Raw genomic sequence first — 72,089 nt, 5'->3', positions numbered from 1 at the left:
GAATTCTCAGCCATATAGAAACTGAAAATCATATTGCGAAAACTGTTTTGTAAAAGTGCCGAGTGATGGGTCTTATATTTTAAAAATATGAATATCTGGAAGATATTTCTGTTTCCATGAGAAATTGATGACAGTTGAATTCTCCAATGTTAGGTGAAATATTGGTCATAGTAACCACTCAATTTTATCCTGGACTGATCATGCAAAAATACTTTCATTTTTTATTATACTACAGAAACTGATAATACAGACAGAGAGCGGGCAGACTCAAACCTTAAGCCATTTTATTTTCCTACATTCCTCTGTGAAGCTCAGACCTATGTGTTTGTCTGTTCTCTAAAGAAAAAAATATTAAAAAAGATCGGTGCCAGAAACCCAGCACTCACGCAGCCCTTTGCTACCAACTTGGTGCCAATGAGTGGCCGGTGGGACTGCTGACACACTTCCTTTCTGAGCACTGACAATACAGAATTTGAATAGTGCATTGCATAACCTGAAGATTTGCATTCCAAAAAATAGAGTAAGAGTTGCAGTGATGAGCAAACTGAAATCCAAACACCCAGAGTATGAAATCAGCTATTCTCATAGGCCACTACATTTTGAAAATATTGTCAGTCTTGCTGTCCCACTCACATTCCCAAAATATGAGAAGCAAAGACTATCTTGGGCAGAGCTCCACTGTCCCATTCTCAATTGGCTACACACTGTTACAGCTCCAGAAGTAAAGTGAACACAGCCAGACATGTTCTGTGCAACTTTATCTATCTATCTCTCTCTCTCTCTCTCTCTCTCTAAAAACATACAGGGTTACAATGTAATGTGATATAATCCCTTTATGGGAAATGAATGCTATAGAACAGTTTTCAGATTCCCCTCTTAACTATCCATAATACACATATGAATCCATCTGTGAATGCAAAATTCATTTACACATGCAAATTGCATAACTGATTGAACAGTTACCGGACTTGTGTGCTCAGGTGGGGGATTAGTTTAACATCTACCTCAAATTGTGTGGATGCAGTGTAGGCGTTCTGCTGAGTTTATGACTAATATCCCTCAGGGGAGAGCTATGAAAAGGAGAAAATAATCTGTCAAGAACATACTTAACTTGATTAGTTTGAGCCTAAACATTTGAGCAGCCTTTGAACCTGAGCCGAGATGGTTCCAGGAACCTTCTCTAAGACAAGCAACTCTGACTACAGGTTCAGGATTGGCGTCTCTTCCTTATTAAAGGAACATATTGTACAAGTAAAAGGATATTATGCTGGATCTGGAAAATATTTTACAAGTAGTAAAATAGTGTATTACAAGTAGTGTAGTATGTGTGTGTTTAGATACTTAAATACTACATGCACTATTTTCAGAGAGTATTGTGTATTTAGGGCATGACCCTGACTCAGGAGGCTACATATAGCAGGGTTTGTTTGTTTTTCAGTTCCATTGCTTTTTATGTTTCTGCTCACCACTGTCAGTGTTTAATTGTTCCTCTTGCTTTACACATCCACTGACTGCAATGCTTCTTCTAAGAGAGTGTAGACAGTCCACATCTACACAAAGAAGGAATAAATACTTTTGTTTTTCTTTTAAAAAATCATTGTTTCTCTTCATATACTGGACCTTGAGAGGGGAATGTACCTTCAGAAGTGACCAGTGCCCTTCAAATTCTTATCTAAAGGAATCCCACAGGAAACCTTGGAGCTCTTACAAAAATTTGGACTGTCTGTTATTTATCAGATTTACAAGGACACTAGTCTTTGGCTATCAAGCCCTCTGGGAGCCACCAACTGTCCTCTCCCCTTCTCCTTTCTTTTAACAGTAGAGGTAAGCATTGACTTAAGTTTGCTTTGTGCTATCAACCTGTAGTACAAACAGGTCAACTATAAATGCTGGCAAGATCTTAGCTCAGTATTAACTGGGAAGCCCTGACATCAGCGCCTGATTATGTCAAGTAACAGGCTCTCTAGCAACTGACAACAAATATTAGGACCCAGCCTTTACTGGGTGGGGAAACTGTAAGAGCATCTTTCTCACAGTAACCAGTGGTCTGCTATCATTTCCCTGATTTGTTAGTCAGTCTTTAATGGTTGCACATCTCGCAACATCATCTTAGTTACAATGTTCCCGGTATTAATTTTTCTCCCATATGAAAAGACCCATACATTTCCTATGAGGCTGGTTCTTGTGACAAGCCAGAAACTCAAGTAACTTCTCTTGAGTAACAACCCAGAGGCTTATTATAAAACTACCTTTTAAAGCATATTTCAATTGTGTCATTGTAATTATATGCATGTAAAGCACTGCACAGACATCCAGTGCTTGGGAAAGTTAAAAGGGATGGCTTGACAGACACAGCATATTCTAATATGTAAAAGCAACTGAGTTCAGAAACTATTCCTAAAGTATGATAATGCAGTTTGGGCTTCTCTGAGGGGAGACATTAGTATCCCTCCCTGGGTGAACTTGGTAAGCATCCAAAAAGAAGGCAAATAAAAAAATTCAAAAATAACATTATGTAGAGCCATGACAATGTGTAACCTACCATGTTGGTCAGGTAAATTAGTGAGAATAATGGTGACAGAGAATATTGCCCAGCAGGAATAGGAGGCTAACCTCTCATGTTCCAGCCCGGATTGATTCCCTGGCCCTGTTCTTGCAGTTCTTTTCTTGCTTCCCTTTCCTTGCCTGCTTTTGTTTTACTGTTTTTCTGTTCTTTTTTTGTTTGTTTGTTTGTTTTGTTTTGTGACCTAGGGTAATTCACACAATTGTATCAGAGCTGCCTGGGAAAACACATTCCCTAGTGTAGTTAGCACTAATAATACTTATAAACCAATTTGGGGCCATTAGACAAAAGGTATAAAATCACTGTATTTCTATTATTACAATAATTCAAAGAGCTTCTAATGGTATATTTTTGGGCCAAATCCTGCTCTGTTTGCAACTCAGAGCAGGGTAAAATCTTTTTCAGCCCATGATCACGTTGTACTACTTCCAGCTTGCTGAAATATGTTCTGTCCGCAGTTGAAGAGTTCCTGATGAATCCAGCCTGTTTTAACTTAAGAGTGCTTGAGTTTTTGACGTGGTTATCTGTGCAAATGTGCAGATCTACGTCGTTAAAGTTCACTGTTTTAAACAGTATATCTTCACACGTATTTGTTCCCAGCTTTCTTAAGCATATTATTTAAAGCATTTTAAACAATGAAATTATTATGGCCACCCACGACTTATTTTTTTACATTTTACCTTGAGTGATATCTTGCGCACACTACTCTATAATAAATAGTCCATGACAACAGAGGTTAAGTGAGTTGACAACAGAAATGGGTCTGCTCCAAAACTCCAGTTCTGAATGTAGCTGAACTTCAGCACGTCCAAAGCAAAGTGCAGGGCAATGAAACTCAGCCCTTTCTCAGCTTTTCTTTTCCTGACTTCATGGGTTCCTTTCATTTTCTGTTACACAAATTAGTCCTCACCTGGGGCATTTGCATTTATTCCTCTGAAACGCAAGTTTAAATTCAAGCTGGGACTGGGAGGATCATCCTGCTAGCACAGAAAAGAGAGCTGGTGGTTCCTCTTTTTCTTGCTGGTTGAAGGGGCACTGTTCATCTCACTGCCTCTCCTTCCTCCAGCTGGCGCCACGAGATTTCCTCTCCTCTTTCACACTTCTGCAATTGCTGACACCCTTCTGAGAGCACAGAGTCGCCATTTCTGTGTTTGAATAGAAGTGCTTTTCAGTACTTTGGCTCTGAAACACAGGAACCCAAACAACTTGTGTATTCTCTGAACTCCTTGGTATATTTTTTTTTTTTTTAATTCTTTAACGTATGCTAATCCCTTGACAATTTCAATGTTTTTCTAGGGAAAAGGGAACAATATTTGCTTTGTGAGGAAGCTACAAGGAGCTTAGTAACCTGTATGGTAACAGATTTTCATGAAAAGAGCCTCTCTAGCCTAGCATGAACAAACTAATCTTTCAGCAATAAGATACCAGACACAGCATTTTTAGGAGATTAGAGAAGGCCTTGGGCTGATCTGGTAAAAAGAGACTGAAGGCTGACAGGTTACAGCCATTTGGCAAGCCAAATAACTTCCAAGAAATACGTGGTTCACGGTACGAAAATTCTTCATTTTTAAAAAGAAAAGTCAATCTTGGTCATTATTTCGGCAGTTGTGATGGCACTGATGTGATCCATTGGCAGATGCCAAGAGGAACCCTGCTGAGCCTGGAGTGAGATTCACTCTGCTGCTGCTCCTCCGCTGTGCCCATCCCTCCCAGTAGCCTCCAAGGTAAGAGCTGTTGCCAGCGCTGGGGCTGCAGAGAGGAAGTGCTCCAGCCTGGAGCTGGAGCAGGTGGAGGAGACCCCACAGGGCCCCGCATTCAAAGCAACCTTGTTAAGCAGCACGCGTCTTGCCGGCAGCAGCATGCCCTGTGCATCTCCTCCATGCATGATCTGACGCGCCCAGTGTCAGAGCCCGTCTAGGAGCTGGGATGTGGGCATGCATTCTCAAGTGATGATTCCTCCGACCTCCTCCCCTCTCACGTGATGCAATTACCCGGGAGCCTCACTGTTCCAGACTTTTGACAGTTCAGAGGTCTGCAAAGGGTTGAGCCAGACTCATTTTGTATTAAGGATAAAATAAGTCTGGGAAGATGGTTATAATAAGACCTGTCTGTCTATAAGACCTGGAGGATTTTGGACGTATGGGAGACTTGTATCCAATCCCTGCATAAACAGAATTTCTTTCAACTGATAAAACACGTTCCTGTCTGGACCAACAGGAGAGGGAAAATCTGAAAGAATTAACGAGCTGTTTGTTTTTCAAGGAGATGCTTGTTGGTTTTTGGTTGTCCTATTCTGAGACACTATTTTTGGAGAAATATGTTTGCTTCAGCAAGTGTGCTTGCGAGCCTTGACCTCTGTCACCACAACCACTGTACTCAGATGAGCCCTTTTGCAGCAGGTTGGAAAGGCAGAGCAATGCTCCGTGCCAGGCACCGAATATGACACAATGTTCTGTAAACTAATGCTGCATGTAGCAAACACTCAAGTGGGAACATTTCTGAATAGAAACTGCACTGTCCAAGCAAGAACAATGTATGAAGATGGACCACTCAAACAGGACAGTTTGGTGTAAAAGCTTTCCCCTGCTGCAGTAGTTGCAACCTTCATTCTTTGGGTTCATAGTTCAGTGGGCACAAGGGCTTCAGTGCTCTTTTGCAGACTGAGAAGAAGAAAAAATAAAGATCCTGACTGCTCCCAAATAATCAAAATTCTCCTATGTGCAGAAGTGTCACACGAGTTATATCCCACTTACAGCCAACCTGAGGATTACGTAGAGCTCAGGTGCTGTATAAACCATACCTTGGCCCTGCACAGACAGAGGGCTGAAATTCACTCAGTATTGTGCTGTGCACAGTCCTTCAGTGAGAAGGTCAACACAAAGAATACACCAGTATTACCATTCTTATCCTACACATGTATCTGGTTCCACTGTCTTCCCTGTTGGCCCAACAAATGTTGATACTACAGCAGAGGCAGCTCATCCAGCTAGAAGATGAGCTGGCTGCAGGACTGTCCATAGAGAAGATACTGTGAGAAGAAGCAGAATGCGAGAAACTGTCAGAGCTCAATGGAAATAAGTTGTGTACCTAAAACTCCCCCCAGAAGAACAATAAAACTTTCTAGTTTGGAGGACTTTTTAGTATAGAGGACTTTATAGCTCAGCTTTGTGAATGTGACTGTTTCAGCTGAGGGCTTTGCATGTCGCAGGTGGCCTGTGTTGGTTTCTGTGGTTTTTCACAGGTGCCTAAAAGACGATTTGTGAGCTCTGATATATTGCCTGGAAGTGGCCTCCCGTATGTGAGATAATACTTAGTGTTACAGAAAGATAGGACTTTTTGTGCCCTGCATTCCAGTTCATGTGTAACCTCCCACTCTCGTTTTTACTTAATTTACCAACATATCATTTGGATAGTTTAAGGAAATATAAATGTGCTGGGAGCAGGCAAAGCTCTACTGACTTTTTCCTCTACAAGCGTGTAATGTCTGCCTTTCTGTGGATCTGAGTTTAAAAGTTGGATCAGGTGTGCTGGAGTCTCTTCTCCTACCCAGTCAGTTTAAAAACAGGCATAAATGGTGTAAAGAGACTGACCAAAAAAGGCAGAGAACTGGATATGCAGCTTTGAAGTTAGTTCAGGAGAATATCAGAGTCATTCTTTCCATTGTTATTTGAACTCTCTCATTACTGCATGGTACGGTGTATTCTTTGGAAAAGAAGAGGAGTGTCTATGGGGGAACAGATTGGACAGTGTTATAGTCTAAAGTTATTTGCTATTCACTCTGCAAGGTACAATTGAAAACATAATTCACTGCAGTGACTAACTGAAAGGTGCATATTGCTTCTGTATGCATTGGCAGACTGTCAGGCTGCTAGTGTGAGCTCTTCCTTGCCCCTGCACCCTGGCCCTGATGTGGGGTACTCAACTATTGTGAAAAGCCTGTGTGGAACTGCAAAAGTCACACATAGAAAAGACCGAGAGGTTCTTAAATCTGTCTCCTCTGCAGTGCCAGACTGCTCCTTTCATATTATTCGGGGCATTTTTATTCTCCTTTTTTTTTATTCTCTCTGCCACTGTTTGAAGGTATTAAAACCTGCTACCCACACAGGACTGAATTCAGGCTTTATGTCTAAACCACGATCAATGTAACAATAGTAGATTTCTGATATGGAAGACTGCTGGACTCAGAGGCATTCTCCACCAAGCGGACACCAGAAGGAAAGAAAAGGTTCAGATTTCAACAGGATCCTAAAACGTGGTGTCTGTGTTCAGAAAAAGTTATGAATTTGCATCAAGATTAAATGGAGAAAAGACATTTTAGTTTAATCACCCCAGATATGAAAGCGAACTTTTTTTCTGGAAAATAAAAATGATAGCTGTAGTATCTGTTCGTTGTGTGGCCTGGTTGCCCACAACGTGTTCAGTGAAGGCCTGTAATGGCAGCCAGCCTGCACAGCCCTTCGTGGAGGCTCCAGTGACAACTTACTGCAGTAAGCCACTTTTCTTACTGCCACCTTTTCCTAGGGTGCTCAACTTATTGCAGTAGCAGCCTCCCCACCGTGTCTTGCCAGTGAAGGACCACACCGGCTTTTCCTGCTCTTCTGTACTGGTGACATTAGGTATCAATATCCCCTCTCTGCTTTACCTATGAGCCCCAGTAATGTCCTTCCCACACTGCTCTGTTAACGGGCGCCAGATTTCCACACATTATCATGATAATGGATATTCCAATTGTAATCTTTCCACATTGCTCTCCAAGCAGATTTAGATGCCAGCATTGCAGCATGTCCTACAAGCAGTCCAACTATAAAGAAGGGCAAAGGAATTTAATCTCTCTAGATTTCACACAAGGCATCCGAACACTCCAATAGAGAGCTGCAAAATAACTCACTTCCCACTGCTGAGAATAATTATTTGTTAGTTAACCTATAATTGTGCAACTAGGGCCTTTCCCGGCATTAGGAGGAAATCTGAGAGGCAGGTCTTCAGCTGATACATGCAGGTTTAATGATCTTGTCCCAAGTGCTTGTAAAAGACTAGTGTTGAGACAAGCCCAGAACTAAATGAAACCTTGTTTATTAAGCAAGGCTGCTGTATCTGCACTAGACAGCACAGCAGAAGAAAGACGCTTCTGACAGTTCTTTTATTCAGCTGGCTTAGACATTGCTTATTTGTCACATTTTAATAGCTCTGTGTCAATTACCAGTTCCTTTGGTCAAAATGAAAGTTGCATTGTCATCTGTTTAGAATAGACACACATCGAAATAACATACGACACAGTTGACATCCACTGGCAGGGTCTGGCCACTTCTGTTTAGAGAAAGCAGCACAGTTTCTTCAACCCAGCTAAGGAAAATGATGTTTTTGGTACATCAGAGGCAGCTATTGTGTGGTCTGTTGTGCACGTAGAACGGTAACTTCAGCAAGGCAACCCAAGTCTGTCCACGTGCTTGTGACACAGTGGCAGTAGTGCAAAACTCTACACTCCAGATCACTCTTAGACTTATCTTGGAAGTCAGGGGGTGGAGGGATGGGCGAGTGTAGTTTCTGCAGGACACGTTTCTGGACTCAAATTTGGGCTGCAGCAATCAGACCTCTCTCATGAAAATTAAGGGCTTCAGGCTTCTTGGTATATTGCCAGGGCAACCTTAACTTGGGCAAAATGTTGCTGCTCCTCCTTCCCCTGTGAAAATTTCATCACAAAAGATGATGATGCAAATTGCTTTACAGGATCACAGACACACCTTTTATTAACTCTGATTGTCACTGAATTGCAAAATATTGGGGGTGAGAGTAGGGAGTGAAGCAAGGATAGAAGATGAGGCAGACCTAAGAGCCAGGCTCCCCATCCTGGGGAATCTTTATTGTTACAACTATGCCCAATCAGTGAGAGTTCTTGAGCAAAGGCTGCTGATCTGAGTGTTCGCTGATTGGTCCCATTATTTGCATACATTTCCTTGTTCCAAAGAAATATTAAACACATGCAAGGAAAGCATTGAATTTTGTGTCCTGAATGCAGCAATGCAATCTGCAGAGTTCACCCATCTCCTTACTGACTCAATCTTTTAAAATAAATTAACTACCCCATGTAGATTTTATTTCCTCCTCCTCCCTTTTTCTGCTTCTCTCTTTGGCAAAAGAAATAACTAATATTCAAAGGAAATGAGTTGTGAAACCTCTAACAGCCTGCTAACCATTAGTTTCTATAACCCACGTTGGCAATGCAATATTCACTGGGGACATCTGGCTGGTTCAGATGGTCCTCTTGAGTGAAAGAAACAGCTAGGGATACTCACCTCTGTTTGGATGCCCTTAGAAAGCACCACATCACTTCCTCTTGATGGGGTCTTGATGGCGTTCCCTTCCCCATCCCTCTTTTCTCCCTCTCCCTACCAACTTCTCCAGAGATTTTTGCAGATGTACCAGATCCCCAGGGATAGTTAGGGGTTGTCTATTCTTATGCTCTCTGCCTTCCCTCAACTCTGATTCCTGCCAGGCCTCTCCCACAGCTCATTGTTGGCACCATTGTGAGTCCAACCTGAGTTACCAGGACTTCTCCATGAGCTCCCAAAGGAGAGCAGCAACATGGGCAAATTGAATCTGCTCCCACTCACTCCCTGCTTCCTCAGTTTCCCTGGACTTTGTTCCAATTCTGAGACCAACAGGCCATTGGAGAGAATGAAGAACAGAGCACTGCTGAGGTGCTACTCAATACGAGGAAGATCTCCAGCATCTGACTTGCTTTATCGCCTCAGTTATCTTGCAATTTACTGTGACCCTCCACACACAACACTGAAAAGCCATTGAGAGCCAAGAGCATGGTGCTCACTGTGAGACCAGGACCAGTGTAAGTTATAACTTGGAGGCAGCTTTTACGCTTACAGCAGTGACAAGAGCCTAGCTGTTGACCGAAGCACTAGACCAGGTAGATTTTTTCCTGATCTTCTAACTCAGTCACTTTTGTGACAAGTTGCGTCCCTAAAGTCATATCTGCTAGTGACCTGGATTTGCTCGCTACTTCTATATCGGGTTTTGGCACGTGGAGGCAACACTGGAAGGCAGCCCTCCCTCCAAACCATCTTAATATCTCTCCTGGTAATGATCGAGGAAGGTACAAACCATAAGTTGAAAGCCACAGCTTGCAAGCACTTCACTTGCAGTTCAGCTGTGGGTTTTATGGCTCAGCCTTTGCTGTCTTCTTTCCCAATGCCACACATGATGGAGGAGGGACCACAAAGGGCCATGTGGCAGGCAATGGGGCTGTGGGGGCAGACCGTGTCAGGAACTTCTGTCTTCTTACAAAATTCCTTTAAGAATAGAAGGAAGAGGCACATGCCTGGAGACAGTGTGGGCAATGACGCTTCTTTCATTCCAGGACACTAAGCACAAAAGCAACTAGTGTCCATAGAAAAAAATTCTTAAAAATTCATAGGCCTTTTAACTGTATGTAGCCAACTCTCTCACTTGCTTACTTGATCTTTTTTCCCCCCAGATAAGACCCAATCTAACCTCACAAGTTATTACTGCAGGATTTGGAACAGGAGAATAGATGAGAAGAATATGATCCTTTTCCATGTTTTTGGGGTGTATAGCTGTCCTCATTTGTTATCCACAAGACTCTATTCACCCAAGAGGGGAAAAAAGAAAAGAAAAGCCACCAACCTTACTTCTGCTTTTCCACTTCCAAAATCAATGTGGTGACTTTGTTTCTATAAAGGGAAGAGGGAGGTGGGACCAGCTCTTCAGGCGTGTTGACTAAGAAAACGTGAGGACTACACGCCAGGCATGGAAGGGAGCCCGATGTGGATGTGGGAACTGCTGGGTCAGACACGAGGCCCTCCTCCATTGCACAACCTGGCACACAGACACGCAGCTGCGCAACCCAACCGAGAGACGGGGGAGGCTGACAGCTCCTTGAATTTTCCCCTGTAATCTGTCCCTGTCACATTCAGGTGGACACCATAAGACTGGAGAAGGCTTTTGCACTGCATGACATGAGACTGATAAAAGTTAATTTAAACTGGTTTGGGAAACAAGCCTCGGAGCAATGTGCAGGCATTCAACCACATTACTATACACAAATAGAATTTAACTCCTTCTTAATGAAACAAAAATAAGACTCGACAGTGATGTTTTACATAACAAAATAACAGATTGTTGCATTATTCACTGACTCTGTTACCATGGTGCTCAGCTAGTCTTGAACATATTATCTAGAATAGTAATGTGCACCAGGTATCTTGATGGTAAAACCCAGTCCAGGACTGACATTGTCAGAGTTGGGGGTTTTGTATAGCCATACACTGAACTGTCTAGATCACTGACATGAATGTCAGTGTGAAGGACTATCGTAAGCATTTGGTGCTACCCGTGGTTGTCTGACTGAGGCCATGGTTAAGCAGCAAGAGAAGGCCAGGGTCTGTCTTTGTAAAATATTTTGAAGGAAAACAGGTTTCACCATCCAGTTCTGAAGATCCAGTGAGTGCTGCGGATGGCTGAGGAACAAGGCAGTCAAGGAAATACACACAGAAAAAAATGTTGAAATACCCGGACTTCCTGATGAAGACATTTCTCTAGAACACTGCAGGTATCTCTCTGAAAAACAGATGATCCAAATGCATATTTTTCCTTGAACACATTACAGCCATTCCACACAGGTACCGTACTCATCACCAGTTATTCATTAAGCAGCATGACTAACATCTGTCATGTGGTGTTTGTTCACTCATTATCTGTCCATGGGTGAAAAAGTCTGTTGCAGTGGTATGCAGGTTGTTTTGGTAAAGGTTTTTATTTTTTTTTATTATTATTATTATTTAGTATGTGTTACTGTACATTCAGGGCACAAAACATGCTAATGTGTGAATACTTATGCCAAGAGGTATGAATAATCCCAAGGAGAATTTTTAAACTTCCTACAAATGTCGCATACAAAATTCTGCATCATCTGCAGACCAGCCTTACCCTTGTCAGAATAGTACAGAATAGAACTGACTTAAAACCATACATGCCTAGATGTATAGCACTTGAAAGCAATGTTGGAGGTGTCCAAATTTCAATGGATAAAGAAAAGTGAAAGATGACAGGCGTCATCAAGAACAGAGCCATCAACCAGCCAAAAATACACTTCCAAGTAAAAAATGGCACAGGCTTGTAGAGAGGCTCATAGTTCATACTCAGTACAACATGCAGTCTTTGCCATTACATGACAGGTTTTCTTTGCCCAAATAATGTCTTTTATTTGCTCTGTCTAAAACATTTTCTGACATTTATTCATTCATTTCAGGCTGTTCTAGGAAACATCTGTACAGCAAATGTGTCTTAGACATACAGCTCGGATGAAAGAGATTTCCTTTTGGACTGGACAGCCTGAAATAATGACCTATGCAAATAATACAAATGATTGATACTTGTGGTATTGCTCACCACAGTGCTATCTGCTGTTTCTCCCCTGATTTTTTTAATGAGATTTTAAAGCCTTTGAGTGTATAACCCCAGCCTTTTCATTAACTGAGCTAGCATGAAAAGCTGTGGGGCCTATGTGGCAGGTGCTGTGGGTTAACAATAGGGGTACTGTTTAATCCAAGGGAAACAGATAGTAGAAAAGGGCCATGAATAAAAGGATATGTCTTTTATGAGGTCGGGAGAGGCATTTTAGATCAGGAGGTGCCAAGAGAGGCCAGCTACAGAAAATATTCCTTCTTGCCACACTTACTTGGACAGCAGCATGAAATTATGCCTTGTAATTTTTTCTGCAAAAGACAAAGAAATCAAAGTGAAATATCTAAACAAGAAGCTTGTTGATACTCAGAGGATCACCTCTGCTTGTAGGAGTAGCTGGCTATGGTTCCCTGGGGAATAAACTATTCTGGATGGTGCACTTACCAGGTTCATCTCTTTGAAACTTGGAGAAATACAAAGAGACAGTTTAACAAGTGCAATAGCATTTCAACACAGGAAAAAATGGTATGTAATTTACAGATTTGTTTGGTTTTTATACACTGACTGACTCAGTTACTGAGAGCACTAATTATACAATCAGTAATTGGGAGTTTAGAGTAGAAAGTAGGAATGTTGAAACAAAATTGCAAACAAACTTTCTACAAAATGCCTGAAGGTGGTTTTACTCTCATCTGCACTTTATAATTGCAGTAGGTTCAGGGTCACTCGTGTCATTCCTCGTGCCTTTAAGATAGTATTTCAGTGGTATAAATGGGCCTTTAGAGACTTAGAGACAGATGGAGACGAGTACAGTTTCAAAATTTAATCAAATACCTTCTAGTTACGAAGCACAGATGTTTGGGGTCAGGAACACACAAGTGTAATATTGCTATAACATGTCAGGCTACCGATGCTGCTGTTGGAATAACCTAACCATTTGCAGGTGACTCAGAACGTACAAGGGCACCAAAAAGGAAAATTGTATCATAGTTTGCCTATGGGAAGAGTTCTTCCTCAATACTTTCCGTCTCTTGCCACAAGTATTTACATACCTTAGAGTTTTTTTAATTTTTAATTTTAAATCAGTGAGGCAATGATGGATGCTTATGTTATTCATTTATGTAGCCATGTGGCCAATGGCTTTTCAAGTTTTGCAAAGGTCTTGGGCCAAGTGATAACACCTGGGAACAATTTTCATGTGGTAATTATGCATCATGAAATTCTTTTCTTTTTAATTCAAAGTTCTGCCTTACAACTTCATAAAAGATCCCCCATTTTGCCTTAATAAAAAAAAAAGTTACTGTAGTTTCTCTATGACACTCGTTATTTTTAAAATGTTTATTATGACGCCTTCTACTTGGTCTCTCCTGTAGCACATATAAATGCTTCCCTTTTTTTTTTTTTTCTACTACTACAGTTTGGCAACCCTTTTCTCTTCTTAATGTTTCCTTTACATAACTGGGGAATCCCATGCAAAGACAGTGATGCTGATCACATAACATGCTTGTGGATTTTGTGGTTTCTCCAGTCCTGCTTTAAGGCTGCCGGGAACCTCTTGCAGATGCATTTTCACTGAGCCCTATACACGTTAGTAGGAAGGACTGCTTGAGGAGCATGTAGCTTTCTGAGAGCAGTCTCACAGACCATCCTTTGGACATGATTCAAAGTTTTACAGATAGGCGTCTGCATAACTCCCAACCAAGGCTGTCCCTTTGCCTTCCACACGCTCTCTGTTTTGCCTTCTCATACTCTGTTGCACATTTTTCTACTTGTTCCTTCCTCTTTCCCATTCTCCCTCCTCCTGTTTCAACTATGTCCACATGAGAAATTTCAGCTGGTTCATCTCAGCCCTTTGGTGCGTGGACTCCAGCTGACACGTATACATCCCGAAATCTGTAGCGTTGATGCAGTTGATACGGACAACTCTGTGTTTTTGAGTGGTTTATTCCTGGGGGTGGGGGTGGTGAGAGAAGGCAGAAACTAAGTTATCCCCCAGAAAGAGTGTTTCTAAGATGAATCACATCCACACCATGAGCCCTTTGCCGTTGTGCACAACACATCGCCCTAACCTGTCACTGACCTGCTCTTTTCCTGACCCATTTAACCCCATTTCCAGCCTCGTTCATTCAAATCAGTTGGGCTGCCTGCCTTCTGCCTTTAAGAGTGAACATGGAGGAGCGTGAACTTGTGTGCAGCTGTAACCTGCTCCTGGGAAGGGCTTCATGAACACCGTGAGCTTCAGGAGAGCTTCAGCCCAGATGAGGTTTTGAGCATCTTGTGGAAAAATCACTAGCTGGAGTCTCTCCTTTGCTCCCAACCTCCAGGCACACGTATGGGTGTGTGTAGGAACACTTATTTATTGAACGTACAAAATGCATGAAGGAAAGGGAAGGCAGTTCCTGCTGTGGAGGATCTGTACTGCACACGTGTGGACAACACCTCGGGGAAGGGGTGAAACCCGCCGGCAGCCCCCCTTCTTCTCAGAGCTCCTGCTCGCCTTCTCCCTGCACTTCGCTGGAGCCAGGGACGGCAGCTTTCGCCTTCCCGTCTCGACAGCAGCGACTCCGCTGAACCTGGCAGCGCGAGGGGAAAAGTAAAACAAAATTGAGGGACGTGACCCCTTCTTCCCTTGACTCGAGGAAAAACATGGAGGGGAAAACACGGCTCCGGGCGCGGGGGGAGAAGGCGCCCGGGGGCCGGGCTCACCTCAGCGGCCCCCACTCCCGCTCCCAATGGCGGGGCGGTAAGCGGGGAGCTGGCGGCCCCGCTCCCCTTCCCCCAGGCGGCCCCTGACGGGCGGGCGACGGCCACGGCCGGACCCAGCCGCCGCTCTCCCGCCCCGCCGGGGACCCACCGCCCCTCAGCGGGGCCGGCAGCACCCCGGGTCGCCCCGCCGGCCTTTCCCCTGGCAGCGGCCCCGCATGCGCGGGCGGGCGGGTAGTGGGGGGGAGGAAGCGGGAGGGCACCAAATTCAAATCGCTGCTAAGGAGGGAGGGGAGAAAACCGGGGGAAGGAGGCAGCTGGGGGGAGCGGAGCGGAGGAGGGAGCAAAGGAGGGAGGAGGAGAAGGGAGTGGGAGGAGAGTGTGGAAGACTAAGGGAAGGCGGTAGAGGCCGGGAGAGGAGTCACGGCGGACGGTGAGGAAGGCAGAGGTGTCAGGGGAAGGATAAGGGCGGCTTCGGGCACCCACGGCCGTAGCGCAGGGCAGCCGCCCCGGCCCGCCCGCTGCGCTCCGCCCTCCCTCCGGCACCATGGTGGACAGGGGCCCCTTGCTGACCTCGGCCATCATCTTCTACCTGTCTATCGGGGCGGCGATCTTCGAGGTGCTGGAGGAGCCGCACTGGCGCTCGGCTACCGACGACTATAAGCGGCAGAAGACGGAGCTGCTCAAGCAGTTCCCTTGCCTGGGCCAAGAGGGGCTGGACAAGATCCTACAGGTACAGTGGGGGCTGCGGCGGGGCCGGGGCTGGGGCTGGGACCGGGGGGTGCCGGCCGGCGGCGGCAGCGGCAGGTGCTGCCGGGCGCCCCGGGGCGGAAAATCCCGCGCCTTCGGGCGGGCGGGAGGAGCGCTGCCGGGCCGGAGGGGCAGCTGGCTCCCCGGGAAAACCCGACCGTAGCCGCGTCTTCACAAAGCCCGGTGCCTAAAACCGTCCCTCCAGCGGGAGCGCGGGGAAAGCTCTTAATCGTATCTAACTACTTAATGATAAAGTGATTCAATGGGTCCGCGTTTCATTCTCTTCCCCCCCTCCCTCCCCCCCCCCCCCCCCGCCGCCTCGGCCCCCACAAGTGGTAAAGGAGCTGGGGGTTGATTTGGGCTCTAGCTGGCCGGGCTCGGGGGCTGGAGGAGCTCCGGCGCGGGGTGCGCTCTGCAGCCCGTCTGTAGCTGGACCGAGCAGCTCTGAATGCGGCTCTTGTTTTAGCAACCCAGGGTGGTTTCTTCTGCCTCAATGGGTGTTGTGTGACGAGGTAGGGAAGGTGAAGCCAAGCGTCTTGATCCTCCTCTATTTGGTCTGACTTCCTTCCCCTCCTCTTTTTTTTTTTTTTTTTCCTTTTTTTTTGTTTGTTTTTTTTTTTTGTTTGTTTTTTTGTTTTTCGTGCTGGATACTCTCCTTGTGAGGAAAACGTGTCTGGGGGTCCGAGTGCGGGTCCCGGTGGTCAGTCGGGGTAACTGAGGGAAAAGCTGAATGCCTCTCACGGATGGATGCTGGTAACTCTTCTCCTGTTAATTTTACTTTAGGAGAATGACTCCTTTCCAAGCCATAAGGAGTTGATAATCGTCCCGTCTCGCTTATCTGGCAGAACGCCTCTTCAAAACTGATTATTAATCAATAACATGTATTAAATCATGGAGCAGTATCAACTTGGTTAGTGCCTTTTTATGGATGTAGTATCCATTAAAACGTGGATGGCAAGCAATGGTGAGCCCTGAAAAATAGGCTGCCCAGATATGTAGGGCTCCAGTGGTAAGAATAAGTCATTTGGGACTTTATTTTAGAAATGTTTATATTGACTAGATCTTCTGGTCACTGTGTTCTAGTGAATTTAAAAAAAAAAAATCCAGAAGTCTACTAATGCAAAAATACAGAAGAGTGGGAAAATGACTCATTAGTTCTGTTGGTGTAATCGATACTGTGCAAGCTTATAAGAGGATATGGTTCTTGGTCCTAAAGGTTTGTGGCTTAAATTCTCTTTCTTCAGTTGGTGGCTGTTTTCTGTGTGCTTCAGATAGCAGAGCTTTCTGGTGGTAATGTCCTTAGTACCCTATTAAATGTGTTTTTGTGGTATATGGTGAAACGGATGGATGGAGGCTTGAAATTTATAAAGGGATGTTGGAAAGTGAAAGATTATGCTATTTTTTGAGTATGCTTTTGCTGTTCTGGAATCTTACTGAAATTTTACTCTAGGTTATATCCCAAACCTGCTATAGCATCCTCAAGAGAAAACCCTTACTTGGGTTGGGATGCGCGTTAAGCCTGATGTGCTTAACTTGCTGCAGCCATAATGCAGAATCTAGATTGTGGCTCAATTTAGGATGAAATTCATGTTGGTATGAGAGAGTTATTAGGGTTTGTTTGCTTTCGATTTTTTTTTTTTTTTTCCCCATGATCCTTATCACGATTAATCCTGAAGTGGCAGAAAGATTGTTCTTAAAATAAAAAATTGCAACATAAAAGTTATTTGGGCAGTTCATTAGAATAGACTGTACGATAGAGCACACTGCAGAATGGGGATGGGTGCAGAAGCAATGAGGAGAAAAAAAGTAGTGTAAGTATCTCTCCACAGCACGATGTGGAGGGCCTTCCCTCTTCAGTGCGTGTTAGCTCCTGGTGATATTCTCATATTCATGTGATTTCAGTTTTGCCTCTGTACTACTTCCAATCATACCTTACCTTCCATGTCCAGTCTTGCTGGTCTAATGATCCCTCATAGATATTCTGTTGTCTTCTTAAGCTCAGGTTAGTTAAAATTTAAGTCTTACCTTGCTCTTACTTCACTCTTACTGGTAACTGGAAACTTCACTGCCTGCTTTCTTCCAGACTTGTAGTTTTGTTCCTGTTTTTATTCAACTTCTGTGTGAGTAGTGATGGGAAGAAGGGGAGTGGCATTTCCTACAGAGAAGCATGGCAGGGTGAAGTCTAGCCTAGCTGAAGTCAACTGAAGTGGGGGGGGAATCATGAAAGGACATCAGGGTTTCATCCCAAGTAAGCTGTAAAGTATATCAGAAATAGTCTTCGTAATTGTCCTTTCTCAACCACTATCCATCCTGGGTTCTACTGAATCTTTAAAACATTACTAACGTGTTCTCTTTTGGCAAATTCTGATCATCCTGTTTTCATATTAAACCTCCAAATTTTTTCTCTTATAATACATCCAGAATGTTCTTGATTTGAAAAAGTGCATTTTCCCACCTCTGTTTTGTTCCTCTGAGCCTCCTCCATGGACTCCCTAAACTTCTTTGGATTTTGCATTATTTCATTATTTGACTCATTTCTCTGTTCTTGTCTCTTTTTTTTAAATGGCCTTCAGTCTTCATCTTGTAGCCTCTTCTCTCACTCTGTTTGCGATCCTCTCTGACACCCATGTGTCTCTACAGAGCCACATTGAGCTTTGCTCTAACTTCACTGATGTTCTTTTTTAATATCCCCATTTAAATCACATTGGATAAAGTTCTTCAACAAATATCACCAATATAGGATTTTAAATGGTTAGTAAAATATAAGGATGCTAAGAGGTGTTCAAGCTGAACTAACAATACCAATTTTGTTTCCAGAAGCAGCCTGAAAGGTGACAAGGACTGACTTACTCAGAGGCTGGTTTCTCTGCTGCCCTTGTTCCCCATCCAGGTTAGCTCGTGTGTTCATCTGAGTCTGATGTTAGCTGTAAGGGAAATGGAAACTCTGTGTGGAATGGCTACATCGTTAGATCTGTAGTGCAATCTTAACCACTTAAGAACACAAGTAGATTATCAGCACCGATTCTCAATTCACATACAGACTGGTATCTCTGTACCACCAGTTTAAGTGATTAAGTGGGCTGTATTAGATCAAATACTACCTAAAATTTGTGTTATGAAACCTTTATTACAGAATATCACAGTAGAAACAAACTGCAATAAATGTTTATTGAAACGTATTTAACACACTTTCAGAAAACTCACAAGCTGAGTATTGTAGGATATGCTAAAAGGAAATCCTTTTCCCCCAATCCTAACTGTAAAATGCCTAAAAATAAACTTGTTTAAAAATAGCTTTTAGAAGTCTCTTATGAGAAGAATCCTTTTGCTTTTGATTACTTTAAGTACCATATTACTCATTATAACTATAAAGTGTAAAGAAACTACTTAAACTCTTCTTGGAGTAATGCTACTTAGACCCTGATGTTAAAGGTGACTCAATCTGGACGATGTATAGGCTGGTTGCTGCCTGCCCATGCTCTTCTGGGTAAAGCTGATTGCTCAAATGAAAATGTGGCTGAGAAGCTTCACATGGCAATTCATGTAGGCCTCCGAAAACACTCAACCACAACCATGTATTGACACAAGGAACTGTGTCAACTGTATCCCAAGGTACAGTTACCTTGGGATAGAAATGTCTCATAACACTGTGGAATAGCTGCAAAAATAACATTTTTAGTAGTGATGTAACTGTGCCATATTTATGACAACTGTAGAATCTTAAAAGTAGTGTAACACCTCTGTCTGTTGAAAAAAGTCTATGATTTGTCCTTGCCACTTGCTGCTGTGGCCTGAAGTCCTGGGACGTTTTAGGAAGAGGGAGAAGGTTGAGGTCAGTGATGACACCTTTGCCTGCCCTGTAGTAGGAATGAATTTTGGAGACAGAAGCAAATGTAAACAATTCAGTAATTTCCCTCTTCTCCAGTTCCTTACTTTTACTCTTTATTGCTCCATCCTGATTGTGAAACATCAGCTTAATGATAAAGGAACTATTCATGCAAGGACAAGCCCTCTTGACCATCATGTCACTACTCACATGAGCAAAAGTTGGCAAAACTGGGCCACATCTTGTTTACTGGGATATCTCTTTTTATTGGCCCACCAGAGTCATCAAAAAATTAAGTGCTTCCCATTGATAAACATCGAGGCTGGTGAAAAGAAAGGGGAGAATTTGAAGATGAGTGAAAATGGTTACTTTCAAAACAGCAATAAAACGGAGAAACTTGCTGGCTTCATTTAGGAGAAGCAGACAAACATACTGAGTATGAGAACAAATAATTGAGGTCTTTATTTGAAAAGCATACAAGGCTCTAAACAGGCTGGAGAGATAACTTTAGAAACCTAAATGTTTAGACTTAAAGTCCAGTGTTGTGAGCAAACATTTAGAAGACTTAAGGCAAGCTTCTGCTAGGATATACATGGTACACAGGAGGATTGTGCTAAATGAAGTAACAGTTAAGTGGCTTAATAGTAGTTTCTTCTCCCTGTTTTTTAAAGCCAGGATGTTTTCTCCACTCACAAATACCGACAGGTGCATTTACAGGATTTTGGTTTGTGTATGAGGATGCTGAAGTTTGCTTCTAGTTTTGCTTATTCTTGGAGTTTGTCAGTCTTATTATGAAACTTTAAAAATATTTGCTGATTCTGAGCACTGTTTCCCACAATGCTGGTACTCCCATCCAAACTGGTACCTCAAGGTTTAAATCTGTGTGCAATACTACTGAGAAAGTTTGCAAACTATGGTTTTCTAAAAAACTTGAGCTAAGTTTTAAATGCTTTTCATTAGTTCAAGGAAGATTATGGCTTTTGCTTATGCTTTGTAGAGTGATTTGTTTTCCATTGTAAAGTTAGTGGGGCCATATTTTTCATAATATTTCCATTCCCTTGTGCTCTTTAGGAGGTGCATAAATGATGTTCTAGGTTTGGTTGGTTGGTCAGTCTTTAACATCCTGATCCCTTCCATCTGAAGTATTGAAAGGGGGGAGACAAATAGGAGACTGAACTCCTTAGTTGGAATGACAGGTGAGCTGTCTCTTTCAAGAGTAGGACTTTTGCATGGGCTGAACAAAGTAAAGCTGAGCAGCTATCAGATAAGAACAAGTGGCTGCCAGTGGAAAAATCTTTAACTACAAAGTTAACAACTACATCTAATACCTGTCATATAAAAACCTGACAGTGCAAATTAAGGCTTATGCCTGAGAAATAGGTATTGCTAGATTTTTGAAATGTATATCTTTAGTTATGCACTCTCTAAGTTCAGCAGGGATGAACTGAGATGAAAATGTAGGACCACTGTCCACAGTGCTCTGTCGTATCTCAGACTGTGTTATGGATATTGCCACTGCAGCATTAGGAGAGGAAAACTAAGCATAGGCAGTTCTACATTACTCCATGGCTTTTCTCTGTTTCTACATGCAAAATCATATGTAAGCAGGCATGCTTTTATGTTGTGGTTTGGTTTTTTTTGTTTTTTTTTTTTTTTGTTTGTTTGTTTTTTATTTTTTAACCTGTTTAACCATTACGTTGTTTAAACTTTCTTGGAACATAGATAAACAAAACTGATAGTGCATGCACTGCAACTCTGCTGATGGAGCAACAGCAATCGATCAGAAGTTAAATTTTCCTGCTAAAGCTTTTCCTTTTTCCTGCTATGGATTTAATCCTTGAGTGCTTGTAGTATGTTGTCCTGTTACTTAGGACAGAATGTTCATATTACCTGACGTGTTACCTTCTGCTACTAGCTGTGTTTTCTGGCAAGCTCTGCTCTAGAAACCATGTCACGCAAGATTTGTGGGTTATCAAAAGCTCATTGTCCTACAAGATCCAGGAACCCCAGTTTGGTTCATACTGTATATATGGTTATTGCAAGATACCTTCTGTAGCCAGTGAAGATACAGTGTAATGATGACTTTGTACAGATTTCCTTAAATTGAATTGTTGTTTTTGCTGTAAATATTAATTTTAAAAAAAAAAGTATTGTTTTGCTTTTCTCTGAATGCTGTTGACCTTCAGAGCAATCACATTTCATGCTGGTACTGCAAGTAGATGTCAACATAGTAGCGTACAAGCAGAAACAAGCTGGGTTGCAAGTGGCAGTCAATAGTCTGATTAGCAACGGAGTAAGTGAGAATGGTTTCGTGCTATAGACCTGCTGATCACAGTGCCTGTAGTTGCAAGGATTTTATTTTGTGCTGAATCTTGTATGATCCTATGAATTGATTGCCTATGAGCGAGCAGCTAAATTTCTTCATGGAGTATGTCTTTAGGTTTTGTTTAGCCAAAATGAATTCAGCTCATAAGCTCTGAGTCTGCTCTGTAGTATGACAAAAAATAAAACCCAACCAAAAAAACCCCTGGTAACAGGGCACAACTGGAAGAGTTGCACTTAAAACACCACTGTAGTCACACCTGAAGCTCTTCGTGGTGCTACAGACATCCTCAGGAGACCCACACTTAGAGGCAGATGGAACCCCTAAAATATGGCATGCAATACACACCCTGCATTTTTACTAGCTCTGCTTATTGAAGGGATGGCTTAGGCTTGAACCCATAAATTCATCTTCCTTTATTTCCTCTCTTTGTTCTGATTTGGGTTCCTCAACAGCACTGCCAGTTCTAGTGTTACTAGATCTTTTCTTTAAAACACCAAATTCTTTAGCTGGGGACTTCAGGCTAGCAGTTTGTTTTCTGTGTCCACCTGTCTTATTTTATCATGTTTTTATATTCGAGGTCTTAGATATTGCTGTATTAATTACATACTTAACAATATTTTAATTGTAGGCAGGAGAGATCCCTCTCCTTGCCACAGCACAACAGTTGTGTGGACTCTAGTGGAACAAAGGCAGTGCTAGGTGCAAAATAGCTTCTGGAATGTTTTAAGGTCAAACTTTGTCCCCTGTTTTCTTAAGAGAAAGAAACATGAGTGATGGAAAGGGAGGAGGAAACTAATAGTAGGTTGTATATTATAGCCTCTGTTGAATCTGAAATCAAGTTCCTTTTCTAACAATATGTGTATCTGGTGTTTCTTGTGATGGACCTGTTTTTTAACCCCTGTTGTGGGATCAATTGCTACGGATCAGCCCATGTGTAGGACTATATTTCTACCTTAATGAGAAGGTAGACGTGGATCGTGACTGAGCAAACTGGCAAATACTAATTGATTTTATTCTGTGCCGGCATCTTACAAATATTGTGTAAACAGGTTCCAACTGCTGAGAAACAAAACCCAGACCTGTGTGTCTCTTTGAGGTTGCAACAGGTGCCAAAAAAGTCTCAGTTGGATCTATCACAGGCCTCTGAACTCTGATCCTTCTTAACGGCAAAGATATCAGTTACTTAACATTAATTTGAACTCCACATTAAGTCATAAGATTGTCAGATAATGGCAAGCTAATGAGTGATAGTTAATAGAACTTGAAAATAATTCTGCAAAGGTGTTCAAAGGTCCTGAGGTGGAAAGCATGGTCAGATATGACACAGTATTTTTGTTGGCTTAGCTAAAATATCAAATTCATCAGTGATGACTTCTATCTGTGACCTTCAAGTGCTCATATTGCTGCTCCTCTTTTCTACTTCAAACCCACTCCAATGGAATAAAAAAAGCTTTGGAGGAAGAACCAGGTGTGGTCCCTTGCTAGAGAAATGGCAGCTATAAGTACGTTTGTTCTGGCCTATGAAGGAAGTGAGCCTGATGAGTCTCTTCCAGGCACCAAAGGAACAGGGGAGGAGTTTGGAGCCATGCAGCTGTATATAGAGAAGGGGTCTAATCAAACTCACTGGTGGTACTGACTTCTCCCACAGCTTCTCTTGCAGCAGTCTGGCTGGAACCCTCACCCTACTACATGCACAGCTGTTATAATTGCTGCTAACCAGCTTCACAGACTGTAATGCAAATATGTTAAAATCAGGTTAAACAGTTGAACTATGATAACTTGCCACTTAAGTTAGAATTTCAACCTTCAGGCCTGCGTAAGTGGTGTGTACATGACTGCAGAATGACCGAGGGCAGTTCTGTAATCAACGCTTGCCTTGTTGGTGCAAGGGATTTTGAAGGGCACTGGAGTTTATGCTTAGAAAATCACTCTTTATTACTGGCATGAGTGCACTCTGAAAGCTTTTCACCTGTGTCAATTTGCCGCTTTAAAATAATACTTGCATGTGTCCACCTCCATTTTTTTTATGGCTTTTGGAGTGGAAGACAAGAGAAAGGAGAAGAAGAATGAAAAACTTTGAAGTTGGTTCTGTTGTAGCAGCAAAATTAGTAAACTTTATTGTGTCTCTATGTGATTTGTTACAGTAATACTACATTTTCAAGGTAGTATATTAGCTGGATTGTGACTGTAGGATAACTCTGTGTTTTCATGAAGCTGCTATGTAGTCTCTGCAAGGTCCTAAAGCTGTCAACTTGATTAATGAAATGAGCATAGATGTCTTTATCTTACATTTAAGAGAAGTAAAATACAGTTTGCACTCTGAGAATACCTTGGCTTTATGTGTTAACAATGCTTGCTCAGCTTTGCTACAATTAGTTGGTTATTTGGACAGATGTCCCCACAGTTGGCTGCTTGTTGTTGTTTCCTAGCAGAGAAACACTGCAATAGTTTCACACTATGCACTGACTAGGTGCTTTCGGCTGAATTCTGTGCATCTTTCTTAGGAAAAGAGTCTCACTTACTTGAGAACTGCAGCTTTTCTGTGGTTTTGATGACTTCCGAGCATCTTGTGTGCCAAGCGGGTTTTAAGCTCGAGGGTTCTCTACGTAGCAATGTACAAGTGCTTCCCCTGTCTCAGCTTCTAAGAAGGTAATAGATGCCTGCTGAACGGTTAGAGATGTCAGTTGCGGGAAATCCAGGCTAGGAAGGAAGAGTGAAACAAAGAGACGACAAACTGTAGTGCTTCTGCCAGGTCATCCCTCTTCCCTTTAGTACAGTAGCAAGAAGATAGCGGACTAGTTTGGCATCAGGGATGGGAGAGTTGAGAAGTGACAGGGCACAGAGTCTGTTAATTACCTGCCACGCGTCAAGCTGTACTTTACTCTTTGCCTTCAGCTTGTCTCGTGTTAGATGTTTAGAAATGACCTGCAAATGTATGGGAATCATTATGAATCTGGAAGTCTGCACGGTTTGGTAGTCTTAAGGTTGGAAGATTTCAGTTGACTAAACTTGCTTTTTCACTTATTCAAAACGCTTTCTACAGGATATATGCAATGACTTTCTTACCATTGGTTTTTGCCTGGGAACTGAATGTTGTATGGGATTGAGAAGATCATTGAAGAATTATTGAAGCAGTATCTGCTCTGCTAGTTGTTAAAGTTACTGATTGGAAGCTCTCATGGGAATGAAGCCCCTTCTGTGTACTTAGTAATATAGTGTTGAACATAATAGCAGAAGATTGTGTTCCAGCGCACATGTGGGGGTGGTGGTATGGTTTTCAATGTTATACAATTCCTGCAAAAATGGGGTTTGTGTGTATGCTGACTCAATTGTATTTAAGAAATACTCTAATGCATAGGCAGCTCTGACTAGCAGACTGATGCTATTACCAGTAATTCACTCACCCAGCAGAAGAAACAAGATAGACTAGGCAAGATATGCCATTACAGGTCTGAGAGTGTCTAGATCAGACTGTTTCCCAGCGCATTTATCCTAGTTACTGATCGCAGTTCTTCATATCATGCTATAACTGTGCTGGCAGATCTGTCTATATTTGAAAATATTTGTCCAGAGCAGCTTCCTCTCCCTCCCAATCCTCTTCAAAGATCAGTCTTGAGCTAATCTAGTGTTGAAGGGATTTGTAGTAAGTACCATAACAAAATTTTGTTTTAGTTTAAGCCCTTGATAAAGCTAAATACATAGTAACAGAAATCTCAAAGCAAATAGTGTTTCTGTGGCAGGCATTCTCCCCTTTCTTACTCCTCTTAACATAAACCCATCACCTTGCTATTCACACAAAGCATCCTGTCCATGTTGATGTTGGAAGCCTGCCTTGTCGCCGCCTCCTGCTGTCTGATGGACAGATACAGGGAGAGAGAGGAGCACAGTTGAGGTTATGTGAAGTTTTCAGTTGGCTCTGGAAACTTTGTTGTTTGCTTGCCCTAACAAGGTGAGTTAATAAAGGTTCTGCCCCAAAGAGTTAATAGCCAACTGTGTGACTCTTGCTCCTGTTCTGCAGTTCAAAAGTCTACTTGATTAAAAATGTTGTTACACTTAGTACTCTGCTCCACCCAAGCCTGATCACTTTTAGTTTTGTTTCCTTGATTTGATGCTGTTGGGAAAAACAAGATTTTTATTCTAGTATGTGTAAGCTCACTGAATTGTCAGACAAGTAACAGTTGTTTTACCAGGAACTGCCGCCTTTGCTTTTTAAACTTGTTTCTCCTTAATATAGGCTTTTAAACATGTGTGATGCTACTAGTACACTTTGGCAGCAGCTTCTATCTAGTTTTCCTTCAGAAAAGCAAGACCTTTAATGTTGTATTGAAATTTGGGGATGAAATACAAAAATGCTTGTGAAACAAAAAGCCTATGACATTTTGGTCCTAGTTACTAAGAAATAAACTCCAAAGAGTTTTTAGGGTGTTCTAACAAAGTGACTTTCGGTAAATTTCTTAATCTGAAGCATGTTTTTATGCATGGCTATAAATGGGAGAGAGCATAGTATGCTTCTTAATATCACGTTACTTTATGCTGCTGTTCATTCACTGAGTTGAAAAGCTTATTTAGGCCTCTGTAAGCAAAGTTGTCAAGCTTGGATCACCTGTGGTTTGACTTGTCCTAATGAACTATTCTTATACACTGAAGCATGGGGGGCAAGGGGAAAGCTTCATTTTTAAACTCAGCTTCCCCTTTTACTTCTGTGTAGTATCAAGGCTTTTCTATCCAAATATTCCAATTTATACCATTTTATGGGCGGGTGAATATCTGCACAGATTAACTAGGTTGCTGCTCCAGGTCTTGAGGCCTTGTTTGAATAAGGGGAAAAAAAATAAATTGCAACACTTCAAAGATATAGTCCAACCCCTCCCCATATAGTAAACTAATCTTGGTAAACTGTTTTTATTGATACTAGGATTGTTTTGGTGTAATTTAGATCTACTTAAATCAATTGCAGCTAAACCGAAATAAATTATTTTGGAAACTGACTGCTGCATGGGTTAGCATCTGCTTATGCAATAGGTACCCACTCTGTTGCAATAGTCTCATGTAAACACCGTCTGGTTCTAACCCTGCTTAACACAAACTGGTGTGCGGGCTTGATTAAACTCTCAACTCTTCTGCTTCCACTTTCTTATCTCTAAAATGGGGACAACAGCATTTTCCAAAGCCCTTTTAAAGAGGAGTTGGCTACACTAGTCACCATGTATGTATTCAGATAGGAAGGAAGCCTAATCTGCTATTATAGATTATTCCAACTTCTTAATTTCAGCTGATGCAACATAAAAGTTGTTGAAATACTTTTTTTTGTTTCCAACCAAGGGAAAGTGTGTTATAAGCATAGTGGCGCAGAAGCCCTCAAAATTAAGCTGTATTAATGAAAGATACAAAATCATCTAATAGGTTTTATTTCTGAATGAGAGTAATTTGAGGCCAAAGAAAAGTTGGGGCACTCAGCATCTGCAGAACAGCTGCAGTTCTCATGCAGCAGTAACCTTTAGTTAATTTGTCTTCAAAACATGTCTATGTGGAACTTGGGAAAGTGAAAAGGAAACAGTTCTATAATTGCATTCATCACAAGAGCAAGGGAATGCTGGTAAAGCACTGAATATGCTTTTCATCAAAATAGTTTATTAACTAGTTCATTAAACTGGAACCTAGTCCTGAAATTAATAGGGGGAAAAGTCCATATCAACTGTTAAATTCTGTAGTCATGATCTGTCAAAGAAGCCAGATGCCTTTTCAAAACTGTTGGTGTTTGCATCCATTGCACATAAGTGGAAAGGAGAAATAAAGTTAAGCAGCATTAGTTCATTCAAGAATAGGTTTTGCAAGTATCACAAATAGGTAAACTTCAGTGTTCAATTCTGCAATGACAAAATAGTTCCAGTTAACTAATTTGCTGATTTATGAGTTTCACTTATTATTTAACTCTGCAGAAAGCCACAAAAAGGAAATAACCTTCTTGATCTCTTTCCATTAATATCCCTCACATTGTTTGTCCTGTGAATTATGACTTATAGGAAAATTAACTGTCCATGCTATACATCATATACAAGCAAGTCTTAAACAGTGCATGCTGTAAAAATATTGACATGCCTCCAAGAGGTTAATACCCCTACAAATTAGAACTTTTTTCCAGAGGAAACAGTAACACCTAGTTGTACTGCAGAATGGAAGTAGAGCTCCATTTGTTCAAATGAATTTTTTGTTATGGGCTCTTACCACCTAAGTATCAATTATGACTTTGCATTTCATTCTAAAATAGAAAATATTCCAAAACTTGGGGGTTTAATGCAGAATTAATTCATTCTCTCATTTCAATAGTTTACCCTTTGTAGTCTTTTTCACACATTTGGGCTGAGAGGTCACTACTGAAGTGTGTTGCTAGCTTGTTGTTATGGCAAAGAGAATGTTAGCAGCAGGACAGCAAGGGTTGGTAGTGAGGGGAAGCTTAATCATTCAACTGTAATGGTTCCATTTGACAAAACCCCTTAAAATTCACCATGTAGCAGCTTACAACTGCTTGATTTCTGATAAAACAGTGGCTTTAAGTTCTTCTGTGCTTAGGGGCTTGATTTCATTTCTAAGAATGAAAAACTGCCAATACAGCCATGAGAGAGTTTATTATTACACATTCAAGGTACAGAAACAGCAGCAAATATTTCCAAAGAGTTGACTACTCACAGCTTTTCTGTCAAGTCAATGTGAGCAATGCTGGCTTGGCCTCAACTTGCCCTAGTAAGGAGTAAGGAAGAAGGGGTATGTGCTTAGGTCCAACCTTGTTTGGGCTGAATGTCCTTTTGTGGCCTTACTGTTGAATTTACTGCGTGAAAACTGAAGCCTCAGACTTGGGGCATTCCTTTCAGTAGAGGTAGTTTGGGAAAGCAATGGGGAGTTTCCATGAGGATGGAGGAAAAAGGCAAAACACAGCACTTGTTGCAGATGGTGAAATCGATAAGCATTATCCAAATCACAGCTGGGCAGAGTACAACAGGTTTCCGCAAACACATATGTACAGTGTGAGGGTTTTTAGAAAACGGTTATGTGTCTTTTGACTGAAAAGTTCTCAAACTGCTTATTTTTAAAATACTGTTTTGTAAAGCAGAGGTTTATGACAGAAAGTTGCAAGGATAACCGTAACTCTTGCTTTGCTTTTTACAAAACAAAAGAACAAAGACCTGCCCTTCTTCACTTCCTCTGCCTGTACTCGCAGTGGTGTAGTGTTTCTGCTGCAATCCTTGATTACTGTTCTGTTTCCATTATCAGATGGAATATTTTCATGCAAAATTTGCTTAATCTGAACAAGATAACTTGTGTTATGTCTGTAGCTGTAGACATAATAGCCATCTGTAAACAAACCTTCAATAGGACAGCATTTTGTACAATTAACAAGTGCAAATTATCATTACAAAATCACTAATGTTGACTTGTACTTCTCTTAAATATGGTCCTAAGATGAGCTTCACAAAATCAGTAGGGCATTTCCTTCACTAGTCTACTCAGTGAAGGAAATGACATATATTTTATGATGCTCAAGCCTTATTGAGAGACCTTTTTAAACTTGTTAGAAGTCTGCCAGGAAAAAAATATAAATCAAGCTGGTGCTGCAAAACTTTTGTTATTCTACTTATCAGTACAGTTGTTTCTTTCCAAGTAATTTGTTTTACTCTATAACATTTCTCTCCCCTACTCTCCATCATATCAATCCTTGAGGAAGAAATCCTGCATGCCTTTGAATGGTGCCACAGAAAATGGTGAAATTGTTTACTCTTTCTCACAATTTCTGTCTGAAGAACTCCTCTATTACTAAGGGGATTTTACTGTAGGACAATAATATGCTCCCCAATGCATTAGAATTGCAGTAAGGATTTCAGATCTAAAATCTTATCTGTAACACCACGCTGTAGAAATAGTTACATTAAACTAAACCATTGTTAAACTGGATTTGGCTTAGACAGCAGGGTTCATCTACACTACCATGCCTAATGCTTTGATTAAAAACTATTGCACAGGTCGAGAACCTGTTTTAATTTACAGCTTAATTTCATTCACACTCAGTTTTTTTGTTTTGTTCTTATACCAACACTGGGTTTGGTTTAAATGGCTTTTGTTTGTGGTCTTACATTATAGTTTCTGATGTCATACAAAAGAAATCAATGCTATCCCATCTCAGCCTTCATTTTTGCAGTACAAAGTGATTTGGCTGACCCATAATAGTTTCCTCATTCTTCTAGCCCTTGTCTGCTTCTTCCCATTTCTTGACAGCAGATGACCAGAATTGTAGAAATTGTGCCAGTGCTTTGCAGAATGACAGCAAGACATCAGGAAGGGAATTTCAAGCATCTGACTGTTCCTTGAAGTTCTTCCCCTTTTGTTTTTATTGATGTGCTTCTGTTGCTGAGTTGCCTAAACTGTGTGACTGGACCGATGAGATATAATGAAAAAAAATATATTTCACTTGCACTTACTCCTGTAGATTACAATAGCACTTTGATGCCAGAGAATGGGAAAGGAGAGGCAGAATAATTTGCAGTGGGTGACTAGGACATCTTAAAGCTGTGTTTCAAAATACCCAATTTTTGAAACATGGTTCTTCATTAAGATATGTTATTACTGAAAGTAAAGCAGTAAGGATTTAGTGTACAATTGGCCAGAACTGTTTGTAGGCATCTCAAATCAGCCGAGCAATAAATGTTTGAAAAAAAGTGTTTATATGTTGAAGGCATGTCAAAGTCTATAACATCACCAGTACCAAGTACATTACCCAAGTACATGGGTAATACGAATGAAAGGTCTGGTGCCATCCTTGCTAATGACTGAAATGATGCCAGTAAAGGACTCTAAAAGATACAGCCAGTGTGCCAGCTCATTGCTCTGTCATTACTTTTTTTTTTAAGCTTATAGCACTGCTGGGGCTTATCACAACTCATGTGCTACCTGTATAAAACCTTATCTTCTCTAAATAAAATTGATGACAAAACCTATATTGCTTTCAAGGGCAATAAGGTCCAATTTCAAGATACAGACATTCTGGAACTCCCTCTTACTTCAGGCTAGTTGAGGGAGAGATTCAGTTCATAGCATAGACTGAAGGAGGAAATTACAGAAACTAGATACGTTTTATGCTGTATTTTGCTAGTCTGCTCTCTCTTGTGGAAGATACAGTTCAACTAAGTCAGGTGGTTTTCCAGTGGTTCTCTTCTACAGACAGGCATCTTCTGTTTTTTAAATCAACGCCCTTTACTGGAACTACTGTATTTCGATTAATTTTCAGAAACTGCAGAAGTTAGGAAGCTAGGAGGGTTAAATAGTACACTTGTTCCACACCCACTTGTTTGTCCCACAAGAGATAATTCTCTTGTCATGTCAATGGTGATTATTTCCTGGGATATTTTCCATTAACTTTAAAACTCTCAGCCCTTGTTCTCCATGCCAAGGGACAAAAAACCCCACACTCTAACAAACCAAAACAAACAAACAAAAGAGGGCATTTGCATCTTGGGAAGCATAATGTCCTCGGGCAAGCGCTCTCAATTATGCTTATTACTCAGCTGTAACTTTCCATGCAAAACTCAAAAATACCAATACGTTTTGTGAAGCTTGTGTTCATCCCGGTGGGAACAAAAAGATGATGGTGCTGATTGAGTGGGTGATCTTGCAGTACATTACAGCGATACTGACTCTTTTTCTCCTAGTAGAAGCAACCCTAAGGGCTTATTGTAGCTAGAGTAGAATTCATGGCAGTGATCAGCATTTACATCTATATCAACTACTAAAATGGTCAGCACATGTAGGTCTGGTTTTAATTGGGCAGCTGGGGCAGGGTGAGGGGGGAGACTAGAGTATATTAATATATCTAATGCTGGCACTACAGAAGTGCCCAAGATATTTATCCTCATCTCTTCTGTATCCTGTTCATGCTTTGTGCAGTTTTGATCATCTTTCCAAGCAGGGAATAGCAGGCACAATTATTTACCTTCTCTATTCCCAAGCAATAACATGGAATTAATTTGACAGTAGACTCACAAATTGTTTCCACTGGACTGTGTCCTGAGGCCTCCAGACTCATAGATATTGGCCACAATTAAGTTTTTCATGAGACTTTCAAGTTCGAGCAAGTATGAAGATGGTTCTTTACATCTTCTCTAAATTCATGATGTATTGCATGGCCTTCAGATAACAAGCTAAAACCAGGGCAGAGCATGTATCTTTGAATTTTGCATGTAAAAAACCTTTCCCCCCCTTTTTGTCTCCAACTAACTAGAGCTATTTCTGGTTAATAAATTGAGATTGGGTTTGAAGAGCATGATTTCTTCTGCCCAATATAGGTTAATAAATAGTTTGCCTTTGTGAAAGATCACTTAATCTGGTTAAATTGTAATTGAAAAATAGGAAAACAAATGAGCACTTAATGAAATAACAAAGTTTGATCTGTGACAAGTGTGCCTTCTCTACCCTGGTTCTTTTAGGCAACAAGGAAGCATATAGAGTAAGAGAACACAGTGGCAAAGAGATGCCTGTGCCTGTAGTACTGTCTTTATCAAGAATACCCTTCACAAGTTAAAAAAATTATTTCTTTCCTTCACTGCGTTGTCAGTGTGAGCAGTTACGGTTTAAGAAAGCTTGATGCTTGGTTCCTGTTACAAATTTATCTTTTTAATATTGTTCCCACACAAACATTGCACTTGCAAAAAGGTAAAACAAAACCCAGGATGGGAAAAAAAGGCAAACTGAAGTGCCTAGACTTATTTAAGTCTCCACTCTGTTCCTTTTGAGACTCGGTCCACTGAAGAACTTTCTGGTTGTTTAACATGCATAATTGGTGGTACGTTAAAATAATGATGCCAGAGGGTGAGAAAAAAATGCTGTCATCAGTGCTTGGGAGAAGGTGGGGGAAAACTCCTTTCCACTTCGCAGAACAGTTAGAAAGAAAGTCTCTTCTGTAAGGTCAGGATGGATTTTTAGGCCACTAGCCTAAAAGAGACAGGGACCTGTGACACTATTATCTCTTCAGTTTTATTTATGATGGCATTGCATCCAAATGCAAATGCTTTTGAAAAAACTTTGCTCACGATGTTTTTTTGAGAGTTCTGGAGTCTGTATGCAGTAGTACATTAACTCATACTAAGGATGCTCTTGTTTAAATCCTCTCTGTACATACAGGATATTCTGGGATCAGGTAATTTGAATTTTAAAATGAATAGCTAATGTGATTATAACTTCAGGCGCAAATAAGAATTCATTGGCTTATCCAACAATCTGTCTCTTTTGCAGAGAGATACTAGAGCTCACTGCTGAGCAGTTCCAGTTTGCTTTGGGATATTTCTGTGTCCTTCCTCAGTTCTGAGGACCTAAATAAATTTCAGATGAAGCTTTCTCAGAACTACACTTAATAGCAAATATTTTCTAGTGTAAAAATGTGTGTAGGGTTGAGATGTGAATGCCTTCTACTCCTTCCTCAAGCTCAGTCATGTTCTTCAAAGGACACACACAGGCTTAGGCTTTCTTTACAGCAGAGCGATGCAGTTATTTAGTCAAGAGTATTTTCCCTCTGTTGAAGACTACTTCTGTGTTTCTGTGTGTTCTGTAGTATCTTGTGTGCCTACCTGTGTTAAATGCTGTGATCTTCAGGTGTTCTTACTAGACAGCCTATTCTGCTTTTCTGGCTAATCAGTAAAATAAAGGGAATCTGCAGCTCTAATCTATGGCTTTCTTTAGAGCACCTACTTTATTACTTTCATTGAAGCTGGTTTCAAAGTCCGGTACAGGGCAATGTTATCCCACTGTGTGCTTTCTCCATCTAATAAAACTAGCAAAGCTGCTTTGAAAAAAAGAAAAGTGCTAGACATATTGAAGTGTAGGAACAGGAGTTTTCCCAATACTTTAAAAAAAAATAAAATCAATAAAGAATTGTGACAAAATGGCCTAATTAAGAAATCAAGACCAAGACGTGTATAAAAAGCCATCTGGGTGTGCTGTATTCTAAATTAACAGACACAAACGATGTCTGGTTTACTGTCCGGTTATATAACAAAACTATGCAAAGTAAAAACCAGGCGTGTATTTACGTGCATTCTTTAAATATCAGGCTTAGATGCAGGGACAGCTCTGTATGAAGTGGCATGTGCTGGAGGCTCTATTAGGTAAGAAAAGGTATGCTTAGATGGAAGTCCAAGTAGCTGACAGACCAAACTGTAATGAAGGGAAAGCAATAGAGTGTCTTGGTTCCGTAATTCATTTCTGCATTGAGAAGCCCTGTTGCGTGAACAGAATGAAACACTCAGAAGTTGCCTGGCTAAATGAAGCATCAACAAAGTAGGTAAACTTTCTCTGCAGAGCGAGTTCAATCTTGTTTTATAATCTTTTGGATAGCATGTGGTATCTACAGTGCATTTGACCTACATGTGTACCTTTCTATTTTGTACACTAAGATATTGGTGGATCATTTAAAGTCACTTTTAGCAAATTTAAGTGACTTTTATAATTGCTTTCTTAGAAAGAAACACTGATATGTTGAAGCAGTTAAAAAGAAGACTTGAGGATTACTTAAAGCTCTCCTTTCTCTGAAGACTGGGAAACTGACAATAGAATGTTATCTGCTGTATTGGTAGGAGTGTGAAAATACCATTTCATTCTGAACCATTAATGATTCATTCAAGATTCATTAAATCTTGCTATTGCTGGAAAGAAAACTGTCCCCTGAAGTATGTAAACCCATATTTTGCCAGGGTTTTTGTTTTTTTTTCCCCAAGTAGGAATTTTCAAAAGTTTGCCCTTTGATAGGAACTGTATTTTAAGACTAAACTGTTGATTGAAAAATGCAAAATATGTTTTAACTTCCAATAACACTTAATCAACCATTTTATAAATGCAGTGTATGACAGCGAGGGGAAAAATTGTTCCCTCTTATTTGTAGTTGATCTATGTAGGAATGTAAACACTGGGACTCACACTTACTTTCCAGGGTTTGATTTTATTTTTGTTCTAGTTCAATTCGTAGATAAGGGGGAAGGAATCCTGTATACCAATATAGATCTCTCTAGCTCTTCGGGTATTATTCATGTATGCCTTTGGTTAGGTAACAAACCTACATCTGTCAGCACCAAGCATGAGCTTGCAAGGTTTTTATTCTTTTAGAAGTAAAAGTTAACATTATTCCCTCAATGACTACTTCCCTTTTTTGCCTCAGTTCCAACTTTGACCTTGTGGTAGGTGGCTACTGGCCATAACACCATCATGCTATTAGAAGTAAGCTGTTTCTGCCTCAGATTTTACATTTGTTAAAATAGATTGTACAAGTTCCAGGATTAGCGAGAGCCCTGGAGTACCTAGCAACTCTTAGTATAGGCCAGCTGGGAAGAAATGCTGTGCACAGCAATTGAATTAACTGCAGATTCACTCCTGTATGCTCAGTTGATCCGGAATTGGACTTGTGTAGTCAACTGATGTCCTCTTTAATAAATGTGGAATTTATTAAATCCCACCATCCTTGTCTAATGCAGGTGCTGCTGACTCATATCCTGCCCCTCTTGCCCCAACCACCTTCCAGCTCCACTCTCTGCATAGGTCAGTAAAGGCCAGTAAAACGCTCACAGGTTAGCAAGACACAAGGGTGTTGCCTGTTAGACCGAGACAATGTGGTTCACTTGTCTTATTTTTCTTTCTACAGAAAAGGTCGCAAACCATTCCCCACAGAAGTGAAGTAGGAAATCCAGGACTCAGCTAAAAGACTTCTTTTTACATCTGGCATGGTTCTTGTCCTGACAAACATGGAATTCATATTGCAAGCACAGATAATGCTGAGAGGGAAATGAAAGGTCATCTATCCTAAGTCCTGCTGGTTAGCATAGTCCTGCAGAGACTGTCAAGTGGCTAAGGCAGCCCGAAAGGCTTGTTCAGTTGGCCATGTGCGCCGGCCCTGGTCATATGCCAGCATGTTTCAGTCAGCTGGCAACTCAGAGTCCAAGGGAGCGATCAGGATAAGCCTGTCATTACCTGGAGATGGGAGTGAAAAAAAAAAAAAAAAAAAAGGATGGCAGGAACCACAAGTGTGCAACCACTTTTCTGGTGACTTTGGGCTGCTCTGGAGGGGTGGATAGTTACTACCATCCTCCCCTGAGCACACTGCTTTGAGCAGATTATATAATAAATGTGCCGGGTGCTAAGTGGCTGGCGTGTCCAAGTAGGGTGCCGCTGTTTTGTATTCTAGGCTGTGTTTTTTTTGGTATTCTGATCCTCAAAGGATTTTTGTTTGTTTTTTTTTTTTCTCTTCAAGAAGCGATGAACTTTGATTTCTCTGTGCATGAACACATGTATAGTCAGCCCTCCTGAAGATGACATTGGAGTAGCTGCTCTTTCTGCTGCCTTGATGAAATCATTTACCCTTATGTGGATTCTCTCATCTTTCTGCAGCTCTGTCACGTTGTGTCTCTGGCTACCAAACTGAGCATCGTGGCATAGCAAGATTTACTTAGTAGCGCAGATGTCTTTGGAAGTGAAGGCTGGGAGGAGAGGTGAAGTGTTTTAGCCTCAAGAATATATAGGTTAATATGATGGTTTTGGAGAACTCAAATAGAAAATTTTAATAAATCATTACATGTGTACACCTCATATATCTAGATGTGAAAAGTAATTGGAGGAAAAAAGTTTCTTACTCATTGGTAAAACCATTAGTTGCATAGTTGGCTTCTCTTTCCCACTGCTTACCCAAATCCCAAGCTGCCAAGATACTCGAGTGAGGAAAGTATTTTCTCTGATGGGCAGTATCCTCCATTCAGTCAGGACACATTGAGGAGGGCAGGAGGAAGGCAGCTGGCTTTAAATATCTTTTTCTTTTTTCTTCCCTTTTCTCTTTCTCCAACTACTATACCTGAAAACAATAGATTATGGCATTTATTATTATATTAACTATATATTTGTTGCTTAATAACTAGACATACAAACTTAGCTGTCATAGCTCATGTACTGAGTATCAGCCAGGATTAATATATTCCTAATTTGACTGTGAATCTACTATTTTTGATCTAGTTATAAAGTACTTACAAATTCATACTGTGCCTGTGAAATAGCTTCTGCTGCTTTTAATATGCAAGCAGATGTCAAAGTGCAATGTGCCAACAGGGCAGGAAATTTCTGGCCATAGCCACTGTGTTGCCTGTTTGCATGGTGAGTCTGAGGAAGCTCTTCTGTCAATCTAGCTGTGACCACCCACAGACTTTTTTCCTTCGAAAGGGATAGTGACTGAGAGGGTTTCTTCTCTTTTTATTTACGTGTAGTCCTGATACAGTATTATCTACATCAGCAGAGCTTTGTAATGTATATCTGACCTGGTGGTCTTTAACATGTGACTCAATTTGTTATTATTGGAAAGATAAACATTAACAATTAAATATGTTTTGATTGCATTTAAAAATCTCATTATTATAAACAGCTGACTGCTACTGTAACTTTATAGCTGGAGCCAGAAAACCTAGGTAACTGCAAAAACCATGGGGGACAAGTAGAAGGGTATGCAATTTGCATGGCATGGGTTGTTTTCTTTTTTTATATTATTTTTAAAGTAACTTAAAGCCTTTTATTGATTTTTAAAAGCCATGAAAAATGTCCATACAGCTGCTTATACCACTTAACCTGTTTGCTTATCTCTGCTGCTGCTGAATTTGGTTAAAATTAAAGTCTGATTAAAGATGAACAGCAGTATAGAGTTTCATCGGATATTATAAATTTAAACCTTATTACCCTGGACAATTTTATTGTGATTGGCCAAATTGTGAGTATTGTATGTACCTATGATTAGATAACTACTGCACAGTTTCCCAGTTTCTTCAAACTGTATAAAAGATTTGAATGTCAATGTGAAAAGATACTGATGTTGAAGCTTTTTTCCTTGTAGGAAGGTCTCTAAAGTACTTGGTAGACTTGTAATTCTCGGTGTTTTTCTATGCATTAAATCTTTACATCTCCAATAAAAGGACTTGTGAAAGAAGCAAAATGTATGCATCAGTTATTGCTTTAATGGACTCTGCTTTTGGATGCAGCAGCCAGCTGTGATTGTCCTTTATGTATATGTAATACCCTTGAGAATAGAATGAAAGCCACTGGTTCTGATTTCAGGCTTAATAGTTCAATTACATCTCCTTTATTATGGAGAAACACTTAGCAAAAGAGAATTGTTCATGCCACTGGGAGAAGCTTAAAACTATTAGACTTATATTTCAGGTCTCCAGGAATGCTTTGAATAACATGGGAGGCTTCAGCCTCTTCAAAAGAGACGTGGCACTGAGCAATATCTGGCTGTTGTATGTAATAGGGTGCCTATGGGGCAGGATGTTTTGCTCTAGTTTATATAGCCTGTTTATTATCTTGTGTCTTTAGTCTGGCCTATCTGTCTACCTGGCCATAAGTACCCCAGAAGTCCTTTTTCTTTCTTATTCCTCATTGTTAGCAGGCACAGCTAATCCTTGTTAAAGTGACTAGGATTTCATGCCAAATATGAAATTATTCCTACTTGATATGCAAACCCTGTATCACAGCTTTCATGCAGTCCTTAACTCTTAGAATAAAATCACTAACTGCTGTGTGTGGATCAATCTGTGCAGCAGTACATGCTGGGGGACACCCAGCTGGAAAGCAGCTTTGCAGAAAATGACCTGATGTCCTCATGGACATCAAGTTGATTGTGAGCCAACAGTGTGCCCTTTGCAGCAAAGGTGGCTAAAAGTACCTTGAGCTGCATTAGGCAAAGCATTGCCACCAGGTTGACCGAGGTGATCCTTCTCCTCTACTCTGTACTGGTGAGGCCATCCCTGGAGTACTGTGTCCAGTTCTGGGCTCCCCGGTTTCCTAGAAGAGCACTTACGCTTACAGAGGTAGGTGATAGTTTTGTCCCACTTTTCCTTCTTCTGAAGGCCAAGAAGCCAAAGTAAAATGGCATATTCCACATACCTAGCTAACCTTGACAAGCCAGTAGAAAAAAAACAATTTGAATAAATGCATTAGTATGTAGTTTGGAAAAACCTTGCTGCTGTTCTGGGCTTGCCCTAGCAAAAAGTTGAAAAGCAGGATAAATAGAAGTAGGAATATATCCATAGTATCTATGTGGGTCAAGGCTTCTCCTCACTATTTTCAAATTTGTTCTGAGAACTTTTCAGCCCTACTCTTAGTCATGTAGGAGGGATGCAAATGGAATGTGCCCAAAGCATCTGAGAGAAACTCCTTGCCTTTGTCTAAGACAGAGCTTTAACAACTACTTCTTGTGATATCTGGTAAATCTTGAGTGAACCTGGTCATCAGAGGGTTAATAAAAATGTCACCAAGCCCAGGAAACAGGGGTATTAACAGTGCTGGGGTCTGGCTGTGGGGAAGTACCTGCAAATGGAGCAAATTGTCTGCTTGATTATGTTCAAATGGCATCCCGGTTTCTACTTGTGTTGATGTCATCAGAAGCTGTTTTAGTTTTTTGTGTGTCTTAAATCTCCCTCTGCAAGTCTGTTTACTTTCAGCAATAGCTCCAGGGACTCTAGATCTTCTTTTCCTTTTTCCTTTGCCAAAGTGCAGAATTGGAATGGTGGAGAATGAGGGAGAAGAGGGCTTTTGATTCCTGTGAGGCAAAAGTGGTTTGACTGAAAATAAAGTCCTGTCTTTATCAGTACAAAACGTCATGAGGTGGGGTCTAAGGTGATGTGTAAATTCCGAGTTAGTTAACTATTTTCAGCTTTTGAATTTGTGCATACTTGGAAAGGTATTTTTCTAAATGACATCTTTCAGTATACTAAGAACACTTACATCTTCTACCCTCTTCTGTCTCTCACTCCTTGCCCCCTATTTTCCCATCCAGAGTCTTTTTAGAGCGTATTTTCTGTAGTTTAAGTAGTACAGCTGAGGCAACCTGGGGCATTCTGCTGTCCTAGCATATGAAAATAAAGGAACAGATTTACCAAGCAAAAAAACCCGTATTTGCTGTTAAGTTGTATAGTGTCCACTCACATTGTTTGTTGAAGCCAAAATATTTAATTATTTCAGTATGGGCAAAAGTTACGCCGTTTGGAGAGCAGTTAAATGTTTCCTGCTGCACCAAAGCTATCTAAGCGAGTTTTGTCACCATCTTTGTTCCTGCAGCTGGGCTGCATATAGTGCATCCAGGCTTACTGCAGGCGTAAAGTGACTTAAAGTAGACTGTAGATCGTAGATAACTGTGTGCAAATAGGGACAGGAAGAGGGTGGCAGCTTTGGCTGGAGAGTATCTGTAATTCTCTATATAAAGTGTTTATATCTCAGAGCTGTCCGTCTCTCCCCCAAAATGTTAACTGCCTGGCTGGGAAGGGCAGCTGTGTGCTACTCAGCCCAGCAGCTTCTTCCCCTTGGATCTGGGCGCCCTTCACACCTCCAAACCTCAAACGCTGGCAGATATTAACGTAACTGTACATACTTGGAAATTGAGCTCATTAGCTCAGACTGGAGGTGGAGTAATGCAATGAGATAATGGCCTAGTGACAATGGAAACGGATACTTCAGTGCATCTCTTATGAGATCAGTTGCTCTGCGAGGAAATAGCAATAAAAAAACTATCCAAGTGCACTTCCAGCATGGAAAATGATTGGAGAACTGGTGTTTGATATAACATTTAGTGCAGTGTTGCTGGGCAGTGGAAGAAGTAAATGCATCTTTTTCAGGGATAAATAGCAGATTGTTTCTATCAGGTACTTTGGATGTCCTTTTGGGACTTTCAGGAAGTTCATCTGCAGACCACAGCAGAAATTAAGTTACTTTGATTGGTCTCTATTCAGATGAACTCTTGTCATCCATTGTAGCTCAATTTTTTATTATTTTTTTTTTTTGAAAGGGGTGGCACTGTGTGTTTACTTGCCTGCTCTCAACCTGCCCATTTTAGGGCTACTTCTCATTTCAACGTTACTTTCTTAGGACAAATACTGCCATGGTGAGAACTCTCTCTCTGTCCTTTTCTATCCAGAGCCTGTAGGCTATGGAAAGACACTGCATGCAGTTTTGCACCCACACTGAGTTTACCAGTGAGAAAAATCTAGTTTGGTACCTTCATTCACTTTCAATCCTTCTCCTTTTATCTTCTCTAATAGCTTGCGTGTTGAAAGTGCATTTTTAATTAAATTGTTTGCATCTTGTATATGCACAATACATTCACTTTGAGGGCATTTTTATTACAGTAGGAGGGTGGTGATATGTAATAAGTCTGAAGAATAATTAAAACCTGTGTTAACTTGTGTATGTTTTCAGTAGTGATTGAGCTTTGTGTTGAGTCTCTGCTGGGTCCAAGATCAGATCTTAATCAAGTAGGAAGGAAAAAAGGGGTGACGAGGAAAGGAAGAGTTGATTGTAGGTAGCTCTGTAAGTTCTTACCAGTTTAAGATAAAGCTCACCTGTTTGTTAAAGAAATGTTTATTGAGAAAAAAGTATATTGCCTCCAATTTTTGGTATTTGGCTCAAGATAGCTCTTTTTTTTTTTTTTTTTTTTTGCTCAACACTTATTGAGGGAGAAATACAGAAAGTGTGTAAGTGTGTTAATGATATGAATCAACTTTTGTAGATACTTTCACCCCTCCCATATAGTGATGTAGCCTCAAGAGTTTTGTTCAGACAACCTTGGTTTACACTGAAGGGAAAAAAGCAGAGTAACCTGAGAAGGCTTTAACTGCAGCCTGATGTGACAGAGCAAAGATTTAAATAATTAGGGATTTCTAATAGAAACTATGATAAATTGTTTTCTTGTTTTACTTTGGGGAGGTAGAAATACATGTCAGAATTGGCAAGATGCATGATTTTGATCTGAAATTTTGACTTTCTGCACTAAATAGTCATTAGGTATATTTATCAATGTGTTTTCTACAGTCTAGTTTTGGAAAGGTAAGGGAGGCTGGGTCTTCCAAGTGCCTTCCCACAAAAAGCAAAGATGGTGAATAATTGTTAAGCATCTGAATACCTGACTTGCTGAACATGTGGAAATGCCAATAACTGCACTTGGCTTCCCTAAAACATTGTATGTTTTGCATTCATCATGGCATGCTAGATTCAAAGAGGGGATAAGAAAGGGGCCTGATCCAAGGACAATGATTCAAGTCCTGTTGCATGAAATACTTTGGAAAAGTGCTAATTTGTCTGTCCTTGCTGAAAAGTACAGTTTTACATTGGCTTGTAGATGGTTTGACATTGCCAGGTACAGCAGGTGAATTAACATTAATTGCACTAGCTTTGCCAAGGATTCTATGACATCCTGCTCATACCCAAGTCAAGCTGAGGCATGTAACAGTGTTTTGAAATGGATAATAGTTCTGAAGATGTCCCTAATATTAAATCAAATTCAAAAACTGCACTGGAGGTTATGCTAATTCAGTCTTGAGGAGTGTGTTTGGTCTGTGGAAGAGATCCATTTGGGTTCAACTTTTACTTGATTTACCAGTTTATCTAATTAAACCCCCCTATTTAAATGTCAGAGCACCTGCACTACTTTGGTGAATCAAGTTTTTAATATTTCATAAAATTGTTAGCAAATATACTAAGGTAGCCTTCACAAAAAAGAAAACTTGGAGTGATTATTTTGGAAGTATGAACAAAGGGGGAAAACCTGAGAGGGACAGACACGTTTCTTTTTCAGGCTGCCAGGATTTTCCAAGAATGACTGGAAACCCTTTTCTTACAGGTTGTGTCAAATGCTGCTGGACAGGGTGTTGCCATCACTGGGAACAATACTTTCAACAACTGGAACTGGCCTAACGCTGTGATCTTTGCTGCTACTGTGATCACTACAATCGGTAAGTATTTATTACATCAGCTTTCATAACTGTAGCTTTCTGTATGGTGTAGTGTGTTTGTACTCTCCAATTTACGTGTCAAGCTAAGCCACCAAATGAAGGTCCCCATGGCTGGGGTTGCCTAGAGTACGTGTTCACCTACAGGTTTAGAGAGGGGGAAAAATCCCAGTTTTCTGGCACTGTCTCCATGGCTACGCAGAAGAGAAATGTATGCCTTTCCAATATGTAACGGATTCAAGGTGCTGCTGGGGATGACTGGAGTCGTTCTGGTTCCCTTAATTCATGCGCTTATATTTCTAAATCATAAAATCCCCAAACAAAAGCATTACAGAGCATTCTATTAAACTGATACTTAAAGCATGTGCATATGAGGTTTTTGTATAGCTGTCCTGTTACTCATGTGCGTCCTCTTAAGCTAATTAGTTATCAGTGTTCTTGGCTTGCAGAACAATCTATATTTTTTTATTTGCCTCTTAAAGAAGGCAAAGTAGAACAAGTGTTGTCTTCTAAATCTCATTACTGATTTGTGCTTTTAAAACCCTCTGCATTGAAAGACTTCTTCCTCCTTCGATAAATAGATTTTCAGAGCTCAACATCATCTGCCTTCTGCTTTTATGGAAAGATCTTTTCTATGTGGTATTGCTACATGTACAAAGCGAAAAACAAAAACCCCCAAAAAACAAACCAGGGATGCAAAATAACCAGAGAAGACCGCAGGTATACAGAAATGAAAGTCTTACTGTTAAACCGTATGCAGTACTGTGACTTTCTTTGTCATTTGAAACTCAAAATACCCAACTTATAAAAATACCCAACTTATAATACAGATTCTGACAAAAAGTTGAAGTCGGGAACACACCTAAATAAAAACGCTCTGGCAGAAGTTGAGAAAATAGGTTGCTTATTTTAGAGCCTGAGTTTGTAATGCCCTGTTGGGTTCTGTGAACAGCAAAAAACTAAAGTCAGATGAAATATCTTGCTATGTCACAACTCACCTTGCATTTAACTCACAAACTGTTACCAGATACCAGGAAAGGTACCAGGTCACGAGTGTATAGTTATAGTATATATATATATATATATATATACTATATATATATATATATATATATAGTATATATATAGTATATATATATATATAGTATATAGTGTTCCATCTTTCACATGGAAGCTAGCTTCAGGATGAATTTTTAACTTTTATTCTACAAAATTGATTCAATCAAGTTTTTAACAGTGTTGCTTAAGGTTGGGGAATCATTTGAAATAAAGCTCATCTCAAAATTTCTAGTATCTCATCAAGAAAAAGACACACAAAATCCAGGAAACACTTAAAGTGCAGTAATACTCTACATTTTATTAATATAATACACGTTTGCTAGAGTAGAATTGGAAGGCATCCAGATTCATGAGATCAAGCAGCTGGAGTAGACTAAAGCCCTTATAGATGGTGAACTAAGGAGCACCTGATACAGCAGAAGCCCACGCAATGTTGTTTTGTGCCTCGGTAGAATTGCCTTGAATTCTCTGCAACAAGAACAGACCATGCACATACTTATCTCTTTTAGGTTACGGAAATGTTTCTCCAAAGACACCCTCTGGGCGTCTCTTCTGCATATTTTATGGACTCTTTGGAGTTCCTCTCTGTTTGACGTGGATCAGTGCTCTGGGGAAGTTCTTTGGAGGACGTGCCAAGAGGCTGGGCCAGTTTCTGACAAAAAGAGGAGTAAGCCTGGTAAGGCCCTAGCTTGTTTACCCTTGTGCTGTGTACTTTTGATGCATGAATTAAACTTCTTAACTTACCTGCTAATCCTGATAGTAAATAAACACTTCACAAATACAAGTTTTCCCAAATGGCATTGCATAGAAATAACTGAAAGGGGGATTGGGTCTGATACGTTAGTTCTGCAAGAAGTTTTAGCAAAATGACATCTTGTAGAAACCTTTGAATCTAAATATAGATCTTGCAGCTTCTATGGAGACATGTATCTCCTTATATTAGAAACCTGTAGGACAAATGTAGGTGAGGCTCCATTTCACAGACGTTCCGTGCAAGCTCCTCTGGCACGGAAATAAGATGTTCTGCTTTGTTCTCACCTGCTTCTATGCTGCCATGAGTACTTCCTACTGTGCAGTGAACCGACTGGAAAATAATGTTTTTGTTTGTGGCTTTTTGTTGGTTTTCTTGGTGGTGGTTTGGTGTGGGGTTTATTTTGGTAGGTTTTGGTTTGGTTTGGTTCTGTTTTTGTACACACCCCACCCCCGAGTGAGTTCTGTCTCAGTTCTAACTCTGCATAGAGATGGGAGACCATGCAGGGCCATAGTGCCTGAAAGACAGTGGGACTGGTTTAGGTCCTGGTTTTTCAGAAACAGAGCAAGAACTTTCTTGGTTCGGCACCTGAAAAGAAAGTACAGAAAATGATGGTGAAATGTATGTGTGTAGCTTTGTGCAGAGGTTGCATGAGTGGCAAAGGGTAGGAGGCATAGATAGAAAAGCATCTGAAAAATTTGTCAACCTCTGTACTCAAATGAATAAAAGGAAAATCAGAGGTACTGCTTTTTAGAGTGCTATGTCTGTATGCCTATTTATAAAATACCAGGAACTCCTTAATCTTTTCAAGAGTGTGAAAGAAAACTATGAGGAAATACTCCTGTTTGAGGAAGTAGTTGTAAGAATAGCGAGTTCTGCATAAAGGGGAAAATAAAATAGTTGTGTGTTTACTTCAGTCAGTGACTTTTAGTAATGGCTATAAACTGTTAGCACAAAACTTTGAAATATCTGATACTGTAAAATGATGCTTGCTGCTACGGATGGGAAAAGAAAATTTGGAGATCTTTTCCTGACTCTTTTCTTTTCTTCTTTCTTTACAGAGGAAAGCACAAATTACATGCACAGCTATTTTCATTGTTTGGGGTGTCTTGGTCCACCTGGTTATTCCTCCCTTTGTCTTTATGGTGACTGAAGGATGGGATTACATTGAAGGCCTCTATTTCTCATTCATCACTATCACCACCATAGGATTTGGAGATTTTGTTGCTGGTCAGTAATTGCATTTTATATATTATTTCACTACATGCATAGTATAGCAATTCTATTTCCAAAATCTAATTTGAAAAGGTGCTTTTTAAGCTTTTTCCAAAGCATTTTGCTGAATAGAAGATTCAATTAAAGCTGGGTACTGACCCAATGGACTAGATCTGGCTCTTTAATCTTGGTTTAGATACCTAAGGCCTTTATTGGGCTAAGTCTAGAGTCCAAAGTTTGAAACCCAAACAGGTGCCCCAGGTCCCTGTTTCAGGCACAGAGCTATCCTGTCCACCATGATAGTTAAACACACCTTTGGACGGGATCCGGTATACTAAGCAGGGCACGTAAGTACTGCACAATGCTCTCTGTGCAGCTGTCTAGAACTAGCCAAGAGGAAATGCTGAGCATACTGGTGTCACCCTCCAAAATCTTGTCTTTCTCTAAAATCCACTACCTTGTTTAGGGCTTTGGAGATGGTCCTTGTAAGTGGAATTCTGAAGCCTTTTCTCAATATATCCATACCTCAATAGCAGGGAGAAGGCTTAGAAATTTTCAAGCAGGGAAAAAGTTCACTTTTGTAGCTTACATGAGAGGATAAATGTGCTGGCATTTTATGTTGTAGTCCAGTGATCAGAATACATGCAGCCAAGAAGCAGAAACCTAGGATAAACTTTTTCTTTCAGAAGAATTTCAGATTCCCACTTACCACCTCTCCGAGCAGGCTCTGTTAGTGTGGAAGGGTATAGTTCTTGGGATCATAACTTCAAAGGTTTATCAACTGTGAGTCCTCTTTCAGTAATGTTCTTGTTTTCAATTCTTTGTAGGTGTAAATCCAGATGCAAACTATCATGCCCTTTACAGATATTTTGTGGAGTTATGGATCTATCTGGGACTAGCTTGGCTTTCACTCTTTGTTAACTGGAAGGTCAGTATGTTTGTTGAAGTCCACAAAGCAATCAAGAAACGGAGAAAAAAAAGAAAAGAGTCATTTGACAACCATCCTCGGTCTAAAAAACCCCTTCAAATGGGTACCTCAAAGGATGTCAACATTTTCAGCTTCCTTTCAAAGAAGGAAGAGACCTACAATGATCTTATTAAACAAATTGGGAAGAAGGCCCTGAAGACAAACAATGATAAAATGATTAAAGTAGAAAATGCCAAACAGAATATGCAAAATGCCAGTATAGATGCCCAGGTGACTTACACAAAGACAGAGTCATTTGAATATGGTGAGGCTTCTCTGGACATTCAGAATGGTCATGTACTGAGACCCCTGCATGATAAACATATTGGAGACAGCCCTCTAGAAGGAACCATGTTTGTAAACCAGCTAGACAGGATTAGTGAAGAAGAAGGTGAAGTGTGGGATTCCAGAGACTATCGACCCTTAATATTTGAGAATGCCAATATAACATTTGTAAATGAAGATGATGATGAAGAAGAAGATATCTCAGATGATGAGGAAACGTCAAAATCTTCCATGGATGATAATCTTGCAGAGGAATCTGAAACTGCAAAAAAACTGGTAAAATTCCCATCCTCTGATGAATCTACCTTTACCAATAACGAGCTAGAACTTTCTGTGCCTTATGAACAACTGATGAATGAATATAATACAGTAAGCAATGTGAAAGCTGCAACGTGAAGCGTGTTTGACAATGGTTTTCTGAAAGTGGTCAGTGCATATTGAACAAATTAACAGAGCAAGGAGAAAAGCATGTTTTTGCAGCTTCTCCTGTCTCTTTGAAAACAAAAGCAAGTCCCAAATTAATAAACTCCAGTGTCTCTTTCCCGTCCTAAGTTGGTTTCTGAGCCCATCAGCTTTGCTTACCTGAAAAACTTGTGAAATAACAGTTGAATTTGGAGTCCTGCTCCTTCTTGGGACTTTATGGTTCTTGAACAAAGTAGAAAAGAAAAGACTAGTTAATACACTGGACCTGCTCTGCGTTTATGCATTTCATTGAGGAATTAGTTTGGGAATGTAACTATACTGTTGCAAAGAGACTGTTTTGGGCATCAAATGTGTTCGGTTACTCCATTAACCTTTCACCTCTGAAAACCTGGATTTGAATCCTGCTTTGATCACAAATGAAAGCAAGGGGTTTGCTTTATTTTTGTTCTTGTTGCCCATTGCTAAGTTGTTACCACAAAAAAATGGTGCAACCAGTAGTTGTACTTAATGAGAAACTTTAGATGGAATACCAGAATGCACAGATCTGAGCTGAGGTGTGCTGGCAGACTGAGGAGGAAGCTTCTGAAACATCTGTCTAGAATATGTCAGTGCTTGTCAAATTATAGTGAACTGTAATTTCATAAATAAAATATTAAAATTAAAAATTCCAAAGGAATGGATTGAGAAGGAGACCTCTGACAAGGAAGAATCATCTGGGATGAAGCTCACCAATTGGGCTGCTAAATGGCGCATCAGCCCCAGAACTGTTAAAAGAGTTAAGTGACTGGAAGACCTGTTGATCAAAGCATGTATGAGCACAAGCAGGATGCAATGAACTTTTTTAATGTTGAAAGTGTCCTTCCACTGTCCATTTCCTAGAGGAAATACTTGAATGAACCTTATACAGTATATGTACAGGTGAAGTTTTATTGACACTGTTCTTCTGACAAAAAAAAAAAAAAATCACCTTGGAAGGCACAGATCTTCTCCAAATGCCCTAATGCCTGTCGGAAAGGACCTGTAGCACTGCTGCTGATCTGTGCAGTGTGTTAGTCAGTATTGTGTGATGTTCCTCCCTGCCTTGGTACTTCAGACTAGACTTGAATGAGAGGTGATTTTTTTAAAACAGTTGATTACACTTTGCTTATTTGTTTTGTTTTAAAGTTTGACCTATGTACATATACAATGGTTATTCTATCCCACTTTCAAGAAGGCTGGGCTGGGCAATGTCAAATCTTGGGCAAACTGAGATGAGATCAAGTGACTTAAGGCCATGAGGCACTTTTAAAAAGGAACTTTGTCTCTGAGCTCCTGAAAGTATTAACTTTTGGCTTGGAGATGGGCTTTTCATTGAGAAGGAAGTATGTTTCTTCATAACATTTATGCCCAAATTGTTTTGGCTACAAAGGAAATTATACCATGGTTTTATTTTTATTTCTTTTTCGATATCTATGCGTTAACCCTGACAACTCTTTCAAATGAGGCTCTTGATTACATATTGGCAAATGGTACTGACTTCAGTTGTATCCAACATACTTGGAACATAAAATAGCCAAGACCTTTCAACCTTAACATGTCAAGTTCTGTTGTTCTGGTTAGTTTTACAGTATTTAAGTCATTCCAGTACGTCTGAAAGTTTCCAAAGTTCAGTGAACAGTTAAAAGTTGTCTCATTCTTGTTTTCGGTGTAATGCTGGCAGGCTCACTAGCTCTGTAAGAAGAACTTATGGAATCTTGCAATGCTAATCTTGAATTACTAGCTATTTCTAATAACTGCAAATATTGGCCTCGGTTGCTGGCCTCCTCCACAGGAGGAGGACATATGGGAAGCTGGCACTCTTGTTGGATAGCCTGTTGATGGAAAGTTTTTGAAGTCACCTACTGTGAAACAAGGGACTGTCTATACTAGTCTTTTTTTTCAGAATTTTCCACATATATTGACACTTTTTCAAATAGAAAGTGAACACAAAGCTAGGGCCAACTCTGTTATACTGGCAAAAATGTGGAATTGACATAATTGGATTTGGTAGTTAATCTGTGTTTTATGATAATATTGCTGAAGAGAGATTCAAATTTGAAATCAAATTTTATTCTATTACCGCTGTTTGGAGCAGAGGTGGCTGGATGAGTTTGGCTTATATCTGACAGGAAAAGAGGGAGAGGTCCTATCGAGAAGAAGATTCTGATTTACTTCTAGCAGACACCCCCACCTCCATCGTTTTAAATGACTCCAAGCCCTTCAAGTATTTATATATATGTGAAGGATTGTGGTTGACAGCTTACCTTATAACTGTAAGAAATGGTAGGTAAGACTACATGCATGATACACAGGATGTTTGTGTAGCAAGTCTAGCCTTTTTTTTTTTTTTGTTAAAGTACACATTAACTTAAAAAAATGAGAAAGCACTCCATATAGCTTTTGTTGTCCTCCAACTTGTCTTCCATTATTGATAAAAAGATCAAAGTTTTAGTGACAGAAAGCTACAGGACAGCGAGGAGAGAAATGGCTTGCTGAAAGTGTATGAAATGGAAAAACATAGTCTAATCTTCATTTAAAAAAACCCACAACACTATCTCTTTAATACAGAAATAATACAACCCAGATACTTGGCTGGGCTACTTTGATTGGGAGAGGATGTTGCACACTGAAACCCAGACTCTCCGTTCTCTGTAGCGAAGTGCACTTGTACGCCAGAGCTGAGAATGGATGGGATCTGTTTCATATTATCAAGTTAGATGTGGCTCTCTGGCCTTTCCCAGTGTAGTCAGCATAGACTATAAGTCTGCATAATAAGTATCATGGGATTTCAAGTAATAGTTTAAATTTATTAAAACAAAGTACAATATTCCCGCTTTTTTAGGAAAACATGATCACACCTCACAAAACTGTTCTCAAGACATCCCACCATGTGCCTTAATGTAATCCTAACACTGGGAAAAAATTCCTCTTTACACAGAGGCTGACACAATAGGTCTCGTTAAGCCCTACTTGTTTTCAGTGTTTGGAGGGGTTTAATTGGCACGCAGCTTTCATGCTGTCTCTCTCCAAAAAGTTGAACCATTTCCCAGGGTTTTTAAAATTATGGTGCCATCTCAGAACTGCCGAAGTGCTAAGCAAGACAGCTTTTTGCCTGCCTGTCTTCCACATCTTGAGTAAAGCAGCTGCCTGGGGGATCTGCATTAGTGTCTTTCTGCCTTCAAATTTACATGTAGTGAATTAGAGGGGTGTCCAGGCTGGATTTTGAGCTATTCAGTCCCCAAAGTGCCTCTGAGTGAATTCCCCAGTGCTACTTGGTAAGGTCTTGTTTCAATTTTGTGGTCAATCTGGAAACATTTTCTTTGGATGCCACGTAAGATTTTGTTTGGCTAATTAATAATATTAATGGCTCTCTTAATGCAGTGGAACTGCTTTACAGGTAAGACAGATCTCTTCCTGGAAAGAGAGGAAAGGGGATTTTTAAAGAAGGTGGCAAGGTGGGGGGAAGCTTAAAAACACATATAAGGAAGGGGTGGAATAGAAGTGGAAAGTCTTCTTTCTAGCTATTGCCTACAAATAGAGTGTCTTTCCAGTCACATCGTGCAAAGTGTGGGTCTACTTTCACAATATAAACTTACTAATTTTGCCAAGATGAGCCAGTATTTTAAAAATTAAAAAAAATCCTGAAATGTGACAACAAAATTCTGTTCCTACAAAAGCCCTTTTAAGTGCTGTAGACCATGTGACCCCATCCTTCATGGCATTGTGACACTGCTTGTTTGTCTTATGCTATTGAAGCCTATTTTTACCAGAAGGGCATAATTTTCAGATATGCATTTCATAGCAGGCAGTCTAACACATCTGATACACTGGTACGAAATCACTGAGGAAATACAAAAAGCGGTGTGTTAAATTTTTCTGAACTAATGATTTGTGGATCCGTTGCTGGCGATGGATGTCACAAAACATGCAGGCTGATAACAGATCCATGGTAACACAGTTATATATGTTGGGATTATTTTTTCTCCAGTGGATCTGAGAGAGTATGTGTAGAGACAGACAAGCATCACTGATGAGGAGAGCAAAAAGCAATATACGAGTCTGTTGACGTAAACAAAAAAACCCCAAGAACTCTGTTGTAGACTTGTAATTTTTGTGCCTCATGAGATTCATTCCATTTGTGATGGATTTACCTTTTTAAAAATTATCTTGTCTTTTGTATGGCTTTTGAAGTTTGTACAGTTCTGACTCTTATCACTCCATTCTATGCCTGTCTGTCTGTTCTTTGTTGCTGATTGTCACTGGAATCACACTGTATGTAAATATTTACTAAGTCTTTGTAAAATGTAATTTATTTTAATATTTTGCAATAAAAATTTTACAATTTATCCTCTCTGTCATGAGGAGAATGGCAATCAAGAAATGAGATTTCTTTTTACAACTCCCTACACTTGTAGTGCACCTCGCGGATGTGACTGGTCCTGGCCCAAAGAGCTCAAAGGTAAGGAGCCAATGAAGCCAGTTGTTTTATGCAAGCAGGTGCCTGTATTTGGATTGGGGTATTGATGACTTCAGTTCAATGGCATCTGGTCTTCAATTAGATACAGCATAGGAAAGTATTGTTCAATGAGAAATTTGGACAACTGTTACAAGATAAACAAAAGTTTATTCTAAGAGCTGTCTTTTTTCAGGGGGCTGTTTTTGAAGAAGATACACTGAGACAGGAATCATTAGAATTGAGCTGTACTACAGTAAAATAAAATAGGTTTCACTGCTATTTGAATCTTATGCCAGAGCTATTAAAATATGAGTAGCTGTTTATGAACTTTCACAAGATTTCTAGCAGAAGTGTTCACCTTTTTACAGGCTAGAAGTATTTGCAGTCTTTCAACTCCAGTAGTTTCCTTAAAACACCTTGGAAAATAGGTAACTACCTACCCTAATGGGTAGTAAAATGTGTCTTTGTGATACCCGTGACAGAGATGGAGCCATCTGCAGAAATGGGGACAACCTCAGCCCGAGGGTGAAGAGAGTGAAGTTGCTGAGGTGTGAGCTAGGAAAGTGCATAAACACAGGAGGGAAGGGTGGATGCTATCACGATTTGAGTAAGGGTAGCCAGACTTGACATTTTCCTCCAGCCCCACAACAGAGGAGTATTGGAGTAGGAGGTGACCAATGCCAAAAACCGCCCAAAAGGGAGGTGGTGTCCCCACATGGAGCTAAGGGCAGGACATAATGTCAAGTCTGGTGAGCACCTGATAATGCTTCTGTCGCTCCCAGCAGGTTGGAGCCCACAGACTATTGTTCACCTTCTGCCCTTGGATTTTTAGTAGAGTGTTAGTAACTTATAGGGGGTAGGGTAGCAATAAGTAGGAAAACAGGATAAACCTGTATCTGTTAAGTGCTTGTTCTTATGGCCCATGCCTGGCTCTGTGTTCCTCTGAACACAATAGCGTAACAGATAAAAATCGCAGATCAGCTGACACTTAGAAAAACTGGAATCTTTTCACTGAACGCTTATCATGGGTCTCTACAATGTGTGGTGCAACACAATATTGTGAACCTGCAGTTCATGGAAATGGAGAAGTCAAACCTTTAATTCTGGGAGATGAAGATTGTGACATAGCAGGTAGAGAGTTGCTGTTCAGGATCGTTTTACGCAGGAAAATGCTACTTCACTCCCTTCAGGGCAATTTCCTGTAGCTGGACTTAAATCCAGAAGAACCCATAAAATATCTATTTCAACTCTTATGCAAGGACCTGTGGTGAGGTGAGGGAGGTCTGTTGCCCTATAGTTTGACCAGGAAGAGTATTCTTTTTAAATTCATGACTTGTACCTTGTGCCTTCCAGCAAGGATTGGGTGGGGTTTGTTGGTTTGGTTTTTTTAACCTGTTTTTAGCCTCAGCCTCCCTGTGGTAAGATAACACACTGTTAGATTATGGCTGCTTTTTGTTCCAGAAAGCCTTTGGAGAACTCTCCTGACCTGCATGCAGACTGGCCTTCCTTCGTGTACCCTGCCTGGCTTCACAGCGTGATAGGGGGCTGTGGCTTTGTTTTGAAATCATGCCCGAGGAACAAGGGGGAGTGATGGGCGGGTTGGAGCAAACCTAGCCCTGTCAGGGGCCGCGCAGCTTGCTGAGAGTGATCCCATGGCATTACCGTTCCCTGGCACGCCTGTTGCTCTCCACTCAAATGTGTTCATCACCTATAGGTCTTGCACAGCCTGGCATACTTGAAGGGTTTGCTAAAGGATTGCTTTTCACTTTCATATTGGCAGATACATTCTTCTGCGATGCAGCTAATGCAACTCCCACTGACCCACAGCATGTGGGCAAAGTCTCAGGGAAAACGGGTGCACTAGTCACCTTTACTGCCTTGATTTCCATCCGTGCTCTCAAGAAAATCAGACATGTAAGGGGTGGGGCTTTTTTGGGGGTGATGTTTTGTGGAAACAGATGGCCGTCCAAGCAGGTGTGTTGTGTCTTGGGATGAAAACAAATTCAAGCAGTGGTTATCTTGGACTACACAGCCACCCTAGTAGAGGGAGTGGTACCACAACTGATAGGAGCACAGAGGTCCAAAATGATTCAGCTCCCTGAGCAAGGAAATTGGTTATTTCACATCAGAAGGGCTTATCAGGAAAGGGAGAGTAGGGGTGAACGGGCATGCCAGAGGCATTGTCCTGCACAGAGGCTCCCTGAAAGCCAAGTAACACGCTCCAGTTAAGAGGACTTCCTCTGATGGCCAAGTTTCCAAGTAGAGCCTGTAGCCAGAACTCCTTCTAGTTAAAAAAAAATATGAGAAATATTCTGATGGAAATATTTTCATAATCACTTTGGATTTTACAAGTTGAGCTGAAACAACTGTGAACAAAAGAGTTTTAGGTTTATATTTTTAGGATATTTTTTTTATGGGATGCCAGAAGTTGCTTCTCTATTGTTGCTTGTTGCTGCTCATAGGAAAGAATAGAAGAGAGATGGTGACAGCTCTCTCTTCATATTTTGACGGTTATGTTGTTTTCTACATGGAGGAAGTTGTGGAAAATACACTCTGCCCCCCTTTTCTCCTTACTAGGGGAGGGCTGTGAATGACAGAGAAATTGGAGCAAAATATCTGAAAATAGGAAGTCTGAAATTGGGCTGAAGGGGTTAAAATACAAAGTATCTGAAGTAAAAGTTAACATTTTCCCCACAGACACTTTGAAATTTCCTATGCTAACCATTAACAGAATTCCTTTGCATGCTTTCCTGAATATGCCAAACAAAAGTACTTGTGTTTTCAGATTAGGTCTATGCATTCTTTATTTAGGAAAAAAACAAGTACTTTGACACACTTTTGAACTCATTTGAATATAAAAGCATGTGGCACCATGATATGCCTTTTTAATTATAAGAAGAATTAATACTCTGTATTAATACACTTAGTCCTACACCAAGAGCAAAAATCCTGCTCAAGGTCTGCCGACTGCTTTGCACTGTTTTCTGGACTTACGGCTTTGGGCACCTGTTGATCACATTTTTGTTTATCTAGTTAGGTTTCTGGGTGTGTAAGGAAGTATTGTAATTCCTAATGCTGCTAAGATCAGAGACAAAAATCCTCTTGTCTGCTTATTTGTGGGTTGGGCCCTACCCATGCTGATCAAAATAAACTGAGTGCAGCGGAGCACTCGTTCCTACATACTCCTGGTTGCTGGGCAGAACTGCAAAATATGTGCATACGAATGTGAAATAAATCCATGTTCATGTTGAAATAGAAGTCACAAGCTTCTGAAGGTAGAGAATAAGTGTTTATTCATAAGACTGTGTTGTCCTTCTCTGGCAACCTTCGTATTTGCTGCTTGTTGGTTGTATGTTGGCAGTTGGCGAAAAGTAAAGGAACAAATCAAGACTTGAGAAACAGACAACCTCTTTTGATATTTTCTATTCCTCTCAGCCTGGGACTTTTGCCAACTCCATCTCTGGCACAGCTGGAAAGGAAGGAAAAATAGTAAGCTAATTGGTCTGCTTTTTAATTGCTGATTAGAATGGGAAATGAATACAAGAGCAGCAGTAAGCATTATGCCTTGGACATCTGAGGGGGACGCTGTCCTCTTTGGCTGGTTTTGTGGCTGTTGGTTTTTAGTAAATTGGTGGCTTAACTCAAAGTGAGTTTCTTGCACAGGAGGCTTTCTTTCATATAAGGAAGAAGGTCCAGGTTTTAAGATTTTCTTCTGTGCCGCATTTCTTCAGAAAGTGAAGATCTTTAATCTAAAATATCAGACTAGACTCAGATGTACAACTGGGATCAGGTGAAGGCAAGAACGTAAAGCGAATACCTATTTTAAACTTGAACCTCCAAGTCCTCTGTAGTTCTTTGGTGCAAGTTTTCCATTCTTTACAGCTGCTTAAATTGAGGAGAAAGCTCGACATTGAATCCGTGATTTAACCCCCACTTTGATAACCCCAGCAAGTCACTCAGAGTTAAAGAGATACGGTGTTGAACTGAGATTTTTTTTTTTAGGGCAAGAGACACAATTTGTATCAAGTAGAGAAGAAATCTGAGACACAAAACTATAGTAACTGAGAAATCTGTTATTTGTGGGGAGATTTGCTCCAAAACACTAGGAAACAAGTTTTCTGGCAAATAATTTCAAGCAGTTTTCTGAAGATGGTGTCTGACCAAGTGATATTGACTTCTCTGAGGGAGTTTAATTCTATGATGGCTTTCAGTAGCTGAAAAGTATAATCTTATGAGGGCATAATAGCTGAAAGCTGCAAAATCTGCAGGAAGGAACTGGCAGGCTGTTAAACTGTGTAGGCATGAGACAGACATTTTCTTTCAGAAAATGCAATAAAAATAAAAAAGAAGGTGGAAATGAATTGAAGTTCTAACTGGCTCTTATTTAAAAGTTTCTGGCCCCATATATTACTCTCTTCAAATGCTATGCGTTTTTGGAAATGCTTGGGATAAACTTAGCTTCCTCTGGCACAGAGAGGGAGGAAAAGGCTTTGGGGTTATCACAGTTTGTTTACTGTAAAATGACCGTTCTTTACAACAACAACAACAACAAGATTCAGGATTGGGAGAGCAGTGACTTCTTTCAAACACTGTTCTACTTAGACCTATGCAGTAATGACCCAACTCATTTTTCACAGAAGGATACCACTTCCACCCCTTTTGTCTGTCTCTACTGGCTCCCACTGCTTTTCTCCTTGCTTGTATGTCTTAATTTTCCCTTTCCTCTGCTGCGTTGCATCTGTTCTGTTACAATTCCTGTGTCCCCCTAGGAACGTCACGGCTGCCTGCAGGCAGGACACAGCGGCTGCTTGGCATTTCAGGCTGACAGCCAGAAGATAGATTTGGCTTCCCCTGCTCAAAGAGTGCCAGCCTGAACCACTTAAACTAAAGGAGACAGAAGTTGAAGAACCAAGGCACCCCGCTGAGTGGTCATGACTTCCTTCAGTGAAAAAGGTCAACCTTTTGCACATTTTCAGCCATGCTCTTTATGTCTCCTGTAGATTTAGATTTGCAGAGATGTGGTTTGGAAAGGGCAAGGATAGAGCTTCAAAGTGGGGCCATGAAGTGGACTAGGCAAGCCTATCTAAATACTCACAGAGACTTGCTGGTGAGGTTGTGGTCCTATATATTTTTGAAAGAGGCTGTGCCTATTGTGAGTTGTAGTTGCATCCTTTCCAGCTCCATATTCCTCCTCCCCTTCTTCCCACTCCAGTTTCCTTTTACCACTACTCTTCCACTCCTCAATCCCACTTTATGACCAGAGTTGTCACTACTGCTTCAGGCCCTGAACTGGGAGGATAAAACTTAGCTGCTTTTTTTTTTTTGTCTGGAACTCTCCAGAAGGCTTCCAAAGCCTTAGAAACAATTTAGCTTGTTGCTGTGTGTTCAGATTGCTTGACATGACTACATTTGTCATGTAGATGTGACCTAAAACTATGTTCCAGTTGTACCAGGTTAGCAGCAAAGTTATCACCTGTTTAAATAAACCTTTGGCTCCTAACCAGCAATTCAACAGAAGAAAAGAAATTGAATAGAACAAAATATGTTTGATTATTTACTAAAGACATAATGGCCTGGAGACTGAAAACAAAGAGTTGGACAGAGAGCCAGATGGCAGCCAATATAAGCTAGACAGCCTACATGTCGAGTCTTTAAGGTACAGAAAACTCCCACGGTGGAATTTTTTTAAGCACTAGAGAAATCTGTATGTGCTACTTTTCCAGTTACAGTTATTCCCAATAAATGCCAAAACTGTGACTTCAAAAATACCACACATCGATGTCAGGAGCCATTTGGGTATTTCATAATGCTTGAATGTAAGTGGCCCCAGAACATGAATGGGAGGGCAGGAGCGGGAATAGGCTCTCACACCATACCCGGGCAGAAGCCCCCATTGAGAGATCTGTCATCTGTGTTAACAAGAAGTCTACAGAAAACTAGTAATGTATGAGAGCACAAGCTCATAGCACAGATATAACTGGTACCACGTGCCGTAGTTGAATTCTAGTCTATTATGATAGCAGGGAGCATAAAGGGAACGTTTTAGACAGGGACAATCAGCTGATTACAGACACAGAAAAACAGACCATGAATAGCAGGTGCCACTGGCCCCAGACAGAGTTATCAGTGGCATTCACACAATTTGTCACACATCTCTTGGCCACCTAGTCAGGAACTGAGGTAGAAGAGTCTTCTTCAAGGACCAGGGATAGCTAGCACCACCAAAGTAATTGTATTTGTACACCAAAATGTAACTCTGGGAATGAGAAACAGGGCTAGATAAGGACACTAATCGTCTAGAGCTTTGGGAAAGAGGAGGACCATGGAGTGACCCTCACTCCAGAGTATCTGCATGCAGTAGGTACTTTACACAAGGGGGAATAAGAAGCACTGTTAACTACTGATGAAGAAGATTCTTCTGCATACCCATGTCCTGCTAAACAGAGGTTTGCTTTGGCTTATGTTTATGCCTGGCTGATGTTTGAACTGAGAAGAGTAAGAGCATGAGTTTGGATGAATGCAACAGCTTTAGGACACTCTCTTCTTGGAGCTGAAGGCCCTCTCTTCAAGTATCCCTGTGCACTGGAATGCTGGGATGTGGCATATTCCCTTAACAGGAGTCCACAAGAGAAGAGGGCAGATCATATGCTGCCATATGTCACCTGCTGGGAAACAAGTTTGGGGAAGCAAAAATTAGCATCTGCTCATAAATAGCAAACAGTAGGAGAGGTGTTCCCTCTCTTCCACTGAATCAGCACAGTGATCTTCAAGGGTTAAAAGCAGCTAAGCCTACATCTTCATACTGCAGGTCTCTATTATATGAATTTAAACAAACACTGATGTGCATACGCTTCAAGAGAAATGTACAATCTTCTGTTGTGGAGAAGACTCTTCAGGAGGGCAGCTGACAATTACTGAGGAGATAACCTTGTTCCCTGTTGCTCCAAAATATAAGGTTTCTCATGTCTTGTTGCTGCTTCTTCATACACCCATCTCCCCTGCGAGAGGATAGTGTGGTACCATTTCCCTCAGAATCAGACCAGAACCTAGGTAAGTCTCCTTCACAGGATCCCTAATGCAAGCTTAGTTTTCCCTTAGCTGTTCAATGCTATTTATAGCCTGGGAAGGTCAAAGAGTGTGAGCAGACCTCTTTCGTCTCTAACTTATGACTCTTGGCAGTAAGCAAACCTGTGCAACTGTGTGCTGACAACGAGTAGCCAGCTAGTCGTAACTTTGGTGAGAACTACTGGTGGTGTTTCCACCTCCTCTCTTAGCAGTTTTCTTCTTTCGGGTAGCCTAATTTTTCTTATATGTAATATGCAGCTCTCTGAAGTGTAATTTCATGATCATTTTCTGTTCTTATTATCAAGTAGAAATAATTAGTTCCTGTTCTCACCTAAATTTTAATTTTTGGCTGCCCTGGGTGCAGAGGCCTCTGGGCACCAAAATAGGAAGAAACTAAAAACAGAATTCATGAGAAAAAAACTACAGCGTGCGTCAGTATAGAGCCCATATCAGGAAGTTCTTAAAATCTCATCCTTCCACCTCAAGAAAGTAATCCCAAACACTTTAAAGATAATTAAAATCAAATAAAATGCCCAGAATAGTGTCAGAATTACTACTGCATAAAAGGATCTGGGAAGTATAAAAGTTCCCCCACCAAACAAGTTCAATGACTTCCAAAAGGATGTTATCCTAGGATGTATAAGCAAAAGTAGCATGTGTGAGAGCTGGGAGATATTATTCCACTGTCTAGGACAGTGAAGCTAGTATGGGCTCAGATCATCAGATTTTAAGGAAGCTGTAGATAAGCTGAGAATAGTCTGTATCACAGCAACAAAAAAATGTTTTAAGAAAGCAAGACATTTGAGAAAACCATTAGAAAAGGCTGAAAAAATGGGTTTATTCAGAACGTAAAAGAAAACAAACCAGCTAGTATGCATAAGTTTTCTGATGGGTAAAAGACTGCTGAAGAGCGCTAAGTGGGGGCTAAGCTGTTTCTTGTAGATAATGGAGAAAATAAAAAAGATCTGTCCACATTGCAATAAACAAGACAGAGCCTTATGCTACAAATTGCTTTCCAACTGTAAGAGCAATAAACTCTTGTAGATGGACATAGACTATTGGAGGATTTGAGAACAATTTAAGCAAACAGCTATCAGGGGTGGTCTTGCTGCATTTACTGGCCCCCAGTACAGAAGAGCAGATTCAGTAATCTCTTGAGGTCTCTTTCATCTTTACATTTCTGTGGCTTGTGTCCATTTCTAAGAGGTCTAATATATTTTTACTGCTCCCTAACGTGATTCCTGTTTTGTATAACTAGGGTATTCCTATGTGGTGTAATCAGCATACTGAGTGTCTGCTAGAAATCAGATGTGATATTTCATACACATCTCAGAAATAAAATATTCTCTTCCACTTACCGAGATTAATTGGCTGCCCTAACATGGCTCAAATGTACTAACATAAAAAATAATGAAACTGTGTAAATAATAAAAAGACATGGAGGAGGCTTCATATCATTTCTATTTCCTGAGCTTCCTTAGTTTTTGAGGCCATTGGAAAATGATGTTTTATGGGATCTTCTAGTTCATCATCTGTCTCCCCTTTCCAGTGCTGAGTGTTTGGATACAATAGTGTTAAGGCAAAGTTTGCTATGCCTAGGCCAGTGTATTCTATCTGGTTTTCTTCTGGAAGAGAAGCCAGGATTTCTTTCTTTTCAAGCAGCTTTTCCTTGAATAGTGTGTCTTCCTTGCCTAGCTTTTCCTCCCACTCCTTGTTCAGCTTCCATTGCTTTTCAACCACACATACAGATTTTTGTGACTTGGATGAAGTGGTTGTACTGTACATCAGCTGTCATGCATGGAAAGTTACAAATGTCATCTCTTGATCATAGTCCTCTGGATTCTGAATTTGGTGGTCTTCCACTGCTGTGTTGCAGGTCCCTGCTCCTTTACCTTACCATTTAATAGAAGGGATGGAAAAAAGAGGTAAGAAATTCTGTGATAGGCTTTACCTTCCAGAGTAGCACAGGTGCTTTGCACAGCCACAGCTAAAAACTAGTAACTAGTATCTCAGAGGAACATCATTCTCTTCATGGGTGAGAGAACTGGCAAAACCTCTGACTGTTGGGAAGTTTTATGAAAAGAGCCATCTCAAGAAAAAGAACAAGAAGCTTATTTAAAATTCACTTCCAATTTTATCCCTGATTACTTTTTGTGTGTGTGTCATTGTGAAAGGTTTTACATCAGCTTCTGAGACAGATTCCTACGATTTTACAAAATGATAAGCTATTTTTCTCTCTGGAGCAGAGGAATAAACAGTTCCTCTCAGACACCTAGGATTTGCTTGCATAGAAGAGAAGCATATTATAGTGAACTGATAGGTCAGCTGGACATATGATTCAAAATTGCAGTGAAAAGAGAAAAAAAAAAATCACTTTATTAAGATATGTTAGAGACCATCTTAAATACTTCCTGATATAAATCTTGTTTTATTCAGCTCAGGGAAAGGATCTAAATAAGATCTACATTTCCGAGTCTTAATTTCTTGGGTTATTTAGATTAGAAGGCCTTTAAAGATTGTTTTTATTACAGCTAATTGCATTTCCCTAAACTAGAGCCAAAAAAATGTATTTACTCTTGTATTTAAGCTTTCCTGGCAAAGATATGGGAAATATTCAGCTGCCATGAGGTCCCACACGATACTAATGGAAGACCCCTCCTTGCAGCCTGTTTTAAGCAGGCCATTCAGGAAAGACAGAGGGAAAGCTGATGAAGAAGGGAGGATTGGCCCAGCATAACAGAGTGGTCTCTGTTCACAACAGATGCAGTAGCCAGGCCTGTCCCTTTCCTAGGCATGGTGAGGACCAACAGCACATCAGCCAGGCAGGGACTCCTCTGTCCCACTGAGGACAGACAGGCTGCTCTGGGTCTGAAGCCAGCAGCCCCTTGGGTCCTGCAATGCTCTCATGGCAGCATGGGGTTCACCACCGTGATTCATGGCACTTTGGTGTGTCACACGGAAACGTGTGCTCACAAGACAGGAGAAAGAGCTGAGAAAGAGCTAAGAGAGAGGTCCCAGGACACCTCTTTTCCACAAACTCCCATTCATTTTTGCATTTTTCCCTAACTCATGCAATTTTTCTGGTCTGCAGGGCAACCTGTGTGATTTCAAACATCAAGCCTAAAGTCATCTTTGCCCTCTACTGGCATCCTGTAGAAATACAGAAGCACATCAAGCAATAGTTCCGTCACCTCAGCTAATCAAAATCACCAGACAGGAGGAGAGGGTACACAGAGACTACATGCAGTCAGTGGTGGGACCGTGGTCTTGGGGTGGGGAGCAAACCTACGTGAAAGCTCAGTGAGCAGCTTCCTCCAGATCTTCTAGCAGTAACATCCTGGTGAGATAGGGCACGGCATCCCCTTCCTCTCACTCTGTCCAGATGTTTGCAAGGGAAAAATCTGTAACTTTTAAAATTGGTGTCTGAATTCATGTTATTCATGAACAAGACAGTCTAGAAAATGGTAAGTGGCTTTGCCAATAGCATTCATAGTGTTTCTTCCCTTCATTTCTAGGTATAATGCACTCTGGCTCAGGGAATGGGAGCAAGTTTGGTCAAAAAAAAATTACTTTAAATGGCTACCATGGATGTAATCTTAGATGGCACTTTTAATCCCGGAGGATCAAACAGTGTTTGAACATAGTATAGGCTTGAAGCATACTGGTCTTTGGAACAGGTTTTGACAGAGCTAGCATGTTTAACTTTGCATCCCAGACATCATTCCCATGTGGCTTTGCCCTTGGATGATCTAATGCTCTGGTGGCTCACAGGAAGACCATATACCTCAAAAGGCTTTTGAGATGTTGGCATAAGCTTCAAAAGCTGTTTCTTCTCTGTCATTGGTTTTCCATCTCCAGATCATAAGGAATCTGTGGAACTGGTCAAAATCAAACCATTACAGCCCTTGCGCCCTGTAGAAGTGATTGCTCCTCTGAACTAAAAAGACAAGTATCTGAGATACTCCATGCAGTTACCTTAAAGGCCACATCTTCCTCTTAATTATGCAGACCTTCAGAAATGTCCCATACTACCACGAGTTAATGGATGTAGACACTATTTACATCACCTTGATCCTTATCTCCAGCTTCTGGTTACCCCCAACTTTTTAACCTAGAGACCTTTCTCTCAAGATCCTGCTGCAATGAGATAATTCTTTGCTAGTCTTCTCTGCAGCATTGAAGAAGCAGTGGAGAAGTTCTGTTTTGGGATGTGAATGTTAACATTAGCATCAAACCTCACTACAGAAAATATCTAAGGCTTTTGGTGAGCTTGCATTAATTGCCAGAGCTTTCATGGGAGAGGCAGCCCACTGGCCAACAAATTACATAGCAAGGTAGTCCAATAAGCATATGAAAGAGAGTCACAACATCATCTTATTTTGTCAAAGACACATCTCCTGAATTGCTTGTTTGCTTGTCTGTAATAAACTCCAAATGTACCCTGCTTTCATAGGATCTAAAAAATGACATCTTAGGTAATTTAATTTAATTTTAATAACAGTTGAGAAACTTCATTTCCATCCCAGCCCCTGTTCTTGTATAGGGTAACAATCTCTTTCAAATTGACCCTTTGGTCACCAATTTCTTCAGTTGCAAAGGAAGAGAACTATTTTTCCTCTGTAATTCACAGACAAGGCTTTCACTCTCCAGTGGCAAGAGTTGCTGGGATGAAAGCAAAAGAAACATCTGGTCTATTGAAGTCACTAGCAGAACCCCCACTCCCTGCAGCATTGTCAGAATTTCACACTAAGGATTAGGCACATCCTAATCTGTCCTGATCTTTTGCTCAAAAGACTGGTAAAACAGCATTTAGAGTTTTATCAGATTAGACACACACACTTAACAAATCTAAGGCCTTTTAAAGATAAATCTTGCACCTCTAAGAGGCCTGAGTCATGATGTCTGAATGTTTGGAGACTGTGACTTAATTCTGCTGAGAGGGATACCTTGTTCAAGCTAATGATCTCACCAGAGCTGATGCCCGAGGAATCATGTTGGCAGCAGAAAAACACAAGAGGCAGTTTACCTCAATAGTCTGATGTAGGAAAGATTTGGCAGGCCTGATTCCCCATTGGCTTTTCTGCCCTTCGAATTCATCAACTTCTATTATATTAGGTATTTCATTTTCTCTCTCTTGTTGCTGCCTAGGCATACTAGGGAGGATTGCATACGCTCCTATAAACATGTATTAATAACTTAATCTTTGCAATTGATAGGTGTAAAACAACACTGTCTTGGAGGAAACTCAGCAAGGTCATTTCCAAAGCGTTAAAGTTTCTCCCTTTTATCCTTCTGACCAAGGGAGTACATTCCTGGCTTCTTTCCTTTGAGGACAAAATACAGTGCGGGGAGACACAAGTAACTTTTTTCACTTGTTGAAGACTTGTATTTGCTTAGTTTGACTGATAACAACTCTGAGCTTGAGTAAGGCCATGTTTCAACTCCTACTGATAGATGTGCAAGAGGTGCATGCATACTGCCCTGTAATTGTATGGCAAAGCCATCCCAAGGAGTGTATCTTCTGAGATTTTTTTCATGCTGCATCCAAAAGGAAGGGTTTAGAATAATAATGTCAGAGCAGAGAGTATCTCCTGTGCAATCAGGCTTATTCCATGGACATCACAGGTATCATTTTCACAAATACATCCAGCTTCCTTTTAAAACTAGTGAGGGATTTTGGCCCTCGAAGGTGGCTGTTCTAAATTCTCATTCCTCTCAATCCTCTGATTTCTGGCACAGATTTATTCTTGACCAGTTCTTACCTATTTTTAGTAAGCTAACATTGTCCTTTAGCTTAAGTATTTTCTTCCTTTCCTAGTGTTCTGTCCTGGTGTATTTACTTACAGTAATTGTATCCCCACTCCACTATTTTGTCCTTATTTTGCTAGACTAAACAAGTTGAACTCCTTTATCTTCTCTTTAGTATTTGCCTTTCCCTGTTCCACTCCAGTGTGCACAGGAGTATTCAGGTGCTTTTACAGATTAAAGTTCATAAAATAAAGACTCTTTTTTCACTCCAAGAAAGTCAACAAGGGAAACTATATTGTAGCAATAGACTCTTAGTACTATTGCTGTTTTATCAATAGCAATAAACTGTACTGTATCTCCTGTTCGTACTATAATCAACCAATGCATTCAGTTTTTTCTTCTTCCCTTTCAAGGTACCCTGAAAGCGCATCAAGGCTGAAGTGCCATCAATGGCCGGACACTCTGCTGGGGTCTGCTGCTTTGGTGACCTGTTTCTCCTCCTAGACACTGAGCTCACCTTTCCTAAGAGGTAAGGCTGTAATCACCAAAAAGCCTGGAGAGGAATCATCCAGGCTTCTCATGTCAGACCTGTGCACGCTGCATGGCTTCTGTGACCCTGAAAGTCAGCATTCACCCTCGGTGTAGAGTCTGGTCAGAAATTTGCCTTCATTTATTAGAAAGCTAGTTTCAGCTACTGTGATTGCAAGGAAATTCGAGCACAAGCTGGTGCATCGGTATTTGCTACCTTAAAAAAATTGCACTCTAAGCTATTCTGCTTATCTTAGCAGTATATGAATGTTAGCACCTTGTGACAAAAATGAAATATTGGTGGGTTTTTGGGAAGAGCTAACTTGTTTATCATTCTTATCCCACACTGCCTCTCGTTCCTTCACAGCTGCTTAAGTAAGCAGCTGTCCTCATTCCAGCTCTATATCCTTTTGATAATTCTGCAATACTGTCACATGTTTTCAACCTAGTTTTGCAGCACACTTTCAAAAAAGTGTGGAGAACGTATAAACAAAATTGCGTTTATGCATAGAAATATTGTTTTGCCAGCTTTCTCCAATATGTGCTTAGTTCAGTAAATTAATACACATTTAATTGACCAGAAGCTAAATTTTATCTTTCAATTTGATATGCCCCCAAATTTAAACACCATGCTGTCAAAAGTGGGTCTAATTTGCTAAAGAATAGTTGATCTAAATAAGTTTCCAGTGTGATTGTGCTGCCAGGATCTTTGTGATGAAGGCATTTAGTTATGGAACATCATTTTCCTCTTATAAAGAGCTGCATGTCACAAGAACTAGAACTCTCTGAGGTCTCAGTGTGAGAAAAAAAAATTGAATTTCACTGGCAAATAGGTGAAACCTACTGGTTTGGGGCTTTTTTTTTGTACCTCACCCAGTGCATGTACTGTAAGGAAACTTGTAAGGCTCCACAGTGAAAAAAATTAAAACACCAGAAACTTCTTTTCCTCACCAAAATGTTCACCCTGTAAAGCTTTGCAAACTCAAAAAAAGTATTTAAAGATACGTCTTGCCATGCTATTATTCAACAGTTTCTTTGCCCCTAAAACACAAAACGAATGAAAATACTTGGAAGTGCTCTGAGGAGAAGGGAACACCAGCATCATGGAATGAGACACTTCCTGATGTTCTTTTAGCAACTCCTGATACATTCCAGTGACACCTAGAGGCTTCCTCTGCTTTTGGAAGAGCAGATTCATAGAAATACCTACACAAAGGTAATCTAAGTGTTAATGTTGGCCCACACTGGATCAGTCTGTCATATCTTTCTTCTCTCCTGGGGATAGATGTCTTTGTGACAGGCCCTTATTCCTACATAGAATTTCAGATCTGAAACAGACTTTCAGAAGCAAAGATTTGGCTTTGAGTCTCGTTAAAGAACTGCTGAGCATCCATCATGAAGATATTCATAAGGCATTTTTGAATATATGTTTCAAAACATCTACAGGAAGAGAATGCAACAGGCAGAAATACTGGAAGCGACTAACAGAGCTTGAAAGGAGTCGCTAACTTGTACAGAGTCCTTCCTACTGCATGTAACACTTGCAAAGAGTACTTTTGCTTCCTTGAATGTATCTCCGGGCCTGAGTTACCCACCCTATGTTATTTTAATTAATGTAAAAAGTAAGTGCTCTTTGGAATGTCAGGTGCACTGTGTCTCACTGGGTAATGTAGAACATGTTCTGGTACATCTCTGTGCCCCAGTTGTCCCAGCTGAAAAGGAGTAAAGCACTCCAATTTCACCCTGATGTGAAATGCTTTTTAATCTGCAAGATCAAAAGAGCTTCAAAGCAAAGAGCAATATTATCACTCTACTTTGTAAGCAAACTCCTTATATGTATTGCTAATTTCTGATTGTTTCTTGTCCCTGTCTCCCCAGAGTGGCAGCTACAGAAAAAGCAAAGCAGGTACCACATATCTTTTATTTAGCGGTTTCAGATGAAGACAGAAGGAAATGGAAGGGGAAGAGCCGGGGACAAAGAGGACAAAAACATTCATCAGTTTGCATCCCCATTTCAGATGAGATTAGTGGCTCCTGGTGTACATCTAATCTGGACATTGCCTGGAGGTTAATTGTACACTGATGAGAGCACTGCAGCCCATTGTACTGCAGCTTAGGCTCCTACATAGTTGTCAGTGTAACTTGACAGAGACAGTAAATTATGACTCCCTGATTTAGTCTGAACTTGCTGGTTCTTGCCATCTGCAAGAACACATCCTGAGCGCAAAGTGATTTAGAACAATGCTCTGAAGAATCAAAGGAATAGTGTGTGCACCCAGTGCTATATTATGCTGATGAGTATGATAAATGAATTGACCTGTATTTTCCCGCAGCATTAGCTAGAGCAAATATTTCCTTTTGCAGATTGTATTTATGGAAATCTAACTGTAGCAGGTCAGAGTGACTTGATACATGGCTGAGGTAAGCAAAGATCTTTTTAAAGTCAGGCTGGAAGAAGCTTTCTTCCCATCAGGCTCAAACATGGTTCTGTCACTTGTCTCCTGCAACTATTAGAAACCCAGGTACCTGGTTTCTGTCAGTCACACCATGATCATGCAAGGATTGTCATAGTTGGATTATTTGCAGCACTCAAGAAGCGTCTGTTCAGAAAGGCCTTTGAGAGGATCACTCCAGGTTGGTGATGGTAAAGCAGTACCCAGTTTCATTTTAGCATAGGCAGAAATTTGGACCAGCCATAAGGTTCAATATTTTTTTTAAAGAAATTTGATACTGAACATCAGAAGAATTTACTGACATTGATCTAAGTAATGATTTTTTTTGACGTAGAATGTACAGAAGTGTGGCTGTGTATAAGGAGATTCATTCTCTTACACATTTGGGAAATAAGAGCAAAAATTCACGTAAGAAAAATAATACGCTAAAGGCAACTATCGCCTACCAGCTGGTATTTCTACCAGCAGCTAAAATAAATTAATAATCTTTCTCATTGCAGACAGTCTTTTAAAAATACTAGGCACTCAGTATCACTTTTCTTGATTCATAAGAAAGCCTACTGAAAATCCCCAAAGGTCTTACCGAGCCCAGACTCAGGCTTCCAGGCATGCTCCTTTTCCACTTCTGTGCCCCACTAGGACCCTGCTGTACTATCAGGTACCTGCCCTGGACAGTCTCTAGGAAGCAGGCAGCAAGAATAAGAGTTACCTGAGCAAACTTTCATGCAATTATCTTTAGTTAAACTATTTACTGTAGTGGCAGTAATTTCCCCCCCCGTTTTCTTATTTGTCTCGCAAGCAGGGGCTGGGGAAAACATTCCCCACCCTCAGACACAAGCCATTTTTTGAGTGTGAGTTGTACATATTTCGAAACTTTGTATTATGAGTAACTCTCCAGAGCCCTGTCATGTTCCAGCCCAACTGACCAATTCCAGCAAATTTCTAATATGCCACCCTATGTCCCTTGCACCTCCCTTTTGTTGCTCTTCTCCTCCCTCCTCCCCCTGACCAGACTGCTGGGAGGGTTATAGCAGCTAACGGGAGAGAAATGGGAAGCTCCCCAGAAGCAGGTTTTGCCACAACCCTGTCTCTGAACCCTGTCCTTCCTCCCCTTCCTTCCTCCCTCCCGCTTCTCATGTTGAGGCATAAGGAAGTGGCATCTGGCTGAAAGGTCTTCTGCTTGACCTTCTCTAAGGCAGGATAAACCAGTCCTCCTCACACTTGAATCCTGTCCCCCAGCACATGACAGGCAGCTTCACCACCCTCCACCTCCCACTGTTTCCCTCTGTAACGATGTGCTGCTGCCCACAGAAGGCAAACAGCCACCGTCAGGGTAACTATAGCTGTATCCTAATGTTGCTGCATCTTCCAAACCATGAAGAAGTCAAACCCAGTGGTTCCACAGAATAGCGTCCCCCTTAGAAAGTGAGGCAGTGCACAGGCAGCGTGTCTGGAAAAGATGGAGAGATGTTTCTATTCCTTTGCTACAGCCAGAATCTGCCAGATGTTTTTGCAAAATTCACAGCACCACCTATGCTGACGCTCGTTACCTCTCCCTCTGTAGCTCTGCACTAGGAAGATAAAAGACACTAAACTGCTGCTATGATCTTAGTAGCACAATGACAAAAGCTTACCAGCATATATGTAATAAAGATCATTTTCTCTGTCTCCTCAATATAAAATAAATATTAAATATTTAGCTTACTAAATATAATAAAGAAATTTTGGACTGAGATCACCACTCCCTTAGTAAGAAATATACTATCTCCACCCAAATGGAAAAAAAGGATGATTGTTCCTTGGGGAGGGTGACTCAGGGTTTGGTGGCAATACAATGTGCCTTTTGATCACTACGTTAAACAAACAAAGTCTACAACGGAGAATGCCAATAGCTCTTACTGCATGAGAGGACGGTTAACACAGCATTGCCAAACACTTGCACAACATTTTCGACTGACAGATGCCCAAATGCTGTGTAAGAACAAGGATAAAAAAATGCTCAAAATCATTAGCTAATCTTTGCAACATGCCTGTATCATTAATCCCATTTTACTGCGTGTTAGATAGAGGTATGCAAAATCAAGGAATTGCCACTGCTGTGGGTGGCAATTCAATAACACAACCACAAATAAACATCACTAAACACCCAGTCTGCTGATGTATAACTTCGGCACCTTAAATGATGGAAACTTTAATCTGTCATATATCTCCATTGACTTTTGTTGTGTTAAGCAAATGGAATTGAAGGAAAGTTCAATGAATTAACATCTTTCTGGATAGAAATATTATATGACCCTATCAGCACAAATAGCGATCTACCCTGTTAGGAAGAAAAGTAAATTAAACTCGAAGTAATCCAAGTAACTATATTGTTATAAAGAAGCTCAAATCTGCAGTTAGAGGGGAAAAAGTTTTCCTGGGCTATAAACAGGGCCTCCCAAAACGTCCAAGTCTCAAATTTATAGAAAAAGAAGGCAACATAAAAGGACACCCCCAGTGGCATAGGCCTTCAAAAATTTTTTGACAAAGGTACCACACTTCATGACAGATATCACAAATTGCAATGATCAAGTAGGATGATAAGAGCTATGTGGAAGGTGAACAAAGTTTGAAGGAATGTATGTAGTCTGGAAGAAAGCCATCAAGTTGCCTGATAACAGATTTCAAACATATAAAAAAGCTGTTGCAAAGGTGATAACAATCAATTGCTCTTCATGTTCTGTACAGGTAGGACATAAAAGTGAAGAGGTCAGCACTCATCTGCAGAAATGGGAGGAACTTTCTAAGCTCAGGAATAAGCTACATAGCACATTTTGGAGACTCTGATATCTGAGTTTTTTTTAAAACAGGTAAGATATATACCAGGGAACATCTAGGTCCAGTCATTCTTATCTGGATCAAACAAGCTGTAAGCTGTAGATGACATCTTGAGGTCCTTATAGATTTTAACTTCTGTGATTCCAAGATACTCTCCTGAGGTTTCAGGTTTGAACATTCGGCATTTTATTACTTCTTTTCTTTTCCAAAAAAAAAAACCCCAATCCAAATAATTAATTAAGGCTATTTGAAATGTTCTCTTACTGTCTTGGCATGAGAGAAGCACAGAAAAATATTGCTGTGAGGTTTGTCCGTAATCAGGAAGTTAGTTAGGGTTGCTCATCGTTGCTGCCCCCAGGCTGAAGGCTACAGGGGCCTCCAACAAGTGCAGCTGGATGCCTGCTCAACACCAGCAGCTGCCACCCCTGCTTTTTCCTGGGCACCACTTGTAGCTCCTGTTACTTAGTATACAACTAATATTTAGTCTAGTCATCGCAGTTGGAATTGGAAATATGCTCCAAGTAAATCACCTAAAACCAAGTAGATTTTAAAACCCACAAAGAACATTGTTGCAAGAAATTCTTTCTCAGTCCCCCAAACTGAGGCAGAGTCTCTAAGTGACTTTAAAACCTGAAGGATTGGGGGGTGTGTGGTAGGAGTGTTAAATTTACTGAGGTACCCATTTAGCGCTGTGAAAAGACTAAAGAAATCTGACACAAGGGAGTTGTGGCCACTCTGTCTTTAATCGCTTTGTTTGCTAAATTAGTTAAAATCACACCAAAAAGATCAGCAGGCACTGAGAAGAGCAGATGTGCTCTTCTCAGCACATCTGTGAAGCTGAGGTCTGTTTCCCCTGGTCAACAGTGACTCCCAGGACTGTACAGCTTCATAGTCATCTCACGCACACACACATCTTCTTGTGATGTGTGTATCAGCTTCAGTGATCCAGCTGATAGCTCCGAAGACATGGGATTATACAGTGCAATGACCTGATTCAGGAAGGTAACCGCTGGGGAAATCTTGTCATAGAAAATGTCAAATGGCACAGTTAAATCTTTAAATAAAAATCAGAGATCCAGGACTGATTTACATCTGCTATTCTCAATCTCTGGGGCATCCAAGCAATGGTCTTCTATAGATTGTAAAGCCCATGTCCATGCCAAGCTGCGGTCACGCTGCCCCTCATCCTCCCCATCCAGCCCTGTGAACGCTCTCCGTAAAGCCGGTGGGAACAGAGGGAGGAGCAACACTAGGTGATGAGCATCATGGTCAAGAAAGCGGGCTAAATTTTAGGGTCTTGACTCAGGATAAGTAATACTTGCTCAGGGGATTGGTTGGGTTTAGGGACTCTGAGTCAAATCCTGTGCGAGGAAGGGTGCATCATATCCTGCACTCATATTGTTCTTACTTTTGGAAACGCTACTGCCGGCATCTGTACAAAGGCTGGGAGAGAAAAATTTAGGTCGCCTCAGTCCTGATAGCTCACAGAGCTGGTAGCACAGCTCCAGTGAATGAGACCAGGGCAAAACAGTTATCGCAACAGTTCCCATCAGTGAGTGATGCTGGATGCAAAAATGACTGAAGATTTGGCTTTCAGGTCTACGTACAGTGGCAGGGTTAGAGCTGTTTTACTGCTGTCTTTTCCCTGTCTTACACTACATGCATCAATGAGAGAGACCACAAAGAAGTTGGAAAATAAGCTAAAAATTATTCTCTGCTGAGTCACGGTATTGAAACAACGAGGACGGAAGTGAAAACCCAAGCATGCAATAATGTGGTTATATAATACGTTAATGATGAATGCAGCAGTTAAATAACATTCATTAATTGCATTTATATAGCTATGATTAGCCACCATAATGTGGTAGTCTTTAAACCATTTTGCTTCAGATTCAGGGAGCTTTATGTTCCACAA

General features: G+C 40.7%; 1 protein-coding gene across 1 annotated transcript; it reads left to right on the top strand.

Moving 5' to 3' along the window:
- Positions 1-15,251: 15,251 nt before the first annotated feature.
- Positions 15,252-47,062, top strand: KCNK5 (potassium two pore domain channel subfamily K member 5). The gene is made up of 5 exons (XM_074168966.1): positions 15,252-15,437; positions 42,281-42,392; positions 43,958-44,124; positions 45,261-45,429; positions 46,242-47,062. Exons 1-5 carry the CDS (start codon positions 15,252-15,254, stop codon positions 47,060-47,062), a joined length of 1,455 nt encoding a protein of 484 aa, XP_074025067.1.
- The last annotated feature ends 25,027 nt before the right edge of the window (positions 47,063-72,089 follow it).

The sequence above is a fragment of the Numenius arquata genome, chromosome 2 (assembly GCF_964106895.1).
Source record: "Numenius arquata chromosome 2, bNumArq3.hap1.1, whole genome shotgun sequence".
Taxonomy (NCBI): Eukaryota; Metazoa; Chordata; class Aves; order Charadriiformes; family Scolopacidae; genus Numenius; species Numenius arquata.
The sequence above is the reverse complement of the archived record's forward strand: the minus strand, read 5'-3'. Positions and strand labels throughout refer to the sequence as shown.

What these genes read in the sequence shown, in the direction of transcription:
- KCNK5 (XM_074168966.1), top strand. Translation starts at nt 15,252, where the DNA reads ATGGTGGACAGGGGCCCCTTGCTGACCTCGGCCATCATCTTCTACCTG. An exon ending in GGCTGGACAAGATCCTACAG is followed by an intron (nt 15,438 to 42,280) that starts GTACAGTGGGGG and finishes CTTTTCTTACAG; the next exon opens with GTTGTGTCAAATGCTGCTGG. An exon ending in TACTGTGATCACTACAATCG is followed by an intron (nt 42,393 to 43,957) that starts GTAAGTATTTAT and finishes TATCTCTTTTAG; the next exon opens with GTTACGGAAATGTTTCTCCA.